The sequence below is a fragment of the Haliotis asinina genome, chromosome 4 (assembly GCF_037392515.1).
Source record: "Haliotis asinina isolate JCU_RB_2024 chromosome 4, JCU_Hal_asi_v2, whole genome shotgun sequence".
In the NCBI taxonomy this organism is placed as follows: domain Eukaryota; kingdom Metazoa; phylum Mollusca; class Gastropoda; order Lepetellida; family Haliotidae; genus Haliotis; species Haliotis asinina.
The window spans coordinates 30,493,660-30,561,997 of NC_090283.1; the positions used below are offsets into that span (position 1 = coordinate 30,493,660).

Below are 68,338 nucleotides of genomic sequence, written 5' to 3' on the forward strand. Positions count from 1 at the left end.
ACAAATAACAAGACAAGGAAACAAGCCCTCTATGACGGAGAACATTACGATATGTGGCCATGCTGAATGAGTGTCCTCGCACCCCCTATTGGTGGTTGCTATGTTGGTAACAAGAGGTGTGGTTGGTACTGACTTGATTATCCACAGGCACTGCATTAAGGCTCATTACGTCCTAAAACACTATGCAGTCCTTTACGAGAGTGGTACAACTACACCATCGATCCTTGAATATTCAGGTTAAATAGTGTTCAGCAACCCATGCTTGCGGTAATCAATCATGGTACGATCAGATGTCATTGTAGCTTACACTTAATTGCACAGCTGTGACTTCGTCGAGGTCAAGGGGAAACAACTCATGTTTCTAAACCTCTGTGACCTAGGCTAATAGTTCAGTAAATGTGATTAGCTGTCGTAATCCCTAAATTTTCATGGTTAAAAAAAGCTTACCTCAAACGTTTCTCTCTTCTTATTCAGTTATTTAGTGACCATGCTGTCTACCACTAGGAGTAAAAGATGACTAACGAGATCAGACGGTCAGATGGTCAGACTCGCCAACTTTGTTGATGCATGGCGTATCAAAATATACCCATTGCTTACATTGATTCTCACGATGTCAGACACTGAGTGGTTTGGTCCAGACTTGTCGATTAAATAAAATGCAAGTGTCGGTCAAAAATTAGTCGGCCAAACTTTATTCTCCATGTCCAGTATTTTAAATGCTCCCACTTTATTTTGAAGGAATCATCAACAAAGGCATATCCAAATTTCACATATGTGGGTAATGTTGCCATGACAACACATTGAGGTGTAATATTTCCAAAGAAGTTGCAGAAAATGAAAAACGATCTGTCTTTTACTCCCTCATGGATAATGCTACGCCATTATATAATATCATATAACATATGTTCAATACAGTATTGGATAACTTCCCGTCATTATCAACAGTCAACGATTTGGATTTCTTGATTTACATTTAGACGGGGGCTGCTTTTTAAGGACACCTCCATTTCAGTCTTTCAAAAACTGTGTCCAGTTGGCGCTGCTTACAATATATTGAGCGCTGACTGGTATGTGTCCACTGAGTATTTAGTTTGATTATATGAATAAGTAGACAACATTACAATAAGTAAGTTTCCTATGATTACGTCATCTGAAAGGGGTTGTTTAGAGTCCAAAAAGCTAAGCTCTTTCAGTAAAGGGGGTGGGGGTGAGGTGTCACTATTACAGACAATTGTAGTTTTCAAATTAATTTTGAGTCTAGCGAACTACTTGTCACAAACACGCTATGTTTCTTGCATATTATGTTTCCTGAAGTGTGCGATACATTTATTGCAGAATTTCATATTTTTGGAGCACATAAACAAGCATCTAGTCTTCGACATGAACATGATATTTTACAGAAAAACTGTTAATAATAAAAAAATAATAATAAGATATCTTGAAGGAACTTATGAGACTTTCGTCAGTTTCAAAACGCAAATCTAGACTTTCCGCATAATCCAGACTTGCTTGGGCTTTCTAGGATATGCTCCTGTCAGAGTCTGCATGACAGATCCCAGGGGAACAAAGATAACAAATCAAACAGAATGGGGATGATGAAGGTGGAACATAGCAAAACCAATTTGTTTGATATTGACTTAATATCTAGAAATACAAAGCATAACAATAACTGCATATGTGTCATTTTCTAGATGAGTCCGTCTAGTCTTTGACCGACCCCTGTGTTGTTAAGAACAGCAAATACAACAAACACAGGGTGAACATGACAACTTAGTGACCGAACAACAATATTCAAAACAGTTTCAAAAATTGTCCTGTAGATATAATGCATCCGACAATAAACAGTATATAAATCTCACGCTGAGTCCGACTGGTGTTAACGGAATGCATGGGGTGGTGTAGGTGTTCACTGCAATGTGAAACTGTAACATGTCATATTTGGGATTACACTTTCTGGTACAAATTCCACTACTTTTTTGCTGAGTACCATCAGTGATTTGAACCCGCACCTAATCGCCAGCACACAAAGTCAGCTGCCTAGCTCGCTCGGCCGCGGTGCAAATAAGGCAAATGTCACATTAATTTCATCACTTTCTAAATGGCTTTGTGTAATTATATCAATGTGTGTGTTTTACCTTTCAACTAAGTGTGTCATGTCAAAAGACAGTAGAGGAAGCGCGTGGCTGCAGGCGGATATCAGCCAGGGCACATTTCCACATGGTGAACCGGGCAGGTGTAACACGTGTTTGTTATGCAATATACATTACGAATCGAAACACGGATTGTTACGAACCTTGTTGATGTCAGAGTATGATCGACAGTCTTCGCTACTACCTGGTGGTCTTCGTTCATTTATCAACATTTGTTAGGTCAGATACATCTGCTGACTGCCGTTACAATGAACTGGATATAGGTCGGTGTATCATGTGCGCTTCGCATGCTGCACACTATACGAAAAACGCAGAGGACAGCTAACAAGACGAGGAAACAGAGTTAGCACAGATAAGTGACTGTTTCTACAACCCGCGAAGCACTATACGAACAGTATGCCGTATTGGTTGACCCACTTGTGTCTCAAGTTCAAACAGTTACAGAGGGTGAGGTAGTTTAATTTTACGCCGCACTCAGCAATATTCCAGCTATATGGCGGTGGTCTGTAAATAACTGAGTCCGGACGAGAAAATTCAGTGATGAGCGTGCGCATTGATCTGCGTAATGGGGAACCGATGACATGTGTCAACCATGTCAGCAAGTGTGACCACCCGATCCCGTTAGTCGCCTCTTACGACAAGCATGGATCAAGATCAGCTCTCTCTCTCGGTCGGAATTACGATACAAGATGTCATTATCAACAGTTTATTGATCATAACACGAATACATAAAATACAATAAAGCATTAAAAACATATTGCTGTCAGTCAAAAGACGTAATTCTTGAAATAATCTTGTCAACACCGAAAGAAACATCATGACAAAACGTCAACACGGAGATAAAATATCACACTATGAGTGGGTTTCGAAACGTTTTCCATCCACTTAAACGAAGAGACCACACTCTACAAGATCGTGTCTAAACCATCACAACACCTAATCAAACCATTCACGTTAGAAGAAACCCATAACAACTACACGACAAAAGTGAAATTTGACAAAATTCAATACATTAAATACTCCCCTAATCTTCAAAAGAGTGAACAATAAATCAACACTTTCATTTTGAAAATTACTTGCAACGTTTATACGGATCGGATCAGAGGTGTCTGTCAGCAATAGGGATATGCTTGTACCATTAAACGGAAGACATGTAACGGGATCCGTTTTTCAGCCATGTGATTCTCATCTCCCATAAACAAAGAACAATATGTAAATGTTTTCACTCAATTATGCAACTTATTTCACGAAAATTTAAAATGCAGATCACATGGAAGTAGGTTTTAACTTATACATGTTGTAGACACTTTGAATCAGATACAACCTTGTAGATGCATTAAGAAGGCCAAACTGACCTCTTCTTCTGAGAAAGCACGGGGAAGGGCATCCTTTCACAAAGCAGAGCGCTCTCACTTGTCACTAACTAACAGGTCAAACATTCTTTATCTAACGCAACAGCAGTTAGGAGTAGTGACCGGGGATGTGGCCAGCCCAGAATATAAAACATGGAGTATTAAACAGACAAAGGCAGCACAAAAGCAGCGCAGCCATGCATTTTTCTCCAGTGTATAAAGCCGATCTATACATATATAATGCAGATCACATGGAAGTAGGTTTTAACTTATACATGTTGTAGACACTTTGAATCAGATACAACCTTGCAGATGCATTAAGAAGGCCAAACTGACCTCTTCTTCTGAGAAAGCACGGGGAAGGGCATCCTTTCACAAAGCAGAGCGCTCTCACTTGTCACTAACTAACAGGTCAAACATTTGTTATCTAACGATCAGCCGATCTATACATATATATCATACAAACTGTATACAAATAATGGACCGACCATGTTATAATATGATGTGGAATTCGATTTTCGTTTGAGACAGAATATAATCTTTAATCAAAATAGACGGTTTTCCTTGAACCGTCAAACAGATTAGTTACATTTATTTGGAGCACCCAGCATGTCAAATGAACGACTACTGTTTCTTTTTACTGCAAAGCATATCAGGCAAAACATTTTCTACTAGTTCTGCGAACAGATTTATCCTTCCCGCCTAAACACGGAGTGGTAAACCCTCAAAGGCAATCTTCCAGTTCGTTGGGAGCAAACATTGAAGAAAATATATAAAATGTGTTGGGCACTCATCATTACTTAAATGTTTCTTTTATATTCAGGGTGCTTTTGGCAATATTTATCAAACAGATATTCCAGTTGGCACAGCACATTACAAAGTCTAAAAGGAAGCTGGTTGAACCACAGCTAAATATTAACATTTCTTTGATAATGATATCATTCAAACGTTTCTCCATGGCCATGGTGAGATCTGAACGTGGAACATGTCATGAAGCAAAGGTACGTAGTTTCTTGTATTCACGTTTTCCGTGAATTGTTTTTCAGCTGTACACAGAACTGAAGCTGACAATCGTCATTCCGACAGCTCTTTGCATGGTGGCAGCAGAGAGCAATCAGTTGTCTACAGGTCGTGCATCCTCCCTTCATCTTCATGCTGCAGGTTTTCATGTGCCTCACACCTTCCCGTATTCTGTGGCAATTCGCCACGGAGCACGATGGGTCCTTACACTTCACAGCATGTACTAACGACTGCACATAGCCCTCTATTTCCTGTTTGCGTGTTTTCTTTGGAGGTGCAGGCTTGTCACCAGCGTTCTGTTCCTCATCTCCCGGGCTGGTCTTACCGTCAACCTGCCAACGAAAAGCACATGTCTACTCCCCGCACGATACAACTCCGTCAGCCTGGTCCGTTTCTAGCCTACAAAACTGAAAAGAGGCAGTGGACATGTTGTCTGTAAACAAAACTTCTTTGGGAGGCGATTTAGACGAAGGAAAGCCAAGTTCGTGGGATAGTCAACTTCTATACTGCGATAGATGCGACGCTTCGATGACGATACTAACACTTTGAGTCATCTCTTTGTATTAATTGCTTGACAGCAGTGTCAGTATATACACCGAAACGTATTCATTGCAGTTAAGACGTTAACTATCCGTACAAAACAAACCTGGGTTTTCTTTCCTGTAAAGAAAAGCCGCACAATCGGGCAGTGGTATTTCGCCAAAACCAGCAGTTAAGTTAAATTGGTTTGTGTGAAACCCGTCACACAGTTGTGATAGGAGTTGTGTCATGGCGAGTTTGTCCAGGAATCCCATCTATTGTACTTAATTGCTAAATATAATTATGTGTTTTAAGCACGTGTCCACATATATACATTTGTACAGTATATTTATTACTAAGGCAAAGTTGGAGACGTTGAGAACATGTTTGTCAGTATCTTACTGTATCAGCCTCGCCATCTTTCACTGTTGCTGTGAGCTCCACGGGTTCATCGCTGGCAGCTTTCTCGTCATCTGTAACACACAATATCATTTAGCATGTAACAGTTACATTGGACCGTAATGGAAGTTTGGTTGAGCACAGATTTAAGCTGTATCTGAGCTATTTTACGACATCTCAGCTTGAACAGACTGAAGGATGCAAGTGCTTGACGTGTCTACATCCTCAGTGAAGACCTGTGCAGGTTACAGTGCTCACCGAAGGTCAAGTTCCCTCAAGCTACGTTTTCTTTTCGGTGACTTTGGAGCTTCATATTTCCACACCACACAAGCGCATGCTCCTTTTTTATGTGGTCACACTGCACAGTGCAGCAGTGTGTAATAGTCGGGTCACATTCTCAGCGCCCTGGGGAGTATACAATCCACAGTGTCCGTGAGGTGTACACAGGATCACGTACCACCATGTGTAGGCGGAGACTATAGAACTACAGGTGAGGTGAAATTGGGGACAAGCAAACGCTTTAAGCATTATACAACACCGACCTGGGGTAATGTAAGTGGACAGAATATAGCATTACTGTACTAAAATGGTCGAAGACATTGCAGTGACAGCTCATGGACTGGTAAGTCTCTATGGAATTCATCATTTTCATGATGAAAACTGCAGTTTTGCTGTAGTTTTATCGGTATAGATATCCTTGAGGGCTACAAGTGGGCCCAGGTGATCAGGTCGTCGATGGCGTCATACCCTTAGAAAACATCGAAAAACGTATGAAAAGTGTTATGCTAAAATCTTATTTCTTCGATAGGCAAAATGTGTACGCAATACTTCACACAAGTAATTTATGTGAAAGGAGTGTGAAAATCAGTCCGTGTATACAGCCGTGGTTCGACTGACTGATCGATCCCTTGTAGCACAAAGGTCATATCATCTCTATCACATCTATCGGTCTATAACCCGGAAAACATCCAACAACGCGCCGCCCGCCCCCCAGTTTCACAACGTCTCACTCAAAAACGAGTCTCGTCTATGCATACGGGTATTACATTATTGCTGCCACCAGGAAGTACATGTATCAATAACTCGCAGCTGGTGTGTGTCTCTTTCTCTCACTGATATGTCGGGGAAAACCATAACCAGTTATTCTGACCTGAGACCCTGTGTCATAATCCACTTACCTGGTTCTCCCTTGCTGATACAGGCAGACCTGAACGCTACGCACGATGCCAGGCAGGACCGGAGTCTGGAGCCCATGGCCCCCTAGTGGCGGGTATGAAAGGCGGATAACTCATGTACCGAGTATTACGTACACGTCTCGCTTCACCTGTATGATGGTTAAATCTTGTCAAAATATTGATGTCGACGAAGTGCAACCTCGAGTGTGTGTACACACTTCACATAACAGATTTATTCAGACACACATATTTGTTTCCGAACTATCAACATGTCAAGCTGGTTTGTTCCGAAGGTTTATTTATCACTTTTCATTGAAAACATTTTGCAGGGCTATGTGTTATGTATACAGTATGAATGTCTATATAAACACACATTCCAATGCATACTTACGGGGCCGATTAGTGTTAATCCCATATCTACAATGTCGCGAACTGATCCACCATCAGATGCACAAGCGTGTCAAGTTAATCCTTGTCTTGTTGTGATGTGACACCTGTTGCACTGACCTACTCAGGAGACACGCCTCGGCGAACAAACTGAATCTATACCTGTGTTTAATATGTGCGCGTTATATCGGTACGGCAAGTGTCAGGCTTACGGTTTGACAAACATCTAACAGTTAATCAATAGCAGTATTCTAATCAAAACAAATGTCCTGGGAGGACGTAATACTTTTGTCTGCAATCGATGAACAGGATAGTGTGGGTGATAATGTAGACGCCACAACAAGGTTCCCTTCCCTGATTGTAGACAACCCAGGTACCCGTTTCACAAAGCTCTCATAAGTCTAAGATCTCGTAACTTTTCTCGTAGCACACGCAGCTCCTGTGTTACAGTATAGGAGGAACGAATGCTACGAGAAAACTTACGAGATCTTAGGCTTACGAGAGTTTTGTAAAAAAGGGACCCTGGACCTGGATTTTCGAAGCTCTCTTAGCTCTAAGACAGTCGTTAGTCAATGTTAATATATAGCACTTACGACTATCTTAGCGCTAAGGGAGCTTCGAAAATCTAGGCCCAGGTACCCATGCTGCAGCTGATCGGAGACAGACATTTTGTGGAGCAGCGTCAACGTTAAACAACACGTCCTTGCGCTTATCGAGGCATGTGTGTTATAAATCACTGCTACTGCGACACCGTTGCTTGGTACGTATCACCACTAGCTGCAGTCATTCGCCTGTCGAGGTTTACACGGGGTTTTATTTATAGGTGATTCCCTGGGAATTTGTAATCAGGAACGACTCAGCAAAACGATGAAATGTCGTGCGAGGCCTTTGAGTAGTTATATTTTGGACTACAGGATATGTTGATACTTACACATGCCCTTTACAATGGGTCTTTGTGTGTGTTTATGCTTGTGTGTGTGTGTGCGTGTTTGTGTGTGTGCCAAATAGCTTCAGAAATTCAAGGATATATTTCACAACATTATTGAGCGTCCTAAATTGAAACAAGTTCCTTGAGGGAACAAATTTGTTTTCATTGCTTGCTTGTTTGTGTTTTGTACCATCTCTCATAACTAACAATATACATTTGTTCTTTTACGATATGGTGAGACGTAAATACAACATGACTGTCTGTCAGAAGCGCCAGGACATATTTCGCAACATTATTAGGCGTCATAAATTGAAACACGTTATTGGAGGGGACATATTTGTTAACTTTATGAATTGGTATGTGGGGTGGGTTCTTGGTTTGCAGGGGCGTTGGGAAGCCTTGCGGTTAAACCGTCCGCTCGTTAGGCTGATGACCCGAGTTCGATTCCACACATGGGTACAATGTGTAAATTCCATTTCCGGTGTTCACCGCTGTGATATTACTGGAATGTTGCTAAGAGCGGCGTAAAACCATACTCAGTCACTCACTCTTGGTTCGGAATGAATATATGGCCAGCTGTGGTATTGCTTAAGTCATTGTCAGTGTTAGCCATGTCAGTATCAGTAGATCACCGAAGATCAGGGTCTGAACTGGTCTTCATCAAGGGATCTGGTGGTCAAACTCGCTGACGTGGCTGTCTCGTGTAATCGTGAGCCAATTGTTGACTCGTGTAATCGTAATCTAATTGTTGACTAGTGTAATCGTAAATTTGCACAGAATTATGCTCATGCTGCCGGTCACTGGGCTGTCTGGTACTGACTCGACAATTCACAGTCCGCCGCCATGGAGCCTGTATATTTTTCAGAGCGGCGTTAAACAACGGTGAACATGTGATCAAGCTATATATGTAACTCAGAGTCCAACTAAGATCAGTCAACGGGTGCGCCTGTGTCAGGTTATTGTTAACATGTCTGAACAGTCGACACAAGGTCGGCGTTTGACATCTCAGTGTCGAGACATCGTCAGCAATGTGATAATTTTCTTTAAACAATTAACTGCAGATGGTTTAATGTTTCCTATTCGGGTTTTTAGGCAGCGAATGAAGTTAACTCGGACAGCCGTTTGTGCCGTTTGACCTCCCGGGTCGTGCATATGTAGAGTAGCTCAGGTCAAGCTGAACAACCTGTACAAATCTATTTTGTCGACTTTTGCCGATCGATCGATGAGATTCGGGTTAGAGGTCTCCTCGCACCAGGATTCACACTGTGTTTTACAACAGTGTTCTTGATCATGTGAGAGGTCCTAGTTGTGAAGACTGTTGCACCCTAGGCTGCAGGCGAGACCCCACTCTGTCCTTCGTTCCCTATCTATCTGCTGTAACTTCAGTTTCAGTTTCTGACAAAAGGGAACTGTACAGGAGCCCGTTTCTTTACATCGCTTTGCATGGAAGGAGCACAATATGGCCGTCTGTTTGCACATCCTGCAACCTAGCCGGACTCTACACGCCTCTGAGTGTCTCATAAGTCCCTTCACCTTACTACAACGATCTACAACGTAGGTCTGATCTTTGCATTGTAAAGAATCTGACAAGGCTGCTTCACAGCGCTGTATTGATAGTAGCTTTGCTTCGTAGCTGGGTTTCTGTTGTGTGATGGCACGAGTCTCTTCACCCGGACTAGCTGGCGGTGTCAAGAGGAGCGTTAACCTGCCAATAACAGATATGATGGCTTTCTCAATAGGAGTCATAGAATAGGCAACGAGAAATTACAGGTAATAAGTTAGGCGCATACCAATTACATCCCAAGCCTTCCACTCAGTTTTGATAATCACATAATCTCCATACTAGGTGAAGAATGACAATACATTTTAACAACTGAATTTAACCTATTGATGACGTATTAAATCAGTTACGTTTGTACGTGGCGACGCATTACCCATGGCAAAGCTTAAATGGCGAAGGTCGATGCTCATGCTGTTGATTACTAGATTGTCTGATCCAGACTGGATTATTTACAGACCGCTACCATATATCTGGAATATTTCTGTGTGCGGCGCAAAACTAAATTCACTCACTAAAACGAGAATCGATACTAGGCACATTTGGGAATGTTGGAAAGTTACTTTCATGGCCATTATGCGATCATGGACAATATCACGATGCTAAAGTAAACGAATGAAAGCCAAAACATATTCTGATATTCTGTTACATTGCAATTTTTCAGATATTGCTTTACTGGAATTCCTTGATTTGCATACTTCCACGATCGAGAGATCATCCGCTGATTTACAGCCTAATGTACAATACACTGTCCCCAATATTCCCGTAACTTAGACAGTCAACTATCTCTAGACTAATGCTTAGTCTCTGAATATATGTAATTTTGATAGCAACACACCCGTTTTTGTTGTAAAAGAGCCCCAGGGAGAGGTCGGGATTCAGATGAAATCTAGACTTGCTTCATTTAAGGCTTTTGCACTGCAGAGAAGGCTTGGCAGTTTGCAAAATAATGTGGTTCAGAGACTGTGAGACAGACTAAACTCTCTCCACACAAACGCCAAACTAAATGAAGATCCAGTATACATGAATAGTTCCCTGTTCAATTTATGGGTCACGTTGTACATAGAGCCGATAGCCCACATCACTGTACCGAACATAGAGAATAAAATACATATATCTTACAAGGCCCATTTCTTCTGCTGCCTCAGACGCTGGGTTGTCTTCCTTTTCCAAGACACCCCTTTCTTTCCCCCTTCTTTGTTTCTGTACAACTCACTGTTTCTGTAAAATGAAGAAGACAGACATGTTACAACAGAGTGTTGTAAACTATGACACGGGACTTACACTATGAGCTATAAGTGAACCAGTCGGCACGTACTGAACATTTGCAAACTGCACTAAAACACTGTGTCGAAGTCAAAGTGACCTACGTAAATACTTCGAGATATCCGACCTACGACACGAAACGTGATGCTTTTGTGGGGAATACGCAGATCCAACTGTAACTTCGACACAACCGTTCAGCACATCGGTTTCGACACATCGGTTTCGGTGTTTGACTGTACAAACTCACTTCTCACAGCAATATGGCTGTCAGGGTATACGATCCCTTGACTGAAGTAATGACAGATTCTGCCACGTGAGCTGATTCATCTCTTGAATAAAATAAGGTAATGTAGGCATTTGTATCCAATTGTAATTTAGGAACGGCTGCAACATCGTTACCATAACAACGTATAAATGCTGGATTACCTTATGGCTGTTTATGAAAGAGGCAAAGCGTTGTCTGCAGGTGTGAATTCATATACATATCAAACATACAAAGGATACTGTCTGCAGGTGCAAATCCATGTACATATTATACATACAAAGGATACTGTCTGCAGGTGCAAATCCATGTACATATTATACATACAAAGGATACTGTCTGCAGGTGCAAATCCATGTACATATTGTACATACAAAGGATACTGTCTGCAGGTGCAAATCCATGTACATATTATACATACAAAGGATACTGTCTGCAGGTGCAAATCCATGTACATATTATACATACAAAGGATACTGTCTGCAGGTGCAAATCCATGTACATATTATACATACAAAGGATACTGTCTGCAGGTGTAAATCCATGTACATATTATACATACAAAGGATACTGTCTGCAGGTGTAAATCCATGTACATATTATACATACAAAGGATACTGTCTCCAGGTGTGGCCATAAAAGAATGGAAAACGGCCGTGCCTCGTTTTGAGATTTCCACAATTTCCAGATTTCCGTTTGTCAGAGCACGCAGCACGACGTGTTTGCAAGGATTAGAAGGAGCCTAGTGCTACAATATACACGTGATTACATGTATCAGATCATACTGATTAGTATCTATATATCCAGTTGAATGAGTTGGTTTCAAAAGTATGGACTGGTTATTGTACTAAGTTGAGACGAAACCCAGTCGGCATTAAAGGGGACAATTGTGTAGGCAATGTTTTGACTTCAGTTTGAGCATTAAAGCACATAGCTGCCGCCATTGAAAGTCTGTAAGTGCGCACACTGAAAAAGCTCCAGTTATGCTCAATTTGGCTAAGTCCAACTATGTAATTTCCCCCAAGAACTTACAGTCATTACTGTTTCAGTTCATTACACTCTGTAGTGAACTGTAATTGTTATATATACATCATTTAGACTTATATGCCGTTTTGTTCTTCAAAGCCAGTTTGAGTCCAAACAGTTTACGAACCGGCTTGGTAGAACCGGTTTAATAGAACCGGTTTTAGGTCGGCGACATGTAATTCATTGCTGGTTGTTAGGGTGAGAGCTGGTGTGCACACGACCTCGCTGTTCGGAGTGCCAGTTTCATGACTGTTTTAAACAACAAAATAGATGTGGAATTTATGTGATGGATCATTCCATATACTGATTAGTGAGTATTATAGCAATCTTATGAACGTATAGTGTGAATAATGTTGTTGTTGAATCGTATGACAGATGTGACTCATTCTACTGGGATTCTAATGTACACTATTCTGCATGCACAACGAAAATAACTATGATTTCAACCCGATTTTGTTAATAACATTCAGTTTTTCAATCTTTATTTGTTCAAATCTATCATATATCATTTTGTTCGAAATAGCGGCCGGGGGACGTGTTCTGTGGCCTAGTTTCACGCAAGCTTAGACGGGAATTGGGATTCCCTTCATTGGACAGTCAACAAATGCGTACTTTTGAATTGTTGTTATTTTGTGTTCATATTGGTGTCGTGGGTGGGCAAATGTCTCATTCATAGTTGGGGAACAGTATGAATCAGTCTGTTTCTTCACATGAATGGGTTACTTGTCCCAACCCGTCAAAACATCTGGACGTGCTGGAATTAATGCTGTTGCATGGATGCCTATTTTCAACACAATACAGTGGATACTAGTATATATGGCGAGTCAGATCTACCTGTTCAATATATGTTGAGCAAATATACTAAGTATGATTGTGTTGATGGACTTCCCACTGATAACACGAGGTAAGCTGTTTCAAAAACCCAATTCCCTTAGCTGCTCTTTGTAAGTTTGCAAAAGGTGAAGGTAAATTGCCTTTCTGATGATGATATCCAAACATAAATCCTCTGAATTACACAATATACTCCAAGGATGTTTCAATAAGATATACACGACCACTGACATGGAGTATATCGTCAAGGTGGAGTCACTTCTGATCCACAATGTGCTTTCGGGACTGAGCAGTGAATGCCATGGGTCCTGTCTGGGTGCCTTATATTACCCATTTGAATCTAAAAATATCTTACGGGAAAAACCCTGTTACAAAAATAGCCCTTGAGTCATCGAGTAGTATATCCACATTCCAGATATGTTCTAGATGGCGATAATGGCGATTCAAGAGGCTGTAAATTATTTTCTTTGTATTGATGTTTGCTGAATGTATAGTGTATCACTGCGAAGTCAGAGGAAGTGATTGTAATTCTGACACTTTCATAAAAGATCTAAAATTACATTATAAAACACTGAAACATACCGCAAAAAATGTAACTGAAAAAGTAAAATCTCAGTGTGCATAGTCATTAACAATTAATAAAAACTCATTATGACCTGTCATTTTGAACCCCAACGCGCTGGTATGTCCACCCACTTGGCACTTTACTCGCAGTGTAAAATTGGAACTTTATTCCTGATCGTTCATTCGAAGGAAGGCGACTTTTCATTTTTCGCTTTTTGCACGAAGGGGAAATACGGTTCTCTTTGATGTTAAGTGTTGTTATAGTAATGTTTTGAGAGTGCTGTTGTCTGAATCTACACAGCCACGCGATTTAAAAAGCATGTAAGTGTGTGCGTTTGTAATATGAACAATGTTGAAATCAAACTCAAAATGAAGTATTACAATATAAGTGAGTGAGTGAGTGAGTAAATATTTAACGCCACATCGGCAATATTTCAGCCATATAACATAACACTGAAATGGAATATATGTGTATTGTAAAAAAAACCTGTCCACAAAGGACAGTAAAACAACTATAATATCACAGAAAAGAATGTAAAACTAATAATTATACCTAAAACAATTCACCTATAGAGGACAATACGATATAGAAATGGGCTATAGATTACTAACAACTGAAGGTAGATCACCATGTTAGGGACCATGGGTACTTACAGTACTTTTGCTTCCTGCATGGACCCTAGCTGGATTTACATCATCCCCTCAGCCGTCAGCAATTTGGGAAATCTATCCATACAGTAAAAACACACTTATTCTACGATTAAAAGCGTGGGAAGTTTGATACTACAATATTATGAAATCTATTCTTGAATTCACTAGGTGACTATATAAATCTGAGTTCTTCAACTCGTTCCCTTGTAACCCCATATGTTGTTCCAAGTGCATCAAGCTGTAGTTGTTCAAGTATTGATGACTAACTAAATGTACAGTTATCCCATATACAACTATACTAAACAAATATCGGCAGAATAAAGAATTTATACATAACAAGTATTGTTTTTCTTGATAATCAAGATGTGTTACCACTGCAAATAATTTATCAAAGTTTTTAGCCCCAGCCATAAACCAGTACCATGTGACAATTCACACACACAGCAAGTGATACGGTCGCTTTGATATGTAGGTCTGTAGCTACTAAGGGCGGTGGGGCAGCTTAGTGGCTAGTAGTTCGATCGTCACACCGGAGACCGGGGTTCGATACCCAACATGGGTACACATTGTGATGCTAAACTAGTGAGACTAAATCCACCCACTCAGATTCAGATTGTAACAATAATAAAGGTATGTATTGTGTTATCGTTGACTGTAGGCGTGCATTTGATTCGGTAGACAGATGTAAGTTATGGTATGCGTTGTCAAAGTTAGGGGTAAATGGAAAATGGATGTCAGTTATATATTCGTTGCTTTTACATGTTAGATCGTGCGTTCTTTGTCTCGACAATTGTAGTGAACACTTTAAGAATTGTTCGGGTTTGATCGGGTTTAATGCAAGGCGACGGGTGTGTCTTAAATTCTTTTGTCCTATTACCTCAATAATTTTGAGACTTCCTTCGTTGGAGATTCCTGAATTCCTTATAAATGTAAAGCTCTAAGTATTTTTCTGTTAATGTATGCAGACGGCCTTGTCTTACTTTCTGGATCAATAGAAGGGTTACAAAAGCAGTTAGATTAGTTGTTGAATTAATCCTTTGAATATGGACTTAAAGTTACTACCTCTAAGACAAAAATAGCTGTTTTTAGAAAAGTTGGCAAACGTCAGAAAATTGGTATTATAATAGTTGTTTAATTGAAGTAGTTGAAACTTCTACATATTTGGGAGTTGTTTTTAACTATAATAATAGGTTTATAATTGTTCAGATCCAGCTTGCAGATCAAAGTAGAAAGGCCCTCTCTTCACTCTATAATAATGTAAAGTCATTCTCTCTCTTAATCTTGAAACTCTTGTGTCGGTTTTTTATTGTTATACATGCTTTGCCAGTATATCAGTAGGCTCCCATAAAACAGTTAATATAGAACGATTACCCTTAGATATTTGTTAGAGATTTTGGGAGTTAAAATGTACATGTAATTCTGTAGGTTATGCAGAATTAGGTCGTTTTCCTCTCATATATCACAGACAGTTTAATATGGTAAAGTATTGCTGCTTCACACAAATGATCTCATGCTTCGAAATCGTTATGAATGTTTGTGAGGAAGTGGAGACCAGTGGTGTTAATAGCTGGTCGTATCAGGTGAAGAATATATCATCTAACATTGGTGTCAATGAATTATGGCTTCGACAAGAGATGTGTCCTGCATACCTACCTGTTGTGAAGAGACGAATTTTCGACCACGCGTCTCAAGAGAGTTTTAGTTTATCCAACTCATCAAAAACATGTAATTTATGGAAATATTATTGATAATTGCACACTGCGATATCGCCTATATACAGCTATCCCTAGACATTCTCTCTCTAGTCTCTGATCTGAACAACCATACAACCATACAAACGTACAGCCATCCATCCATCCATACACGCATACACGCACGCACGCACACACACACACACACACACACACACACACACACACACACACACACACACACACACAATTTTGATAGTAACAAGTTAACCCATATTGACTGGAAACGAGCCCCAGGGAGACCTTAGATTCACAACTCGAACCCCTTGGGAAATCTAGACTTGCATTATTTAGGGCTTTATCACTGCAGAAAGGGCTAGGCAGTTGGCAGTATTCCCACTTCAGGAAATATTTATGTAAATGTCGACTATGTTATCGTAATTTAGCTGTAGAAACTGGTAGATACAGTAATGTGGAAATGACAGAAAGAAAATATTTGGTTTATTTGTGATGAAGGCGACATTGCAGACGCGTTCCATTTAATACTAGTATGTCCCTATAATATTACTTCTAAAACATTGTACATGAAACCACATTTCTACAGATGTCCATCAATTCATCAATTCAACTTTTAAGTGTCAGAAATGTAGAACAGTTGCGTAATTTAGGTAAATATTTGTGTAAAGCATGTTGTCTCAGAAAAGAAATGATACTAGGTAATATTCTGTACCTTCTCCATTATATTTAATGTCTAGTCATCCCTCTGCACCAGCTCTCGTGTTTGTGAGCACTACTGTTTGTCTGTAAAGACAAAGGTAGGTGAAGACCCAGAACATGACGGGTCGTTAATCAATCCACACTTCCGTGACAACTTACGTTAACACCAGTCTCGTGATTATATAAGTATACCTACTGTGGCCTGTACGATTGTGGGATAATACAAGACAGTGAGTGACCAGAACGCGATACAAAAGTTGAACAAAGGCCGGCATACAGACTTTTCAGTTCTCATGTCTCGCACAAGTTATATTTCACCGTTTTACCTGTCAAGTTGATGGTAGGGGTAGCTACAGCATTACAGAGGAGGAGCAACTCTGTCGTACAGACCCTCAAGTATAAATATCCAAGAAAGCCCAAGCAAGTCTAGAAAATGTGGCAAGTCTAGATTTCCATAGCTTCAAGAATGAAGAAAGTCTCAGGGTTCCTTTTCATTATATTTTTTTTTTTACTATGAACGTTTTTTCAGTAAAATATGTTCATTTCAGAGACTAGCTGTTAGTCTACTCTGGTAGATCAGCCACGGCACTCGTTTAAAGTGGGTTTCTTTGTTGCTACAGCCTAGGGAGATGGCAAACCACCTGTCAGGAAACAGCTTCCGCTGTTCCACCAGCTATCGCCGTTCCACCAGATGTTTGTGATGATGTTGTTATGAAAATAACACAACATCGCACGATGGTTTCTTAAACAACTTTTTCCGCGATCCTACAGAAAATAGCAGATTTCAGATCCTGTTAGGTAGAGAGGTTTCAGGACCATGTGTCTATTTCATAATTTGTGTACTTAACCCTATTACGAGTTATTTAATGCCATCATGACGTGACCTGCGTCCGATTACAAGTAATGACTCAATCCTCGCTTGACCGTATGCTAAGTCTGAGCCTCTTATAAGCCACGTTCTCTCTGACTGGTGACGGAAAACGAGGTCGCAGGCGGCCTTCAGTGCACATGCCTTTTGTGTATATAAGGGCGGTAACTCCTCCATCACTGAGACACACCATCTCAACTGTAGTTATTGATATGCGTGTTCTAGAAGTGTTGCAAGTCAGCTCACGATATATGTCGGAAAATCAGGAAGAATATTATTCTGCTTATTTTAGTGTATGTTGTACCTGGAAGGTTATTCAATAACTATCAAGTATAGATTTAGTGAGCAAACGATACGTATTTTGGGTTGGGACAAGAATGAATGAATATCTAGTGCAGTATCCGAGGGCTAATGTACTCACAGAGCATACAACAGTGACATGTAGTGGGGATTAGGGAAATAGGCCGGAATGACTGGTGACGAAAATATTGCAGACATAGCCGCCCGTGGGTAAACAAAGAAGTGTTTGGTGAATATATTGCACGCATGACGTTTCTCTTTTGTGGACGCAGTGGGTGTGAGTTTCCGTGAACTGGGGAAATGAGACAGTTCTAATCCCCCATTCATAAAATAAACGAAAAGTCAAAAGAATTATGTCTGAACATTTAATACACCCAAACTGAAACAAAACAGTAAAATCAATGAAAAATCGCTACACTGCACATTCACCGATAATGTGAATGCTAAGACTTCCGTGTAATGTCTTCCCGATAATGGAAGCTATTTCTGAATACTAACTTTAACCCCCTTGGCTGATACTTCGTACGGACGTCTTTGTCCCTCAATAATTATCCACCCAACTCGCAGTGTTCAACTCACTAACACTGTCGCCTGCTATAACCATGAAATGCGCGGAATTTTTCAACCCAATTGCATGTAGTCATAGCGGCGGGTGCATTCGGGCGCGCTGACCCACGCTGAAAACGAAAACATCCGTTTCCTTCTGTTCAAACTGTGAATTGAAACCCAATTACAGTTCATAGAAATACCAGCTTAACATGCAACGTTTACATAGAGTACTGCATTACTTATGTCCTCATTGATAAATTCATTGCACAAAATAAACAGGTCCAAATCGCGCAACAGCGGCACTTATCAAATGTTGTGAACAGGATGTTGCTGCATGTGTTGCACATGCGCGGAGAGTTCTGTAGTATGTCGGGAGGTCGTGGGTTATAGATGTTCCTGTCCACATTTCCCCAGACATGTTTCGCCGTCACTGAAGCAGGGCTGCTGGCAGGCGTAGCGTAGCGAATAGTCGACGATGTCGTCACATCCGCCGACACTGATGCAGATGTCGTAGCTGCTCATGCACTGAGACTCACACACTTCGTAGCCATTGAAGTGCAGTGGAACTCCAGAAGCATGTGTCGTCATGAGCACAAACAGTGACGTTAGGATCAGGAAGGTCTTCATCCTGCGGGTATAACATAATATATATTCCACATAAAATGCCGGGAACTCAGGAGTAATGGCGACCGTGAACGCCAAAAAAGTACGTAGGGATAGTAAGGGCAAGATACCGTGGATTGCCAATTCTAGCAATTTGAATGTATGGTTGTCAGAACCTACACTGAATATCACAGTAATTATTACAGTGGTGTCTACCCATGAGGCAGACCTCCCGAAAGGTGTCTTCCCATGAGGCAGACCTCCCGAAAGACAGACCACTTAAAACAACACATTTTGAAGTTGGTTGCATAAGGCCTCATTAAGCTGTAACCATGAAAGTAATGGTATGCGTCCAAATTCCTTTTTTAGCATTATTCATCTTTTACAATGTGAGAAGTAAAATGTATTTTGTGCGTTCATAAATTTCGAAACATACTTTCGATAATGTATGAAGGAAGGAGAGCAGTCATAGATTTTCAATCTGGAATATTTATCTAGATAATGTTATATACCACCGCAAACACGTTGTGGGAGATACTTTTGTTATACAGCAGTACAGAAGGAGATAAGAAGTCTTCTTTCTATATGTTAGACAGAAGGTGGTATGACTTATGGTATAGCTCATGATACACCGGGAGAGAATATTGCACGTTATATGTTCATGCGCAGTTATTGAATGTGACATACATACACCGCAAACACGTTGTGGGAGATACTTTTGTTATACAGCAGTACAGGAGATAAGAAGTCTTCTTTCTATATGTTAGACAGAAGGTGATATGACTTATGGTATAGCTCATGATACACCGGGAGAGAATATTGCACGTTATATGTTCATGCGCAGTTATTGAATGTGACATACATACACCGCAAACCGAGTTGAAATATGACAATGTATATAAACGAGTGCTGGTATTGGCATACAACCCGCGATACGATACATCACAGTGCTAAAGGCTTAGTCACGACAATGAATGGCCAAAGTATTGTACACAGATGCTGCGATTCGATACGTATCACGTACGATATAAATGTGGCGTTACTATACGAATCCCATGTAAGGTTGGCGATACGTACAACGACATAAGAGTGGAGTCACGATACGTATCCCGATATAAGGGTGGCGATGCAATACGTATCCCGATATAAGGGTGGCGATGCAATACGTATCCTGATATAAGGGTGGCGATGCAATACGTATCCTGATATAAGGGTGGCGTTGCAATACGTATCCCGATATAAAAGTGGAGGTACGATACGTATCCGGATATAAATGTGGCGATACGATACGAATCCCAATATAAGCGTGGCGATTATGTACGACAAAAGAGTGGAGTTACGATACGTATCCGGATATAAGGGTAGCGAGGCAATACGTATACCGATATAAGGTTGGCGATACGTACAACGACATAAGAGTGGAATTACGATACGTATCCGGATATATGAGGGGCGATGCAATACGAATCCCGATATATGGGTGGCGATACGATCATCCACATTTAACTCGCCTAGTTCTGCAAAATATTAATACATCAGCATAAAATTTCATTATATCCCTTATTACAATTGATGGGATACTATTGTGTCTAAACAACTTAGGTCACACTTATACTGCCCTGCTTCTCAACTCTCTTCTGTGGTGTCACAATGAAAACATACTTGGGGCAGGACATGGTTACAGAAATACACTTGGAGAGAAGTTTGATATAATGTCAGGGTTTTACACTTCAGTTAACAGAATTCAAGATGTGTCCTAGTCTGTCGTACTGGTCCTGAAGTAAATATATCCAAGGAAGCCCACGCAAGTCTAGAGAATGTGGCAAGCTAGATTCTGAAAATGAAGAGTCTCAGGGCTCCATTTCATTACATGTATATCATTCTTTTTACACTAGGAGCGTTTTTTCAGTAAAATATGTTCATTTCAGAGGCTAGTTTGGCAGGAAAGATGAAGTCAAGCACGACATACTGAACAGTGAGTGATACTGAATTGTGCCATCTCTAACTACCCAACTATCTGTGTACCTAATCACTAAATCTATGTTCATGATAAAGCATAAGTCTCAGAAATAGCACGATACAGAATATACATAACTAAATCACAGAATAACGTTCATTGTGTTGACCTGACAGATGAGGTACAATCATATAAGTATTGTGTCTATACAACAGCGAGATGTATGGTATATGTAGTTGAACTGGTAACAGTAGCACATTACATAAACGACACAAGGTTGAATCTGGTTGAATGGAGAAGGCCCAATGTTTAGGATCGGCTTGTTGTCTAACATTATGGGGTCTAACATTGGCCATTATGCAGAGTGCAATTATATGTATGTAACACTGGAACCACTGATCTAATTCATTGTTTGTGTTACTGAGAATGGACATGTGGTATTTCAATCCTATTTTCTGCCTCTAAGTGTAGAAGCCAAGAAAATACTCACGCAGATGCCTAGACGATCGACAGGTACGGGGACCACTGCAAGGAGCAATATGATTCCGGAGCCTTGCCTCCAAGTTGAAGAGTTCAGAAAATACCACCTGCGCACTTCCTACAATTCCAGGGGAGATAATAGTTTAAATAGCCACGGTTAACAAGCATCGTAGGGCCATCTATTATCGCGGTAGTTAATGCTGTCGGGATTATGAACGCCTACTGACATTTGGCATTTTATATATATTATCAGTTGATTAATGTTTAATCTTCATTTCTGTTTACAAATAATGAGATACATAATCGTGACTCGCTCAATACGATCGCGAGATTCCCGATTGCTGGTTTGACTTGGAATTTGAAGCAACTCTTTCATATCAAGTAAATGACACTGAAGACAAGTGACGACTCAAAATAGTTTTTATCTTAAAAATCATTCAGGAAGTTCATTAAAAATAGTAATGTTTTTAACCAAAACATCTAAAACTTCCAAACATAACTTTTGCCGTCTTTTTGCCGTCTTAAAACATGCCATACAATTTGCTGCCGTTTGCGTCTATACGTCACTTCCTGTTATAAGTTTAAGACGGAAAATATGCAAGTGACCTTGCAGTTGCCGCAGGATTACTCTTGTGGAAGTAAGTTTTGATTTTGCAGGATGCAATGGCGGTAGGAGTCGTACTAGTTTCAAATTTACAATTTTACAAGAAGTCACCGCAAATATTATTATTTCTTCGGTTAGACACTCCAACGAAATAAATGAAATTTTTCAACAGTGATGATAAAGAGCCGTCGATAATAGAGAGTCAGCGTATACTTGTGGATTGAAAACAGATCTATTTTAATGATTTAGACAAGATGATTGCTGTCATTTTCCCGTTGTTGCAGATAATGGCGACGTATCACCACCACGTGTTCCGGTCCATGCTGACAATGATTTACGGTCACGCTGGGTTGTCATGAAGCGGTCATGACGCGCCAAGACGCGGATATCGTGTAGGATATGTGTAACGGACAGTTGATCAATTATGGGGGAGGGGTAGGGTTGGGGGACCCATTTTGTTCAGGGGAGATGGTGGAGGGGACATCAATTGTGTACACATGTACTGGGGAAGGCAGCAATTTTGTACATAAAAATCATTAAAATGTGCTGAAAAATTATGGGAAGGGGGTGGGAGTCATTGATTTTTGTAAATGATATTCAAAGGGGGGTGGGGGAGTGGACACTAATTACTTTGTACGTAAATTTTAGGGGTCATTCACGTTGTACAAGCTTCTCCATAAAATCATCACCCTTGCTATTAATTATGAACGGCCCCTAAAGCATACACACTCTCTGTACGCCTAGCAATATAGAAAGCATTGTGAAAAAACTAAGCCTTTTCTGTAAAATGTATAATAACCAATTCGTAAAGTATCTTTGTGATTTGATCAAAAATTCTGTTTGTGGTCCAGCGACTTAAACGTCCGCTTGGCCAGCCCGAGGTCGGGCTTTTGAACCCCGATCGCCAAGAAACGGTAGAAGAATTCACGTTCCCACGCCTCACTGCGAACCCATTGGCGACCAACCCGTGTTATTTCGGGACAAGGTGAATACCGACTCATGTCTCTCTCGAAGGATTTCATATTGGCGTAGGGGCATTAGAACTACTTCAAACGAACGATAACTCTGTTTGATTCCAGTGTTACTTACTACCGAAGTACCCATACATTGTATTGCTGTTTTTGTTTTTGCATATTCATTTCAAATAATTAACCCACCTTGACGCACCGAAACGAAGGAGAAAAACGTAGGGGCAGGGGATGCGTCTTCTTGGAGTTAAAACAAAGGGGCGAGAGGTGACGAATGCTATGAGCCTTCAGGAGATATTTGCCAGACGTAGATAAACCGTGGCTCGGACTGTAGAAGGACTCTTCGTTGTGGTTGGCTGTGGACGTTTGTTTAGCTTCTGCACATAAAATTAATCAGTGAAAATAGCCACAACTCAGGATCGTGAGGTTCCTCTTCCAAGTGCTGTTAGCTCCATTTAACCTCACCATGCCTTACCACACCCCTCTACAACTCGCCTCGCCTCTTCTCACCATACTTCACTGGATTTCAGCTCACCTCTTCTCGGCTCGCCTCGCCTCACCTGACCTTGCTGTATTTACTTCATCTCGGTTATCTGAGCTCACTTCACTACACCTCACTGCAGCTCAACTCATCTCGTCTCGCCTCACCTCAAACTTCACCTCACCACAGGCCACATCGATATCACTGCACGTTAGCTCCGCAATGTCTATTGTTTAAAGTTATTCATTCGAAATTGTAGGTCAACTATTTGAAGGAGGTGTAACCAAATCTGAAGCTAGAACCTTTAGGCTGTGATTTTTCACATGCTCTTTAATTTAATCACCCCGCTTAAAACGTTCAGACTGACTCGTGATCATCAGCATAACATGATATGTAATTACAACCAATGAGGAATATGTTATGCTGACATGACCCCTGTTGCTGCACACGCCTTCTCAAAATGACCAAAATGTCAGTAATGAGTGGTCACTCCACACGCTGGAACCTGGTTAACCTAGCATGACTGATAGTCGCTACACGGCAGGTTTTCATGCACAAAGCCAAATTGTTCATGTTATACCCTGACAAATGACAATCACTGACGAGACACTGACATCAGCGAGGCGGCGTCACTTTGGCGCGTATAAAAAAGGATGGATCGTCACCATCCAGTTCGAAAAACAGCAAATTCTTCAACCAACAGGTAAGTTTATTCATTCTTAACTGAAACAATTTGTTTTGTTTCCTAGTAAATGCATTTTGGATTACAATATGCATGGATTATGTACAACAATGTTTATGCATAGTTACCATGCATTCTTTTAATACGTCCATTGGTCACTATAGTGCAACATGAATACACTAAACACGACCACTCAGGGTCATGTAAGTGGAACATGCATACACTAAACACGACCACTCAGGGTCATGTAAGTGGAACATGCATACACTAAACACGACCACTCAGGGTCATGTAAGTGGAACAAGCATACACTAAACACGATCACTCAGGGTCATGTAAGTGGAACATGCATACTCCGATTACGTTCACTGGTGACGTTAGTGCAATATGCACCAAGCAGTTTCCTTGACCATGTTAGGGCAACATGTATACACCAAATATGATCACTGGTGACAAATTCATTAGCCATGGCAGTGCGTCATGCATAAACCAAAAAAGCTGTCTTGTCATGTTTGTACAACAATGCATCCTCCAAATATGGTAACCAGTATTGTTTGTGAATGTCCCTGATACAGTGTCCAAACTGACTGAAGGGACAGACCGATGTAATAAGGCGGTCATGTTTTAGACCTTGAATGGTGTCACTGGTATGCAAACTTGTCAACACGGTGTCGATTAAAACCAGTATTTCAATTATACTGACTTCGAATATAACGACCATGATGTTCTGGGTAGCAGCCAAAAGACCCTCTGAAAAAACTCCCACAACCACAAACCCCTCTCTACAAAAACTCTCGCTAATCTGGGCACCTCTGTCAAAAGCCCCTCAATTTTTGTCTTTTATAGAAGAATGAACATTTCACACTGCTCATATATATTTCATACGGTATTTTAAGTTGGAAAAAGTATAATATATTTCATCAAGTATGATGAAGTTTTCTCATATGTTTTATCAATTATTTTAAGTGTGATACAGTTTGTCATGTCATTAATAATTTTTTGTTGATTTGTTGCCATTTTTTGTGTAATATATTTCTTATTCACTAATATATTTGCTAATCGCATATAAAAATATATGTAATGAAAGGTCATATTATGAAGTAAGAAAATGTTCATGCCATGAATAATTTCTTGTCTTTAATCTTATTTCCTTATTAATGCATGAAGTGAGGGTTCTTAAAAATGAAATCATATTAAAAAATGTGCATCAACACGTATGAAAATCTTAATTCCAGTAGTCTTCTCTCTATACACCCTTTGTATCATAACATTTCACTCTGTTATCCTTCAATCTTTCTCTGTTTCTAATAATATCTTGTGATGTAATTAGTGATTGTAAATATCTTTGGAGAGGGGTTTTATAAGTTGAAAAACCTTGTCCCCAATCCTTTTCACATTGTGAATAAAATATGTTTAAACTAAAGTGAGGACTCAGGGCCCTAACGCAAACTCTAGGTGAGAGACTGTTGGTTATATTTCGAGAGGTTTCTGTCTAGAGGGGCTTTTGGTCGAGGGGTCCTGTTGGTCTAGACTCGACGTCTAAGAGACGATGTATACGTAATAGGTAAAGGTGGACACAGTTCAGGTGCCCGATCGGCTACAACTATATTTGTAGATCCGAAAAGTAAACCTAATGATTTGAGTTTTGATGTAACATAAGGAGTTGAACATTGGATATCCTTACCATCTACTTTCAAACCATATATAAGCAACAGCTCATAATCAATATGACTCTAAGCCATATGTAACCCAAGTAGTATCACTCATATGTAAGTTCGTGCTGACTATTGCATCACTCGACAATATTCCAGCCTAATCGGTCAACTAATGACAATTGGACCAGACAATCTAGTGGTCAATGTAATTAGTCAAACTGACCTTTGCCTTACCGTTGATGTTTGAAAGTCCAGTTCATAAGTGCTTCATATCTATATAGTGAGAAATATTACGAGTTATTTTATTTTTTTCAGACAGCCCAAGTCATGTTGTCAGCTGTTGCCATTGCTTGGTGTCTGATCATTTTCGGGTCATGCGACGGGAGACAGTACTGTGAGAGAATGTGTGTGCGTCGTTTTGAGCACTGCATGGAGCTGTTTCAATGCGGACGATGGTGTTACCAACACTGCCAGGGACGGGTCAGAGAACAGACCATCCACGGTATTGGCGATAATGACGTGACCCTTGGTAAAACTGATGTACTGTGATATTGTCGATGTTGTATTCTCAGATGGACTGATATGCAAATAGCACGTACCTTTTAAAATACATGAACAGGACCGTATCCTATTAATATGTGTAGATTCGTCATTGTCACTGTCCTTTAAAGGGCTGACATCCTGTGTATCCATCAGGCACCTTGAACCTAGCAAGACACACGAAAATGTTTGTGTAATGTACAATGTCATCTCCAAACATTCTCATTAAAATCTTACACCGTAAACCCCGTAATTTGACGTCTATTATAATGGATGAAAGATATTTAGGTTAGATAAAGGGATATTACCTACTTAAACAAGATGTGCCGAGTTGTATCAATATATCAATACACGTTAAAATGTGAAGACAGAATACCACAACATGGTTATTGTCCAAGCAAACAAAATAGAAACGTTTACCTTGTATATTACTATATCAAGGTACCTTTAAAATATCAAGGACCCGTGAATATTGGCCCTTAATCAACCTAGGTTTGTTGTAAGAAGCGACTTGGCGGGATCGGGACACACCCCAGCGTATCCCAGTTGTGTAGAACGATGCTCATTATGTTGATCACTGGACTGTCTGGTCCAGCCGTGATTATTTACAGACCGCCGCCATATGGCTTTACTATTGATGAGTGCGGCTTTAAACAACAAACAAACAAAATCAAATCAAAATATCAAACATCCATGTTGTATTAACAAACAAAACATTTCCCAAACGGTATGTACAATTGTTCCGTGCTAAGAACATCTAAATCATCTACAAACTGTCACATATACAGTGTATAGTAAGTAACACAGTACAGTTGATCATGTATGTTGTCAAATGCTAGATACGACGTCTATAAAATGTACATCATTCCGTCATATTTGCTGTTTTGCCGTTACTTGCAGAATGACAATTTCAGATCCATCGAGTGTTACGTTTGTATATGGTTTGATCTGTGATCTGTTACAGACTAGATGAGGTTCGTTACTAAATAAGCTGACCCAGTATATGAATGTATGTCATTTTGATAAAAAAATAGGTCTATTTTGTTTGAAAAGAAGCTCAAGCAATGAAGTCAGAGAGTGGGTAAGCTAGACTTGCTTCATTTAGGGCTTTTAGAATACAGATAGGGTTGGGTAGAATGGAAAATAACATGGATCAGAGACTGTGAGACGTTTGGCTCAAGAATGTACTGATGTATTGCAGCCTTGCTCGACAAGTAATAAACATAAAACACTCAATGGTACGCTGATCATAATGAAAATATCACACACCCTGTAAGGCGTTGGCAGATTTTGTCGTAAACTAAAAACTATCATTAAAATATTGACACTGTTCATTATTTGTTACAGTGGAGGGGTGCAGAGGAAAGGACAGCCTTATGTTCGAGAAGCACATGTACAAGTGCCGACAAAGTTATGTATTCATCATCCTGTACTGTGCCGTCACTGTCCTTCCTCGCACACCTGGCTGTTCCTGTCTTTGCACTCCCCACTCTTGACAAATAGTGAACTGTGTTAATATTGTAATGTGTCAACATTTTTAATTTCACGACATAAATTCTGTAAAAACCTCACAGAGTTGGTATGATGTTTTGATTACGTTAAGCGTTTCATTGAGTATTTTATGTTTATTGGTTTTCGAGTTAGACTGCAATTCATTGGTACGCTTTTGAGCTGAACGAATTATGGTTTCTGTCCTAAAATGATATGATAGTGAACGACTGACAGCTCAAATAACAGGTCAAATGAAATACAACATATGACATAACTACACATGATACAAAACACAGATACATAGCAAATAGCTGTTTCGTATGCACTCTAACTATTGTCTTTACAGCTTGTCACTGTAACATTTCGTGTCTGCGGTGGAGAAGAAACTCATTACAACTGGTACACAGTTGGTACAATGTCCAAACATATGATTGTGGAGCCGTAATAGAATTACAGCTCTGTCCTCCTGTCTGAACATCCATGTAAAAGCTTTTGATATCAAGTGATCCTTGAGGACGCTTACACTGACCAATTGTGCAAGCATCCAAGCTATCTGCACCGCGTTAGATTTGCTTCATTGGAGGAACACACACAGCCTGATGGTTTCTCAACGTTCTAGATAGCAGAGTTCCTGTTTACTAATCACAGTCATTACTGTGTTTAGGTACCAAGTGAACCAAGTTTCGGACGGATCTTGTGGCAGGATGTGGCTGATTTTAGCACCAGAAGACGGATCTTAGCATCAAGGCGAAAGTTCTTCAGAGTGACGTAACAAGCACTACGCTGAAACCATAATATAACATCACATGATATCACTTGATGTTGTGACATGTGACATGTACCATTTATTACACAGAACGCTGAAACCTTGATAAAACATCACATGATATAACGTTATGTTGTGACATGTGACATATACCATTTAACACATACATTTGAGAGGGTCTGAACACACTAATGATCTCTATGAAATATTTTAGTTATATTCGTTATGATCTACATATACAAAGGAATAGACCTACCCAGATTCATCGTCAGAGAAGGCGCGACTACGTGATCTCTCCAGCTGAAGGGAAGTCCTCTTCAGTTTCTTCTGTAACAGGAAAACGATGATGGCCGCCATCGCCATGGCAACTGCAGCAATTGCAAACACAGGCTTGTAGGAATGTGCCTTTTGCAGAACCCACCCTGAAACATCCAAATGCAGAGGCTGTAGAGATGAAGATGGTTCTTAGCATCTTGTTGTGCAACATATCTTGTTGTTATGAATAAATTCATAGTTTGCTGAAAAGCTGTCAAAGGGAGTCAGTGTTGCATTATTTGCCCGAACCCACATACTAATGTCTGGATTCAATGCTTTGTACTTCATTTACATCTAAAGTCAATGATACACTTTCATATGTTTGGTTTAAGTGTTGGACCTGACTACAATATGAATTTATGATTAGACCAACGAGTGACAATGAAAGGCAGATTGTCTTTCTCGAGTGATAATGATTACGCAAAAACATAATCAACATAATTAAATAATCTGTCATTACTCGTCATTGGTGGTTATTGTTTTTATGACATACATCGATGTTAGTCACTGGACAGTCTGGCCCTGACCAAACTATTTAAATACTGACAAGATGTACCTGGATTGGGGCGACTCGAGAAACAGAACTCATCACATACAGTTCGTACTAATGTACAGTGCACGCGATCTCGGCGGCATGCCACACCTGTGTGCTTATGTAGGATCTATTTAAGTTTGGACATGCCCAGCCACGTCTGTAATTTACCACTTGCAATAGCATGATAAGCTCTTCACGGTGTCTATTGCAACAGCCGTTGTGTACAGTGCACACTGGGGGGCGGAATCGACTGAGAGCGACCTGCTTGTTGATATGTATCTCAATATACCACGCCTGTCCTTGTGGGGTCTCACTGCACTTTATTGAAGAGTAAACTAGCTCGCCACGACTATCCTACAGCTGAGAATAATTGACATAATAACTGAACAGTGGAGTTCAAGAGGGGGTTGGGTGAATCTACATGACTGCATCGTGACCGACTTTGTGTTGGCGGTTATAAAGACTAGTAAAGGTCAAGAAAACATGTCATAGTTAATGGACGTTAGCAAACGACACTCAGTGGCGCATAATTACCCTCCATCATAAAAACGAATGCAAGTTGACGTTCATAAGGAGACCAGACATTGCTGTCTTCAGCCATAAACATTAGGTATATTTGTGAGAATTACAATAGATTGTTTGACATCAGTATTCTTAATTATCCACTGACAAAGTCAGATAAGGCTATATTAAACAAAACAAGTAATGCATTTTTGTTTTGGAGGGAGTTTGCTGAATATCTTGATCGTGGTCACGATTCTTATTTTAATTCTAATCGTTATAACTGCCAGGGGTCAACCAAAAATAAACCTTCGTCCCGTGTATATGTCGTTATATAGCTAACATACTGGATTTGAAATATTTTTAATACACGTACCTGCCGACGGTGAACCTAGACACATAGCTAATGTTGACACAAATACACATGTTCCGAAAGGGAAGGCAAAGTTGTCTTCTCCTGCAAGGTTGATGAGGATGGATGCAGTTATCTCCCTTCCTGTTCCCGCAAAGCTCATTCCCAACAGCGCCGTATAAACGAATATTATACCTAGAGGCAAGGGAATGATGAGCACGAATGTTAACAGCCCTCCGACCGTAGCAAGTATCACGTACCAATACACAGGATCGAGCAAATAGTTGGTAATACCTCCTTGTAATAGAGTCAGGACGCAAACACTCACGCCAAACACAATCGTCAGTACTTCAGAACCAGGGCTAGCCTCAAAGCTTCTCTCGTGGACGTATTGTTGGATATGGCCGCGGATCACAGACACACCATACCCATACAGAATGATGGCAAATAAGAGGGCGTAGAAACCTGTCTTTCTCCAAATCTTCATCACTGCTAGAATCCTGCTTCTTTTCATGAATACGTGTCGTTCATGGTTTGTCTCGTTCCACAAAGTTTGTAAATCTTCCGAGTCCCGTCTGGCCGAGAGTCGGATCCCGTTGGGCCTTTTAATCAAAGCAGTACCAACTGTTGGCCTCTGGTTCATGTCACTGATGAGGCGCTCTTGTGTCGAGCTTGGTTGAGGAGCATCACTTCGGTCACTAGGTCCAGGAAGGAGGCAGGAGAGGGGTAGGATGTTCATCAGTATCCCCGTGCAGATGAGCAGCGTCCCCCGCCAGTGGTACATGTCGATCATGTTCTGTATCAGGGGATGCGTGAAGTATCCAAGGAAGCTAATGCATCCAAGGATTCCGTACACAATGTTTCTGTTTGTTGTGAACTGTATCTGAACCGACTCGTAGATTCCTATATAGACAAGGGAGCACCCGATACCTGTGTGAAACAAGTTGTATATTAAGGTTACAGAGGTATAAGTATCGTATTCACAGCATTCCAGTAGGTGTGTGCATTTGTTGAACTGAAATTGTGACTAGTACCTATGTGCATCCAGGTTAAACGTAACCATCTACACACGCCTTAACCATTACTTGACCACAGCATTGAATGACATGGAACCATCCTTTCATGTTCAAACAGTTCGTCCCAGCACGGGGCCTCGTTCCCCTAAGCATTCGTAGGGCTACGACAGTCGTAACTCCCATACTTTAACTTTGGGTTCCTTTCTGCTTTTATCTGCCATCTTCACATTTAAACATTTAGATATATTTATATCTATTTACATCCTCCTGCACCGCCGTTGGTGGTGTTTTGAGTAGTAAATTGAATTGAATTGAATCAACATAGACTTACAGCAGCCATAGCGCTACGATCTCTTTAAGGAAAGGAACCGAGGTCACATATGTAGCGATGAACACCACTCTGGACAGGCATGGTATCGGGGCAAACATCATAAAAGACATTATTGCCCCAGAATCCAAGATGCCTGTAGGAAGCTAGTCGTATGACTTACCCTAGCTGATTCCTGTTGTGGGACAGGACACAAGTCCTAGAAACCTTCAGGAGTCAAGCTGCCAAGCAAGGCCATCCATTCAAGGATTCGCCGTGATCAACTTTAACTGATATGCGAATTCATTTGCGACTTAAGTTTCTTAAAAATATTAATTTGTAAATAGCTGTGTTACAATGTGCTACAATGTGTTACAATGTGGATACTATGTTTATAACTTATTGTTTAACGACTGTATATTTTTTGCTGGAGATTTATTTGCTTGAAAACTGACATACCCATAATGATCCCGTAGGTGATAAGTACATGGATCTCTGACTGGGCAAAGGCGGTAATGAGCATGCCCAGAGTGACCACGACCCCTCCAGTCAGGCTGACCAGTCTGGCTCCCTGCACGGTAGCAATCACACCGCATGGTAGGGCTGAAGGAATCAAAGTAACGTTATATTTGCATAACTTGATGGAACACTAGGCAAAGGGCGGTGCATGCACGAGTGTGTTAAACTGACTGATAGTATCCGGGCTTGTTGCGGTCGTACCAAACAAACAAACAACAATGAAAAAAGCACAGGTATGACGGAAACGTTTGTGTGGAGGGTTACATTATAAGCTGGTCATTGGTCACAAGGGGGTCATAAACAGACATAAATCAACTGACACACCAGTGAACAACGTATTTATCTTACTGAAAACATCGGTGAACTGTTTGACATATGGGTCTTGAATAATAATGAGGACTACCGGAGCTCGGCTATTAGCCAGTTGTAGTTTTTCAGATGACATACGTCACATAGAACCTAATAGACGACGAAAAAAACAAATTCAGAGTTATCACCCTTAACAGATTTGCATTCGCAACACATCGGTAAGTTCCGTATATCATACGTGACTCAATTATTCGAGATGAACAAAATTTGCTAACACAAAGTACCAAATGAATTCGGCCTTCTTGGCTCGTAACAGAAAATGTAAGAAGGGTATATTGAAAATAAGAAGTGCGCTCAGCCAGTCATAAAATGACATGTATGTTTGAGAGAGGATAATATATGTTTGTAGTAGGCCGGATGACGGAACAAATGTGACGTATCTGTGAACTGCTGTGATGATGAGGATAACCAGAACACATCACAGAACACTTTCGACAATAAAACGGTGCGTTTTTATGGTGAACATTTCAGGTACGATGTGTCTCACAACACAGTGTTTCGAAACCTATCGAAAGTTGTGAGGCAAATGGCACGTGACAGACTCTCGCAGACAGACACTCTGCACATACCTGCTATTCCAAAAGACGTTACCATGGCGACTGGAACCCATGGCACCACGCTGCGACCAAACTCCAGCTCGAGGATGTCCGCACTGTGGTGAACGGTTGTTTCAATGCTTGATATAAGGAACCCTAACAGTGACGCCACGGCGGCCATGAGGATGCTATGCAGTTGTTTTCCCATCGCATAAACGATGTCGGTCTCTGAAACCAAACCCACTGACATTTTACTAATCGTACTATCTGACAGTCGTTTAATCTGGTAGCAACACCTTTGTTCCAAAAGAGAGTGAATACGGCCTTTACACCCCGTACTGTGAGTTCATGTTTCGCAATTAAAAATTTAAGCTCTGTCATTCTAAGGGATTGTTAAAACACCTCACAATATTTTTCAAGAGCATAGTTGTCTGGGTCTTATAATTCTGGTAAATTTTATGTGTTCACGTGTCGCCCGATTTATCGTTGTACGGTTTATGATACTCGTCCTCGAGTGTTAAAGCGATAAATGTCCCAGATCCGCATTTACTTGGGGATTTACTTTCCTGTTGTAAAACGTAGGAATAACGTTAAACTCACTCACTCACTCACTCACTCACTCACTCACTCACTCACTCACTCACTCACTCACTCACTCACTGTAACTGATTGCCCTCACGTGACTGTGATACATATCCTTGTCATGTGTGGCGTGAGACTAGATCAGCGCTTAAGGTGGAGTATTGCTGAGATCGATATTTACTTTAAGACGCAACATCTCAAATAATCAAGAACTAACACGATGTTTCTGAAAAGCTAGGACGATTGATTCCTCGAATTGTCGCTGAAAGTGGAGTTTTGTTTCTGGTTCTATTCGGTTTATCAAACAACTTATCCTTTACCACCCGTGAAGATCAGGGTTAGAATTGATCTTCAGTAACCCATGCTTGTGGTAAGGGACGACTAATGGGATCGGGTGGTCAGGCTCGTTGACTTGGTTGACACATGTCATCGGTTCCCAGTTGCGCAGATCGACGCTGTTGATCACTGGATTGTCCAGATTCGATCATTTAAAGACCGCCGTCATAAAGCTGGAATATTACTGAGTGATGGCGTAAAGCTAAGCTCACTCACTTATGCCTTACAGTTTCGATCAGTGAGTTTTATCCCTAGCTGTGGTAACACGACAAGTCTGTGGCAACCCGACTCTCCTTCACAGTATGATTAATACAGCCACGGGCATATTCGTCTCAAATCACTTCCGCGTCAGTGTCACCAGTGTACACTAACTGAATACTGAGATTATTTCGTACACATTTTACGTGAATACTTTTTAAAGTGTATGACAAAGAAGTGTATGAAAAAAGACATTCGATGACAGACATAATTACCCAGATATATGAATATGAACAGACACATACGGACACGTGCAAATGTGAATGTGTTTTGAAATGATTTCCCCAAAAGGTGTGCAACTTGCTTAACCACTACCAGTACAGTATATGCTTCATTATTGCCTCTGAGACACAGGTCGGACACATTTTAGCTCATTGGCATGTTTTGCCTTGTTGCAGCAGACAGTACAGAGACGCCCTTGGTGGATTTACCCAAAATGACCATTCGATCTCAGTCTCACGTTTAATTAATATTATTATGATACATAGCTTAAGATTTAAAGGTGTATTAGTTCTGATCTATCAACAGTATTATATACTCACACTCCGGAGCTTTCCTTCCTGGACAGGCGAGTCCCTGATCACATCGGTGAGTCACTAGTTTACCTGAGATTAGTACACCAGGTAATGTCTCGCAGCGTCTTCAGTGTTACATAACAAGGCGCAAGGTGTAAACAGTTATGGTGTATTTTTAACACTGCTTCATGTTGAGATCTTTGAGTCTTTCTATAATGGGCACTGCGTCATCACGCATTTCGGCTGATGTCACCAAATTCCTTATACAAAGCAAACCCGGCCGTTGAGATGATATTTTCCTTCTAAAATGGGTCAGATCATGGCTATAAATAGAAACACGCTCACGTATTTTACCTGTTGCATTGATATTGATTGGTGACGATCATTGTAGCCACCTGTTCAGACCGTGCGTCTGTTGCGCTGAACTCTGAACACTTTAGAAAATGTCAACAAAAGATATCTATTCCAGATCATTCTTAACACAACAGTCGCGTGTGGATCTTTCACATTGGCTTCTTCTGAGAATAAAGCATTATTACGATTTATAACATATATAGATAGAGTGCACAGCTCATAGATTTGTCTGTCTATTGTTCTCTAATCAGGGTAAATCTCACATACACAGGTTGACACAAACATATTTAGGTCTAATTAGTCCAGGAGGAGGCAGGTGAAAAATCTGATGTAGCCTCCCAAGTACTGATTTGGTTTGTCACTGTTTTCAGTTAGTATGATGTCTTTGGCTCATGAAAAGGCCTGTAACACTCTTAGATTATGGTATCAGTCTTTTTTCATAGGCCATTTTATATGATGGGGTCTGTGAGCATGTTCTAGACATTTGGATTGCTGCCCCACAACATCTCAAAGTTAATCATGGATAGTTTTACTACTATCAATCTGATCACTTTCAGTATGACTTTTGTGTATTGGTAAAGGATGTATAACTCTTTTTAACATATTTTTGCTTTTAAAAACAATCAAAATGGCCGCCATTTTGCCCCCATCTTGAATTGTCGTGTGTTGCCTTCTCGTCAGTTAAATTTACATAAAAAATAACAGCGAATGTGTCCAATTTACATCCAATGTTGACACTTTTGATGTTTTTGACACTTGACATTTTAGCGATTCTCCGACTTTTCACGTTAATGTGTGGTGGTGATTTATTTACTGAAAGTTTACATTATCCTTGTAATAGAATCAGTTGTTTTTGTTTCCTATTTACGTCTGGAGTGACAGCACGTTATATGGAATTATTTCATACTATCCAGAATTCAAAATGGCTGCCAAGATGGCCGCCATTGTAGTTTTATTACTTATACATAGCAGGGGACTAAATTTGTACTGATCTATAAAACAAACAATTCATTTGGTGTCACATGTTTAACACAATATAGAAAAAAATTCAATGTTATGGTTAATAAAAGCTTCACATTCCATTGGATGTTGGATGTGATTCTGTGTTGACAGTATTTAGCAGTGTATGGCGCTCCTACACGGCGATAAAGTCGGCCATACCCGATTTTCATGGACAAAAACAGTTCTTCTAGAGTTCATAACTTTCAAAAACAAAACAAACAAGCACAAATGGACCAGCTGTGCGGATTACGTTTTTTAATGTCATCATTCCCAACATTGAACAGTACCAAATCCTTGAACACAAACACCAAAATTGTTGCCGTAGAATGTGTGTCTAAATTCACCTTATCCAAATTTGAGATTTGAACAAGGTCTAAGGTAGCTGAAGCCCGACACGTAAAACCAGAGATAAAAAACGTTTATGAGAGAAAAAAACACTCTGGAACCGTGTTCCATCAACGTATGCAACGGTACCTATTCTACTGGAGGGTTTACAGTAGTAGACACGCATAGTGCATTGTCACAAAATGTACGAACAGTAAAACATCCACATCCACATCCTGCTCCAGAAGAATCCTTGATCCACCTCTGTCCATGGAATGTCTTCTTGGCAGTCGTCCTGCCTCTGGGGGACTTCAGGGTCCATTTCCGCCCCCAAGGACGATGGTATCCCTGCTCCCAATAGTAAAGTGAATATATTTTACGTTATTGGTACTTCCTGTGTCTATAAATGAAAGTTATATGCCTACACGTGAAAAAATCTCAAACATGAAACTCAAGTTGTAACTTTGGAGTAGACGTCATGGTAAACAAGGTTGCATTGCATTTTTTATGTTTTCTTCAAAAAGTGTTTGAAAGAAACAGTTGCTTATGTAAGCGACGGCTCTACTAAATGGGCAAAGAACATTCTACATAATTCCTGCTTCCCACACAGATTATGACTGCGTGAGAACAAAATTTAATCTAAATATTAAATTAAAATATTGAAATACTTTACCAGCAGTCGGCCAGTACACTGACTCTCAAAGTGACCATCCGGGACTTGCTCTGTCTCGAGCTACCTACTGAAGGACGGAATGGTAGGTCAACACTAAGTTATGCCATCTATAGATAGCATCGTATAGGGCATGCACGAAAGGGGCCCTATCTACTCTACCACCTAAATCTACCAGTCAAGTGCGGTTGGGCCTACTGGGGATGCTGAAAAGTCTGGGGCCACAGAGTGTGCAACCCCTAAACTAGCTGGGTTGCTGTAACAACCACCCTGACTGTACAATCAGGCCCTAACACCAAAGCTACTCCATGTACAGTCGGCGCGGGGCTACGCGGAGAGCGGACGTACTATGGAGCCGCTCTACTACACCATGTGTAATAAAGTCCAGGTGGAAGGGTTTAGAGGGACACAACACCAAATCCAGAATGTGTCAGGGTTCCTGCGTCTGAAAGAAATGAGTCATGCATAAGCATCAGGAATCACATTTCTCGCGTATGTAGATTGGTTTAACAACAGCGAGTAAATGTGGTTTTATGCCGCTTTGGCAATATTCCAACGACGGGCCTCAGAAGTGGGTGTGAGCCATAGTATTTAAGTGGGGACTCGAACACTGGCACTGAACGTAGCGTGCTAACTTTTGAACAACTAGGCTACACTACCACTCCGTTTACATGCAGACACCAGTATCAACCTTTCCCATCTATACCTAAATGGCTGTATACTATGAGAGCATGAGTACGCACTGTATATTAAACAAACATTCATGAGCACGCATATTTTCTTCAAAATATATTTGGAAACACCTGCCTGTCTGGTCCTCTGTCGCCCGTCCGAAGAATACTTGAAGTCGTCCTACCTCTACAGGATCTCAAGACCTTCTGTCCCAACGACGAATATTTCACATCATTGTGAGTCGGTGCTCAGACTCCAAGCAGGCTTTAGTGTGGCGCTGGAAACGACAAAGGGCAAACCAGCCACCTTACGTACCCTAATCCCAGTCACCGAGCCCGAAACAAAGGGTGAGAGCTATTGAAAACACTTCACAGTGTTTTTCACAGAGACATGTTTTCTGATTTAGCCAAGAAAGACTCGGTAATATTCATTTTTGAAACAAAACGAAACAAAAACTTCTTTCATTAATTACAGACGTATTTGGGTAAGACAATATGATTAAAACATAATCAACGGCTCATACAATACAGGTATGACGGATTGTAAATTTAAAATTACAAGTTAAACCCAAAGTGACATAGGTGTATGGATCATTCAATACAAATGAATTAAAACAAACTGTCGTCCGTGGGTGGGAATGTTGTAAACCGTGATGTGCCTATCCCTGCTCATCGCATTCGTGACTCACTCGTATTATTATGCGGTTACAGTCTGTTTGCCGTGAAAACGTACCGATGAATGTCTCTTTAAACAAAAAGTAAATCGAATAAAGTGAAATTAAGATTGCAAATTCTTATGATTGCAGCTTGCCAACTGAACATTTAATTCTCAGAATTTTATTCAACTTAGTATGAAAGTTGTTTAACAAACGATCGTGCTCTTGTTTCACTGATCTAACCGCTGCGCTTACCCCCTTGCAATACAAACCAGTAATAACGATTTGAATCTACGATCGTTTGTTAAAAACTTTTATTCTAAGCTGAATAAAATTCTAAGTCATAAATTTTCAGTTGGCAAGGTAAAAATTACGTGGATTCGAAATATTAATTTCACTTTATCTGGTTTACTTTTTGTGTAAAGTGAGAAGTCATCTCAACATCGGACACCACCATACATGTACGAGACACCACCATCACATTCACCAATACATGGCGCACCACCACCGGCATTACATGGGTACACCACAACATCCACCAATGCATGGGGCACCACCACCACATGCACAACTACATATAGACACCACAGCCACCGACACAACATGGGACGCAACACAGCCACCACTAATCACGACACAACTACATCCACCACTACACCACTGGAACACCCAAACCACATCTATTACTGTATGCATGTCATCATCAAGATATGGTGCTATGGTGGACACTGAATTGTTTTAGCCCATCATGTTTCGTTGTGGGTTTGTTCATCCTTTCGCATTGTGTTCTTAGTTACTTTGGTATTCCGTGAAAATATTCTCAAATCCAAATGAATTATTCTTAAGAAACGTGTAGTACATTTCTACCCGGTTCTGAAAGAGCGCAATAGATTCTCATCAAGTTCTACCCGTTCTGCGTCTATGTCGGTCTCCCACGGGTCTTACTATGCCAACACTGTGTGCATTACGATATGACACGGTAGGGTATACAGACATGCGTTTTTAACATGTTCTCCATTTGGGAGAAAACAATTCTGCCTGTGAAACATGAACAAATTTGCAGCTGTCGACATGCTGAATGCTTATTTGCTGGAATTTTTATTGGAAGCAAAACAAGAATACAGTGGGTTGGTAGAGCAATAAAAGAGGAAACGAACAAGAACTTGTTGGGTGAGAAACTGGCTTTAAACTGAGAGGGGGACAGCTGTGGAACGTTTCATCAACTGACACAGGATCTCCGCCTTGGCTGAGTGAGTGAGTGAGTTTAGTTTTACTCCGCATTCAGCAATATTCCAGCTATGTGGCGACGGTCTGTAAGTAATCGAGTCTGGCCCAGACAATCCATTGATCAGCAACATGAGCATCGATCTGCGCAATTCGGAACCGATGACATGTGTCAACCAAGTCAACGAGCCTGACCACCCGATCCCGTTAGTCGCCTCTTGCGACAAGTATTGTCAAATTATATGGCAAGCATGGGTTGCTGAAGGCCTATTCTACCCCGGGGCCGTCACAGACCGTATTCCTGTTAGCTACTGGTATCATGTTGTCATAGCATTGTGACGTCTTAAGAAGTGTGGTGTCATGGGCAGAGTTAACAGTTAAGCCTTACTGTTCAGTTCAGCTCAACCTGATGAGGTGGCTAGGATACGCCCTGAAACGTCGTGAAAATAAACTCAAGACGTTGCTATCTATAAAATTTGTCCGGTAATATTACGCCAACTCCTAAATGCCTTTGAAGAATCACATCTGAAGCTGTTCGAACGTATACAGGTTTGGAATTTCTCACTCATAAATCGTGTTGTATTTAATGCGGACAGTGTGGAATGACCAACTACACTCTATGCATATTACGACATTGAAATGACTGTTGATATTATATAAAAAGCATCGCTGGGAATTACGATTTGTACAGTAACACGGCCACAGTTGATGTTCCTATTGTATCAGATGTCACATATGGTAGTCACATGATGCTCACATTATTCAGTTGAGTAGTGAGCATGTGTTTACTCCTCCTTCAGGGCTGCTTCATCCACATCATGAGGAGGAACACCAGACATGAGGTTTCACACGTTGTGCTCTTGTCGAACCCAACCCACCCCCAACCCCAACCCCACCTCCACCTCGTCAGAATGCGTCCACCAATAGGATGCCAAATTGACCTTCACAAGACAAGGCCTTGAGCAGCTGTATCACAAACAACAACGTAGGTGTCTTTCATCAACCTGCAGTGGTCACATTAGGTACACATGACAATCTTTACGGTGACAAGAATGTTTAATCTTTAAATTTTCGAAAGATGCATGGGAAAACCACCTACAATTAACTCGATATCCCTATCCCATGTACTCTCATTTCACCTGTGAATCTAAGAAGTGCTGAGATAACGATTGTGCCGGTGTTATCGTCTTTATAACCATTTTTCCTCCATAGAGATGAGTACAGAACGAAAACGATAGTTATAAACGTATGTCAGGATTTTCATGCATATCTGAGTTAACAAGGTTAGTACAATTGGGTCAAGGTCAGTCCTCGGAGTCGTCTTGGACCACCTATATTAAATAAGAACTGCACTGGCTTTGACGATCCTCTGTTAGCAAATTGTTTTCCTTTCGAAATTCATTGTTCATTGTTCCGTTGAAGGTGTATACATCACAACAGTTACTGTTCTGCAAAACCCGTTTAACTCTGTTGCTCCGTGCTGGTGTCCCCCGCTGTGATATTGCTGGAATATTGCCAGTGGCGACGTATAACTACACTCGTTCCCTCACTACTGATCTTGGTAACAGTGCATGTTTAGGAGATACCTATACAGTACTGAGAACTTTGATCGATGTTAGGTACAAGTGATAGTCTCTAAATCTCACTAGCGAACCGTTCGGTTCCAAATGATTAATTTAAAAACTATCAAATATGCCTAACATTCAACCAATTTTACAACACAGCACGTTTATCTCCACTCTACCATAACCGATGTAAAATCGAACTCCTTCTCTCCGTGGAAGACACTGTGTACTTCGGCATGGAACGAGAGGCGAATTGACCTCGTCAGTGAAGGGAGTGGTAGGTGCCGTTCGTATTTTCTGAAAGCGTTCCAACATATAAAACATTCTGTCCAGAGAAAACAAACTACTGTTTAGAACTTGACATACGTAATCCAAACTCCACCCGACCGAAACCAGCCTACTCTATCACCCCTGACAACACTATTAAGGAATCGTCTGACCTACTTATTTTTCTTGAAAGTAGTTTGTAGCTGTTGACAGTTACGCAAGAAACTGTTCAAATAAAATTTGAATTATGTTTATGCCAAAGGTTGAAATTTGAAGTGACGGTGGGAAATAATTGACTGGCTGTCGAATCTGATCCTGCAGAATTGAAGAATAGATATTTTTCTGATCGACCTACGACCTGTAACTCATCAGGACGGTTGATTTGTATGGTCGGCGAGTAACGGTCATGCTTTCACGTGCTTGCCTCCACCCCGGAAAAAAAGTGACAGTGTTGCTTTGTCAAAATGTGTTGTAACAAGACTATCCTGTTTTGGGTCCTCAGGTCCGCAGGATTCAGGGGTTCAAAACCACAATGACACCAAACAGAAGATTTTGTAAACAAGATAAATTTATTTCAAGCTCCAACAATAAAATCTGTTCCAGACAAACAAGTGAATCCCTCACCTTTGACTGTCAGACCCCAGAGTGCAGAGTGTCTGACCTTTAATTCTAACCCAATAAAACCATGCTTTAAAAATTACCTAATACATGCCTACAAAAGAAAAGTTCAGTGGAGTGATCCCTCTGCTCATGAGAAGCCCAGGCACCAGCCCATCCCTATACATAACACTATGAAAGAAGCATGCCTGATGGATCCTCAACCCTCAAGAGCTAAATATAAATGGACCAGCCCACAAAAGCCTAACCTAATATACTGGTTATATCCTAGCCTAATTTCTCCTGAAAGTTAACCCTGCCGTTACAGTGTGTACATGCGACTAAATTGGGAGTCCTTCCTTGGAACATTGTTTTCATTATTTGGGGACCGGATTAAGGCCAAGCTTTTTTCAAAGTGTTCGAACATGACAGTGACAGCCTTGCTGGGAAGAAGGCAGAGAGAAGAACTGTAGTGATTCAATTTCTGACATGTATTTTGCGAACGATGCACAACTGGACATGATAGAGTATGAGTGGCATAAATTTGCTGTCTCGTCAGACCGTTTATCTTGCAAAGTTCCCATACTATACGGAAACTAATATAACATTCACGAGGTAAATGTTTAGCAACGTTTTGCTGCACAACTGTAAAGATGGGGGTGCATCTGTGCCAGGGTTCCTGATTTATAAGTTAAATATTGTTTATGTTTGGGACTGTGCCTTGTAATTGAGTTTGCATATTTGTTTATGATAGAAGGTTATATGATAATGAAGTTCCCTGATAATTGTGGAAGAAAAATCATATAAGTTAAACATATTTATCGAAGTTTTATAACTGCGTTGATATTAGTTCCATCACGTCTGTTGTGTTGACGTTAGTTCCATCACGTCTGTTGTGTTGATATTAGTTCCATCACGTCTGTTGTGTTGACATTAGTTCCATCACGTATGTTGTGTTGATGTTAGTTCCATCACGTCTGTTGTGTTGATATTAGTTCCATCACGTCTGTTGTGTTGACGTTAGTTCCATCACGTCTGTTGTGTTGACGTTAGTTCCTTCACGTCTGTTGTGTTGATATTAGTTCCATCACGTCTGTTGTGTTGATATTATTTCCATCACGTCTGTTGTGTTGACATTAGTTCCATCACGTATGTTGTGTTGATGTTAGTTCCATCACGTATGTTGTGTTGATGTTAGTTCCATCACGTCTGTTGTGTTGATATTAGTTCCATCACGTCTGTTGTGTTGACGTTAGTTCCATCACGTCTGTTGTGTTGACGTTAGTTCCTTCACGTCTGTTGTGTTGATATTAGTTCCATCACGTCTGTTGTGTTGATATTATTTCCATCACGTCAGTTGTGTTGACATTAGTTCCATCACGTCTGTTGTGTTGACATTAGTTCCATCACGTATGTTGTGTTGATGTTAGTTCCATCACGTCTGTTGTGTTGATATTAGTTCCATCACGTCTGTTGTGTTGACGTTAGTTCCATCACGTCTGTTGTGTTGACGTTAGTTCCTTCACGTCTGTTGTGTTGATATTAGTTCCATCACGTCTGTTGTGTTGATATTATTTCCATCACGTCTGTTGTGTTGACATTAGTTCCATCACGTATGTTGTGTTGATGTTAGTTCCATCACGTATGTTGTGTTGATGTTAGTTCCATCACGTCTGTTGTGTTGACGTTAGTTCAATCACGTCTGTTGTGTTGACGTTAGTTCCATCACGTCTGTTGTGTTGATACTAGTCATCTTGGTGCTCAAGCTGAAGTAGTGCGGCAGGCGGTAGTTCTCACAGTAAGATTTGATAATGCGAAGTGAGGCGGCCTTTAAATCAGATGAGCGTCAATCCTGAATTGATCAGGTCTGATTTTTCTAAACAACCAATCAGAATCTAGTATTATGTTGATTTATGGTAGAATTCGTGTTTTTCTGTTTCACAACAGACACGGACATATTTGGCAATTGCGCATATTGTAACGGAAATACATCTCGATTGTGTAAATATACAAAATTCTGTAAACATAACATTCTCTAAACTATGACGGGAGCAATAGTGTATCTATTGTAGGGATGTGTAACTTGTCACATATTCAAACTTCGTGGTTAGTGTTTGCCTGGCCGGGCTTGATCTGATGACACGATGTCACCATGATGAATGCAGATGATATCATTGATATAGCCGCAAGCAAGAACGGGATTGTATAGGAACTGGTGACGTCATATATCCAACCTGTAAAGGAAAACAAACATAAAACTAGTGTTGTACATGGAGACGAAGTGATTAAGAAATTCCAAACTATGAATCAAAGGTTACATACATCGAACTGATGAATGACTTTACTCGGTGATTCAATATTGAATTCATGGAGTCTATACAGAATCAGATTCTCTACCACATGCGTTAGAAACATGAAAGTATGGCTGTACCAACATGTAATGGGTGAGTGAGTGAGTGAGTTAGTTTTAGTTTTACGCCGCTTTTAGCAATATTCCAGCAATATCACGGCGGGGGACACCAGAAAATGGGCTTTACACATTGTACCCATGTGGGGAATCGAACCCGGGTCTCCGGGGTGACGAACGAACGTTTTAACCACTAGGCTACCCCCCCCCCCCCCCCCCCCCCAAAAAAAAAAAAAAAAAAAAAAACAAAAACAAAAAAACAAAAACAAACATGTAATGACATTAAGGACAACACATCGGATCCATCCTAAGACGTGATCCCTTCGGGTCCAGTATTCACGTGCTACCGAAAGCTAGTGTTACTTCGGAAGCCCTGTGTTCTGTATAAAAGTTAATCGTTTTGTGTTTGAAAGTGTGCAGCTAAAATGCATGTTGATTGTTTGATTAAGCAACAAATTCTGTTACCCTTTGTTCTGATGAGATTATCAAACTACACCAAATGTAGCGACAATTGCATTCATTTGCCCTCCAACCCTGACAATGTGTCTATTTTATCAATCATTGGTTGTTTAGACCTTCCTTGATTACTTTATGGCTACTGCACCACAGCTGGGATATTGTCAATTTCCTTTGTGAGCACGATTGCCTGGTTCTCTTTCTCACCTGCTACTGGAGCTCCGACGAGAGATCCCATCGCTGTAACCACTGTGTAAACGCCAACGGAGAAGGAGAAACTGTGCGAGCCCGCCATCTCCAGCAGTATGGATGGCATGAGCGCGCCGCCTATGCTAGCATTACTCGCCCCAAATACTACCATATACGCATATAGAACCGGAAGTGGAATATGGAACAGGAATATCAATGTTACAAGACCGCCTATTCCACACACGAATATATGGAGTTTGATAGGGTTTATTCTGTTTTTTGTTATCACAACACCGTGGAGTAACTTTCCACATGCCATTGACAAAGCATTCACGGTATACAGCATGGCAGCTCCGTAGCTATCTGTGATGTTATTCTGCAGGGCATAGGCAGACAAATGTCCCAGTATAATCCCAGCTCCCAACAGGAACAAGGTGCCACTCACTACATAAAGATAATAATGTCGATTCCTTAAGAAATAATGGTTTTGAAGAAAGGTTGGTTCCAACGTCTTGTCTTCCAGTGAAACTGTCTGATCTGTTCCTGACGAACCAGCATGTAATAAGGAATCCTTGGTCCCATCATTGGTGTCTGAGCACGTATCTCCATGGCTGTACGACTCGGCTGTCTCCTGTGCTATGGATGTCTCGACCTGTGGACGTCTATGGCGTCCTGGGAAAACCGCGGCAACAATAATTATGTTGAGTTCCACTCCCGCCAGGACAAGAAACATCCCTCTCCAGGTGTAGGTATCAATGAGAAACTGCAGCACAGGTGGGTAGATCATAATCCCAAAGTTGGCAATAAATGCACTCACTCCGAAAACCAAGTTGACATTAGTAGTGAATGTTTCTTTCACAGCTTCCAAGCACCCTATGTAAGCGAGGCCTGCTCCAAACCCTAGAGTGAAAAATGAGAGAGTAAAAGATCCGTGGGCTGTATTTCGTATGCATATTTGTAATTGCAATCTTCTGGTGAATATGACGGTATCACGTTAGCAACAACAGGAGATAAGTATAGATTTAAGGGTTGTTTTTTTTCTCTGAAGTTACATAGATTACTGCATAAAAAAGATCAGGGTGTTATGTAAATGTACCTGACGTTTGGCGAATGTTCATTCTTGTACATATTTATACAGTCCCTCATGAAACAAAGTACGAAACTTAATAGGATTTATATTCCATGGGCAGTGACGCCTCGTACCGGCCAGCGTTCCATATGTGATAAACAAGTGAGCGATGTGAGTGGTCCACATGCTGGTCAGAAGCCCACCGGACAAGATGATTCCTCCCGCCATGGTGACCAGTCGACTGCCGAAACGAGGCATCACGAAACCCCCAACTGCACCTGAAAGGAGAAAATGAATGTACGTTTAAAGGTTACGATGTTCTCCAAGAGTGTTTGTTGGATCAAGCCGAACAATTTGCTGTGCACCGGTTCACCACATTGTCAGCGAAACAATTTGATGAACGCTGTTCATGTGTGGCTGTCCTTCTGGACAGTGACGAGACCCGGGACAAACATACCTCGTGTGGAGTGGAAACGCAGACAATCCAGAGCAACCAGTAATTCAACCGATAGATATGATCACTTTGGTTTGGGGACGGCAACAACAAATACGCGCCGATTTTTTGCGCGATCAACAAACCGTGAATGTTGAGATGATTTGATCCAAATATTGTGCAACGTTATAAGTGAAGCCACGGGGTACGTCGGCCATGCTAAAGTGGCTGTGTTACAGAGATGTTGATGCCATTTTCTGCTGAAAGACGATAGTCGACAGATCTGATCCCTTAATATCACATGTTTGCGCCCGTGCCAAAACAGCTGCTTATCCAGTAACACACCAAATGTTAGGAATGTGTTGCTGCTGGTGAGGACTGGTTGACAGACCTGGGTTTGACCTACAAAACAGGCTTTGTTGACCCGGAGAAGAGGCGAAACAAATGGCGATATTGCCACTGGACGACACTTCAGTGCTATGTATGCTAGTCAAATCCGATATACATGTGGCTCATATTGGCTTGAGAGCAGCATTTAATCCGGCAAATTCAGGCTTGTGGACATTTATCAACATTTACAAACAAGCTGACGAAAAGAAAAAAAAATAATAGACGAAAAATACTTTCCCGGGAGTGTTTTCAAATGCTTCTTCTACCACAAGGAATGGTTGTGGCAAAGTGAAAAAAAGATCTACCGAGATGTTAAACACTATTCACCTTAAGAAGATGTCTGCAACTAACATGCTTAGAGTTCAAGGTCATTCTATATTGTCCACACGAAATCACTGTGGAGAGAAACCGAACGTCAAGGAGTACTATAATATGCCTTGTGATCGTGGATACAGATATAACTCGTCTCGGGATTATTTTTAACCTTTGTTATAGAGATGTTTTTGGTGGTAACGGAGGAAACGGTAAGTTTATGTTCCAAAAGCCCATGCATGTGTGTGATTGGATAAAGAAGTAGAATTTTAGAAGAACATCTGGACTCACATTAAATGTATGTTCCAAAGAATACGTCCGTGGCAAACTTTTCATGCCAACCAGCATCGGTTGTCTCAGTTCGTGATTTAACTGTAATTCTATGTCGCACACATTATCATTCATTGGATTTCCATGGATCATAAGAAATCTCAGTATAGTTTTGACTGTATCATGAGCATACATTTGTTTCCTCAGTATTACAGGTGAACAATGTTGTCTGTAAACAAATCGAGTCTGGACCAGACAATCCAGTGATTGTCACCATGCGATAAGATGACAGCGCACGAGTTTATGGATCACCAACAAATAGTGATGATACAAGACGTGCAAAGCGCATCCCAGAATTATCCATAAAACATGTGATCAACAAACACGGGTGTACATGCGTGTTTCTGTGCAAGGAAACGAACCACAGGAACTAAGATACATAATGGTAATGTGACTGTCTAATATCCTCACCTGTTATGCAGGTCGTGAAGTACTGAAGTGACGTGATCCATGACGTCACAGCTGCACTCTGATGGAAGGCGTCCCTGAAGGCGACGTACAGGATGCCGGGTGTGTACCACAAGCCACTGAAGAGGAGACGCACAGATGCAGCAGCCACGAGAACAACCACGTCATGGCCTGTCGCTTTGCTGTAGCAACGTGTCATCGTTGTGACGCAGCATCCAGCTCAACAAGAAAATCCGCTCTGTCAACAGATTCTGAATCATAGCTTCTATCACAAAAAGATAAAACGAATGGAAAAATTATGTGGCTCCAAAAACATTTTTCACCTTAGACTTCACAAACTCGCCCCACCGCAGAATTATGTTGTGACGTCATTATTAAGTAATGACGTTCACTTATTTCGAAGAAAACAACCTTCTGTAAATGCGTATAGGAAGATCGTATTTGTGGACGCTTAGCCTCCTCAGTCGCCAATTTACGTTCGTCACCGACTGTGATAAGTCTTGGAAATGAGACGTGTTTCAGCAGGACATCAGTTTCATCAGTATATAAGATACAGAAAGACATCTGTACCAACAGCACATCAATCTCACCACTACAAAATACTCAGAAAACATTTGTGTCAGCAGCACACTAATCTAATCAGAACATAACAGTCAGAAAGACATTTGTGTCAGCAAAACATCAGTCTTCCCATTATATGAGGATCAGAAAGATATCTGCGTCACGAGGACGCAAATCTAACTATAACATATTGTTTGACAAGTATGAGATGAGCCATGGCCTGACAAATGACCCCAATTTGCATATATGGCAACGCCCTCCAGAACATTCCATTTGAAACCAGGGGGAACCAGGGTGTCTAAATATTGAAAAGTTCAATTTCCTCGCGCGAATCGTGTCGTGATGGTGTTTGGTTGAACTAAATCGCTCTGTGAGACACGTGTTAAACAGTAGCTGGATTGATTTCACGCCATGGTCAGCATGTATTGCACGTGCGTAATCGCCAATCTACCTGTAGCAACCAAGTGTATTCGTCCACATTATTTGCCCCGCCTGCTTGTCACAAACGCGTTCACTGCGCTAGTTAATCTAATACTTGTCAAACAGTAAGACTCAGAAATACATTAGTGTCAACAAGATATTTCCAACATGAAACATCACAGTCAACAGGGCATCAGTCAAAGCAAGCCTGAATCTCAGTCTAACCACGTGTTTATATTGTCTTATCAACTGTCACAAACAACCCCGAGTTACTAAACAGTTAGACTGTGTTCACAGACAAGGATATTGAAGACGATTCTCAAGACACACATTGCAAACTCTCAATAAGAACAGCTCTTCCTTAGAATATAATTCATGTATTTAAGCGTGCAATCATACTTAGGGGGATCTAATGACCATGTCTAAAGCAAACACGTCGGTTACAGTGAAGTCCATTCATATTCCTAGCTTAAAGTCTTTTTAGACGCATTATTCAAGCAGTCGATATCACCTTAAACGTCACCTTGAATTGTGTCACGTGGTCCATTTTCAATGACAAATAAAATAAACACTGCCACGCCTTGAATCAATATAGAACCTTACCATCACCTTACCTGTCAACCTGCCTTTGCCTTCTACCTGGAACACATGGTGAGCATTCTTTCCCCGTTTTAACGAAGTGGCCTGTACGCTATCGCTTCTTTTCCACAAAACTCAATGTGGAGAATGATTGGATGAAGATATGGTGAGGATGGTCTTCTTTGCCATTGAAAGTTGCTACAAAAATAAACATAAGTTAGTGTAAGTGAATTAAATAAGAAGGCACCTAGTACTGAATTTCAGTGCTAGATGTATATATTCTTCTTTGTTGTGTGGCCGAAATACCAGAACACTGAACGCACAGCAACTACTCTTGATGTTGTATACACTTCCAGATGTGGTGATGAGATTGGGCTGTGAACTGGTTGTGTGTGTTCAGGTGGAGAGTGATAATGAATACGCTTACAATGATCCTGAAGTATGACCGCACGTTATAATGATCCTGAAGTATGACTGCACATGAACTTCCATTTAGTGGTGTTGTCAAATAGGTACAACGGCCAGAAGAGGTCGACGATTATAGCTTACAACACGTTGTATACCGTATATTGGCATACTGTTAGTGGTATATCGTATTAATAGATATGATTTGTCCATCGTTAGGACTGGCAATGAGACTGTTTGTAGATGCGGCATGAGAATGGTTGTGAAAGCAGTACTCCAAAACGTTCCACTACAGAATTTGAGGCTGTTACAGTCGTGACAATAGACGACAGCCCGCCTCAATGATCCCTTAAATATCTGGTCGCACAACGTATGTAGTGATTATTATGCTCAACAGAAACGGCTATGTGCTTCAAAACAACACCGAGCTCGAAATTACACCACTCTTCAAAACGGCATCATGTTTCAAAACGGCTCCACCTTCCATTAACAAAATCGTGTGGAACTACTGTTTTACACAAAAAGAAGAAGAAGAAATTCTATTATTTTAGTGTCAGAATTAATGTTCTACAGTAAAACCATTGAAAAAGCACAAGTTTCTATAGTAAAGGTAGGCATAAGGACATCAAGGCCCAAGAGATTATTGTCATTCATATACAGATCATATGATTAAGACGAAATGGGCCGGGAGCTGGTGAAATAGTGAAACATTATAACCTATATAACGTTTTTACACGCTTCTATCACGTCCTTTTTCAGTGACCGATTCGTATTTTTCATATAACCATTTTTGTCCGTGCCCACAGCAGAGCGACGCCGGTGCCTTTGTGAGAATGCTTTTACAAACAGTCACGCCAATATTGATTGCCAACTCGACATAATATAATCCCCACCATGACCTTATTTGATGCACTGTTTCGACAGCACTTACCTATATTTCCAGACAGGATCTGCATTCAATCTGTGTCCTTGTTTGTTCTTAAACCAACTGCAATCTTTATAACACAGGTCAAGGCCGGGTCATTCCGCCCAGCTGGGAAAAACAAAGATGGATTGCAGAATACTAAAACGAAACGAAGATATCTGGAATGATACGTCCCCAGTGTTCACAAATAAGGCATTCAAGTTTGCATCCAAATGTATTTTTCCCAATATATCAAAGTGCTAACTATGCCTACATAGACCGTGTCCCCGTAGAAGAGTCAGTGTCTTGATGCCATGTGTGGAAGCAGGGAGACTATAAGACGCTGTAGGTTATCCCTTCTCACTGCTCTTAGCTCATAGCGTGTGACGTTCATGACAAGAAGTGACTTACTTTCTTTCTTTAATTGATCTATAATTAACCTTTATTGGTGAAAGACGTAAATGATGCTTATGTTGTTTGGAAGTGGATACAGGCGACCGTCAGTGAGACTGGAATACTCCTGACAAAAGGACAACAAAAGTAAAAAAAATGCAATATCCTATAATCAGTGTAAGTTTGTGTTGGACCCTAGACTATGATGTTCGCGATTATAAAATTAACCTACACCTCTCATAGATTACGACCTAATTGGTCGACTTTTGATTAGTTAACCAGACTAATCAGTCGACGGATGCTTGTGTGGATTTATGCTAATCGATCGATTCTCGGCGTGCAACAGTCTGCTTTAACACATTGAGAGAAGCTAAGCTTATTAATAAAAGGGTTGGCTCAGACTGGATCATGTTGCATGCTTTTTTATACGGGTAAATGGTTCTTTCATGAGTAAGCGGAATTTGCAAAGAACTCAACTTCTTTTGTGTAATATTTCAAAGCTATCCTCAGCTGAATAACAGAACTTGGAGAAGGGTGAAACACAGCTTTGCAGATCTGATATATGCCAAATAATCACAAATGCCAGTTCATCCTAAAATAATTCCGAGATGAAAAAAGGACCGTGAAATCGAAATAGGAGTTCAAACGATTCACTACTTTTCCCCCAACGCTGGGTGAAAAAGTGGTTTCAACAGACATGCTTCGTTGCGCTCATAACGCATGAACACTGAATAGCTTCGCGCAGCTTGAAACAGTATGCCTGCCCGTGTATGAGGTCGTGAGCAGTAGTCTAATCTTGGTTGGATTGTGATAAGCCGACTCTGTCAGAGAAAATTCAATGTTTGTTTTATTGGCACCTACATGTCTGCCTGCCTGTCTGCTAATGACAATATGCATTGCACAACTTAAATTATTGACCACATCCATTTTGAAATTAACACCTATCGGAATTATAAACCATAAACAAAGAGCCGACTAAGGGTATCGGCAAATGAACCAGTGGCCAATGAAAAGGCTTCGTTACACCTGAATTCACTCCCACCGGCTCTGACTGGGTTCAGTATCGCGGCAATTTCGTTTCAAGGGACGTAAACCCAGGTACAAAATATTGTCCTTTTGATTTGCGATTATACACCTGAATTCACTCCCACCGGCTCTGACTGGGTTCAGTATCGCGGCAATTTCGTTTCAAGGGACGTAAACCCAGGTACAAAATATTGTCCTTTTGATTTGCGATTATACGCTTATAATTCTGTTTGTTTGGGGGCTTTTTTTTTAACCAACAATGCATTTTATATATCATGAATAAGTGATAACTGTGTTTTAACTATTGTTGATTTATGGTTGCATGTGACCTTTAAGTACCTCGTCACGAACGACATTCTGATCAGAATATCTGACCACACCCAACTTTCAACTGCCAATGCCTACAATGCCGACGTCCTTCAGGACGAGTCACATGGGTCGAGTCAGAGTATATACATCTATCACATTAGTATTGCATAGCTTTGAATCTACCCACAACCAACTTCGTTGCTTGACTGTTCGTCGTGTTTGTAACGAACCTATCCATTAACAGGAAGTACTTTTGTTGATCTGTACAATTTGCTCCGAGTTGTTAATATCAACGTCGCAAATGTGCATTCAAAAGTGTTCACATCTATAGTATGAAGCATTTGCACACTATGGCTGATCTGATTGAAGTGTTCCCTGCCGTATGATGTATAGCACTATGGGTTTGTGACAGTGTACCCGCTTCATGCATGAGTTATCGGGGCCTATTTCTAATATCGTCTAGTGTTTAAAGTAAGAAGAATACATCCCATTATTTTATTTCCATACTTACATGAAAGAAATTCTTCATAAATATAATTGAAAACTGTGTAGTAATTTTCATTTTAATTTTATGGCTAACATGTTTGAAGTCATGTATCTAGTAGCTGAGAAGCTAATTGTCCTCACAGCCAATGATGATCTTTGAGACATTGTACAATCGCTTGAAACCGCTCTCTCGCCCGACTGCGTAGATCGATGCTCATGCTGTTGGTCACTGGATTGTCGGTTACTGGATTGTCAGTTATGTACAGTTAGCAGTCATACAACAGAGCCGAGGGCGGAGTTAAGCAACAAACAAAACAATAAATCAGAAGGGATGTTCAAGTTGTTCAAGTGAGTGAAGACAGACCGGCTGGTGTACAACTGCTCAGGATAAGGTGACACATGGTCATTGATTCTGAGGACACTCCTATGCCAATGTGTGTGTAATGACCAGAGAGTGGGTGTTGAAGTCAAGCAAACTAGGCTAAAGGCTGTTTGCAATGTCAGGGTTTCGCCGTACACTGTGGCTATTTCAGAGTTTCTTGCAAGACAGAAATCGTCATCCTGCAACTCATCGTCCTTCGATGGCGGGGATACTTGTTTATATTATCAACCACTGGTTTCTGTGGACCAAGCTCAATTATTTTCAGGTTCATGATGGTAGCAAACCTAATACAAATGATTGGCAAACGTAAATATGCCCCTTGTTACGTATGGATGTGAAATGGGTTCATTGTTGTTAGTCACAAAGAGAACATTTAGTCATGAGATATTTGCAGTCTCGTTGATTTCAATCCATTAAGCGCAACGATCATTTGAACATTGCACGGGTTTTGTCCAGGATAAATAGCGTACAGTTCTAAAAACATAAATATTCCGTCGACAGCCCACCCGTTTGATGTGAGACGCCATGACGTCACAAACGTGCAAGGTGATCGACATCTTTCAGAAATGATAATCACATTCTAGACTTGCATGGGCTACACTGAGTACATTTGTTCCAAGGTCTGTATGGCAGATCTAGCCTGACACTCAGCAATATATGGTGGCGATGATGGGGCGATCTATTGATAGGATGTATACTGTCATTCTATACTGCCATATATTTAAACTTCGTCGTTAGTGTTTGCCTGGCCGGGCTTGATCTGATGACACGATGTCACCATGAAGAATGCAGATGATATCATTGATATAGCCGCAAGCAAGAACGGGGTTGTATAGGAACTGGTGACGTCATATATCCGACCTTCCGAAAAACAAAAATACAATTAGTGTAGTTCTTGAGAACGGCGTAATAGCTAAGTATCACTTAAAATATGCCATCCAACTTAACATATGTAAATATAAAATTACAATGGTAATGTCTGTATGACAGATCATCATAAGAAGTGCTTGTTCATAAGATGACTCTTATGTTCGACTCACTGGTATATCTTAAGGCCATCGACCCAGGGTAGAATAAGCCTTCAGCAACCCACGCTTGCCATAAAAGGCGAATAACCGTATCGGGTGGTCACGAGGCTGACTTGGATGACACATGTCATCGGTTCCCAGTTGCGTAGATCGATGCTCATGTTGTTGATCACTGGACTGTCTGGTCCAGACTCCATTATTTAATGACCGCTGCCATATAGCTAGAATATTGCTGAGTGCGGCGTAAAACTGAACTCACTCACAAGTCCATCCTGATATTGCCCTATGTAAACATCACAGATACTTTGATTGCCTGGTTCTCTTTCTCACCTGCTACTGGAGCTCCGGCGAGAGATCCCATCGCTGTAACCACTGTGTAAACGCCAACGGAGAAGGAGAAACTGTGCGAGCCCGCCATCTCCAGCAGTATGGATGGCATGAGCGCGCCGCCTATGCTAGCATTACTCGCTCCAAACACTACCACATAAGCGTATAGAACCGGAAGTGGAATATGGAACAGGAATATCAATGTTACAAGACCGCCTATTCCACACACGAATATATGGAGTTTGATAGGGTTTATTCTGTTTTTCGTTATCACAACTCCGTGGAGTAATTTTCCACATGCCATTGACAAAGCATTGACTGTATACAGCATGGCAGCTCCGTAGCTATCTGTGATGTTATTCTGCAGGGCATAGGCAGATAAATGTCCCAGTATAATCCCAGCTCCAAACAGGAACAAGGTGCCACTCACTACATAAAGATAATAATGTCGATTCCTTAAGAAATAATGGTTTTGAAGAAAGGTTGGTTCCAACGTCTTGTCTTCCAGTGAAACTGTCTGATCTGTTCCTGACGAACCAGCATGTAATAAGGAATCCTTGGTCCCATCATTGGTGTCTGAGCACGTATCTCCATGGCTGTACGACTCGGCTGTCTCCTGTGCTATGGATGTCTCAACTTGTAGACGTCTATGGCGTCCTGGGAAAACCGCGGCAACAGCAATGACGTTAAGCTCCACTCCCGTCAGGACCAGGAACATCCCTCTCCAGGTGTAGGTATCAATGAGAAACTGCAGCACAGGTGGGAAGATCGTTATCCCAAAGTTGGCAATAAATGCACTCAGCCCGAATGCCATGTGAACATTAGTGGTGAAAGTTTCTTTCACGGCTTCCAAACATCCAATATAACCGAGGCCTGCTCCAAACCCTGGATTGAAAAATTGCATACACATGTACTGTCGATTACGAGTTTCAGTCAGCTTAAAGCTCATTACGCCAGAATTCAGAACATATTATAAAATGGTGTGGATGGTTTGTGAAGTTGTTTTGCTTTTTATGATACATGATTCTGACCCATCCATAATACATGACGCATCATTATCGCATATGTTATGTCTGGGATTACACATTCTTAGCAAAGTACAGATTCTAGTACCTTTGTGTGCTGTATCTGTACTTTACTAAGAAAGCGTAATCAATTATCAGTTAAACAGGACAATTGCACGTTCATCGAAGACTAGTACCCGCCAGCATTCCATATGTGATAAACAGGTGAACGATGTGAGTGGTCCACATGCTGGTCAGAAGCCCACCGGACAGGATGATTCCTCCAGCCATTGTGACCAGTCGACTGCCGAAACGAGGCATCACGAAGCCCCCAACTGCAACTGAAGGAGAAATTGAATAACATTGATATTGCCTTGCTTGATCAAGAAAGCGGTAATATGAGAAAGTTTGTCAAACCTGTGTTGTTCTTTTGTAAAATATACAAGAATTGGCGTGTGCTGGATAACATTCACGTTCGTCAACCCAGGGACTTCCAACCCGAGCTGCAATACTCTCTCATTAGAATGTACAAAGTTGAGAGTGGACATTTAATTAAAAGTGCCAATAACATGTATAACATGTGCATGGGTGGATGGGATCACAAACCAGAATCAAACGGTTAATGAGGAAAAGTTGGCCTTTGAGAGAGATTGTGGAAAACGACTCTTCTCTGCCTCTAAACGGCATTGTGTAATCATGACTCTCCTCTGCCTCTAAACGGCATTGTGTAATCATGACTCTCCTCTGGTACGTCCACCACAAGGACTGTACACATTGAGAGCATTTGATTCTTAAACCATGCTACTTCGACGCGTGCGTTTACATACAGTGAGTGAGAGGAGGCTGAAATTAAAGCTTCTCGTGTGGATTAACAGAAACTTTCCTTATGGACATCTGTATGTTTCATAGGTTTGTACCACCCCGATAGCCCCCATTATAGGCTGATGTCACATGACACAAGCTGTATCCACTGCTATGTCACATGACACAAGCTGTATCCACTGCTATGTCACATGACACAAGCTGTATCCACTGCTATGTCACATGACACAAGCTGTATCCACTGCTATGTCACACGACACAAGCTGTATCCACTGCTATGTCACATGACACAAGCTGTATCCACTGCTATGTCACATGGCACAAGCTGTATCCACTGCTATGTCACATGGCACAAGCTGTATCCACTGCTATGTCACATGACACAAGCTGTATCCACTGCTATGATCTTAAGAAGAAACAGGAATCTATCAACTTGCTGCTCCTGACATGTTTGATGGCGAAAAGAATGATACACTTGATACAAACACGGGCAAATTGTAGCGAAAACAGGATTGTGCAACAGAGTGAAATATTATGTTTAAATTAAGACAGGTTGGCTTCGTGCTTCCCACGCTACGGTTCGAAACATATTTTTAATGTCAAAATAAAATATCGCCTTCACGAAACATACGATACAGTAATTAAAATCAACAGTTTAAGTTCCACTCGTGGCATGTCAAATCGTTCTTCGCCTCCATTACCGCTGCTGGCGTCCGGTAATAAGCGGACGTTTAATAAAAGACATGTCATATTGCCTAATTTCACCATTAAACAGTTGGCTATTACTTTTCATATCAGTCGTCGTCTTAGTTAGAATTGTCGTGACATTTGTTCTGCAAGAAACACTATTGGCATAGTGGGTGAATGGAGCAAGGTAGGTAACTCCGCTTTTAATTCACATGGCGGCCATGTGATTCACCAAGTATATTTATATTTAAGCCCCTCTTCCTTCACTGTGTTGAACCGTACGATGGCAGGGGTAACACTTTAGTACGCCACGGGTGGTACGTAAAGGTCTCACTTTCAATCATCTCGTCTTGAGAATACAAAGTGCTGTGGTATGTAATACACCAAGTGGAATAGTCATACCAGTCATACCAGAGTCCCACCGGTCAACAAACACAGGTGGTGTACGTGCATGTTTCTGTGCAAGGAAACGAACCACAGAGACTAAGATACATAATGGTAATGTGACTGCCTAATATCCTCACCTGTTATGCAGGTCGTGAAGTACTGAAGTGACGTGATCCATGACGTCACGGCTGCACTCTGATGGAAAGCGTCCCTAAAGGCGACGTACAGGATGCCGGGAGTGAACCACAAGCCACTGAAGAGAAGACGCACGGACGAGGCAGCTACCAGAACAACCACATTATGGCCTGTCACTTTACCACAGCAGTGTGGCATCGTACTGAAGGAGGTTCTCCTCACACTCTGTCGATGACTCAACGAGTCAACGTGTTATTTTCTTTCACGAATCCTCTGAAGAACTGATTTGGTTCTGAAACACACCAGTGGTTCATTATGCAACCCCATGGGACCAGTGTCATCTGATCATTTACTTACTTCTCCCTTTGCAAAACATGATGGTAAAGGTTTCCTGTCTTATTATCCCTTTATCTTCTAAAAATACCAAGCATGTACGATTTTGAGACAGGGGTTCTCCTTTGCCTATACTTTCAATTTGAAATCAGAAGTATTAATCTTTCATCTGTCAAATATACATTCTGTGCTTCAGTAGTTACTTAATGGGCAGTCACAACTCTCAACCATACAGATTACATGATTTTTTTCATTACTGTTGAACTGTCCTTTCTGATCTTGGGATTATCTTTTCGGGTAGCTATTTCCTTCTTGTGCACTCTTACAAACTTCATTAGAGGCACAGGAGGGAAAGTTTACCAATTTAATAGTCGGGTTAGCGGTTAAATGCATAGATAATCATGGTAGTGTATTCATCAGTGTTCTGTTCATTGTCATTAGTGTTAACAAAGAATTGCCGACACTTCATCGGTTTCATGTTTATCGAAACGAGTTCCCTAATTGTGTCCAAATGCTCATTTGTTGGAGACAATGCTTCAGACAGGTCAACACCCGTGAAGGAGCCGGGGGTAGAATACGCCTATTATTGGGGGAATATTGCTGAGTGCGGCGTAAACCTCACTCACTCACTCACTCAGACAGGTCAAAGGAAACATGATGGATGGGTAGCAGCTGAAACCTATGTAGAAATCAACCCCATTGTTATTATTGATACAAAGTGTTTCCTTAACAAATGTATAAGAAATTCAAAACCTGCGTCAATACCACTGATAGGCTACACGAGCTGATGACAACAGACTATCGGCATACATAAGGCCAGTGATCCATGCAACATTGTACAGTGTGACATCATGCTTACGTCAGCGCAGTTCTTAAGTTGGTAGTAGCGATACATGGGATGTTTACATCATACATGATCCCTAGCAAGCTAGTAGCTAACTTTAGCTCACATTACCTGTATGAAAATTATGTGATTTGTTTGATATTAAAAAAAAAAACACTAGCAAAGACTGAATATACGGACAGCTTATCTGTATATATCTATTCTGGAGAAAGTGTCGATTCCAGTCAGAATTTACTTGAATATGTATCATGACTGAGCGGGGACTTGGTGATTCTCTAGCGATGCACCTGACACAATATCGGCATGGGATGTGGAATCTTCCACAAGAGTGAATGAAGGGTTACTAGTTGAGTAATCTTGGCCTGACATATCAGACAGGGCATATGAAAGAAAGTATCTAGATCTTGCTTAACTCACAATCCTGCTATTATTTATAGTTTTACTAGGCGGGGGAAGGCATGAGTTAATGATGCCTGGAGCTCACGGAACATAAACAAGCATCAAGGGTATGTCAATCTATGCGCCCCGTGGGACCAGTGAACAAGAGAATAGTGAAGAAAAGAAAAATACAGAAATCAAAAGCAGTGAAGATAAATAAAATAATGAACTATGAGAAAAAAACGAGGAAAAAGAAACATTGAAAAAGTTAAATATACTAAAAATAATCATTCCTAATTATTGTAGCGTTGGAACTTCTTCTTCTTCACTGTCTTAATAACATTCTGCAGCAAGGTATTTCTGAACTTGAAAGGAAATTTATTTCTTTCGCCGTGGGAGAACCCTGGCTAGGCCTGAAGGAAGAGGAAGATATTCAAGAGGCAGACAAAGAGTCTTCAATGTCCGTTGGCCATTCCTGCCTCAGGCAGTAGACAGTTGTACGAGGTCAGTTAGGATCACTTGTCTGGAACTTGTTTCTTCCTGGCAGTCGAACAGGTTGTATCACATGAATACACAGTGCCATTTAGAAAGTGGTCACATGTAACAAGTGTTGTATTTGTGAGTACAGATTCGAGTTCTCTGTTGAGTCCCGAGTTCGCTGCGAATAGCTGCAACATTGCTGATTGCGGCGTTAAGCAATATTTCAATCCAGAGTACATGTTCCTGTTTTTTGTTCAGCTTTTGTTTGACGAATGTCGTACTTACCTGTGCCCTTAAAATAAGATGGCATGTTAGTTTCATCCGTATCATGCTTGACGTTAGATTTGTACATACATGATACGCCCATTCCGCACTGCCATGAACCATGTTGATATGTCCAATGTATGATAAGCATACAAATAAGTTTTATTGTTAATGTACTTGTGACCTATACATCCCCGTGGGCTGCATATAAATAGAACGAATGACAATGTCGCTATGTCACTGAACTACACTGCCATGTCACTGTATGCAGCTGTTTGTGTGGTACTCAAAGCACAAGAGACTTAGCAAATGACACGCGCCGAGTGAAAAACATGCACGCGCCATGGAACACCAGATACGCGTGTACACCCGACAACACAGACCGAAAGCACTGTCCTTGTGATATCGACTATAACATACCTATGTTACGCCTGTTGCATGTAACCTGAATAATACACCAACATGACAGCGAACACCTCAGACGACGAGGGCCTACGAAGGGAGACAATCGCCAACAAATAAAAATGAGAAAAGCTATATTGGTCAGAGAGGCCAATGTTAAGATGATGACGTGATGTAGGTATCCATAGCTACTGACTCTCTACTGACATAAAGTTTGTGAAGCCGGTTAAGAAACAACCTGACATGTAATTTAAACATTAACGCGGAAAGTTACTCCGGCAGTGCAGCTGTACAGTATACAATGCCTTTCCACATGGCGGGTAGGTGGTGTAGCCTTGCGGCGAAAGCATTGCCTTGTAGTGCCGACTCCCACACACAGGCACAGTGAGTCAATCCCATTTTTATTGTTCCTTGATGTGATATTTCTGAACTACTGCTAAATGCGGCGTAAAACATACTCACTCACGGTTACGACATGGTGACATCGGTGAAGTGTTCATGGAATAGACAATAGTGTAGTCCTCCTCTCTACAAGAGCACCTCTTAAGCACGTTGTTGTCTATATCACACACATCACGGAATCAGTTACTTGCGGTCATCGTGTTAAGTCTGGTTGAGGATGAAATACAGGAGTGCGATGCCGATGAATAGTCGATGTTACACGTGCAAAACCTGGTACGAGGTAGACACGCCACTGTCGTCGATGGCGTGTCGATCATGTGTAATGATCAGGTGTCGATCACTCCGTGCTTGTTCAGGCGCCAAGGTGACGCAAGGTTGGGCTTCTAATGTCCCAGATGAGGAAAAGGAGTTAAAATATGTTGAATGGCCTGTTATGTGACTAGTGAACACTGTTATGTTGGCCGTCACGCTCGTCTGACAGATGATAATTGTCCACGTTAATGGTTCAAGTAAAATAGACCGACTATATATATATAACCGCGATCTCCTGCCAGGTGGATACAATGAAGTGACAACATACTGATCAGTGATCCATGAAGTAAATATTTGACTGTCAGCTGTGTGTGATGTCAATATAGTGGTTATGTTATTAGCAGCGACAAGCGGGATGTTTACACATGTATATATCTATGGCAGGGTCAAATTGTTTTTCTTTGTCGTCCTGTAGGTACATTGCCCCACCAAACTAGTCTATGATGTATAATAACAGCTCTCCTAGCATAATAATGAATAAAGGTAGATGAAACTTTACCATTTATGGTGACTTTTGGATTCACATAGAAGTCATAATGTTCCATATCAGTCAACACAGTCAGGTATTCAGAACAAGAACGTCAAAGTCTTCAGCCAAATGAGTATTGATCATAAAACAATTATTTATCAAATAATGCACTCATTATCATGGCCCCTGCTAACTAAAAACCGGTTGCTTTACAATATTACGTTTAAACTTGTCTTGCATGTAGTTGTTTAGTAAACCATGTACTGTGATGCACAGTGCATGAATGTTCTTTTCCTTGTTATGCAGGGTTGAGGTTCTACACACTACTGAAAAGCACACAACACCATCGAGTCATAAGCTACTAAAACACAAGACCAAATACACTAGAGTACTGAGTAATCGCTCAAAGACATTACCTGTTTTGAAAAAGATACTTACCAATACATGAAAAATTAGATGTGTAGATAAACATCACTGTAGATTCTGCGCTGATAGCAACATGACAATGATGTGATGGTTTTCACTTCCCAAATATTTTGCAAATAAGGTCGTCTGGTAATTAACATTCAATATTTTCTAACAGACAGCTGGACCAATGTGTTCTAGGATAATGGAAAAGAATATGTTGAAATACACACTACCACCACTGATTATGTATATATTTCACTGGTAATCATGTTTTTAGTGTGTGGGGGGTTTTTTCATGAAAACTGGTGCACTGGAGTATTCTAATTGTTAAACCATTCACCATTCACCTGAAGGTCAGGGTTTCTATTCCGCACATGGCTACAAGGTGTAAAGCCCATTTCTCCTGTCCTAAACAAGCGATGTAAAACCAACCTCACTCGCTCACATGTATACACTGAAAATCTATTCCCAATGCATTCATTCCTATATATGTAATGTTAAATCAATATCACAGCCAAACGTAGAAATCAATCAAACCACTCAATTTGTGCTTCCTTTATCCACACTTATAATACAATAAACAGGTTTCAGAACTATTTAGAATATTATTCAAAGGACATAATTACTCATAAAATATGAACCATTCTTTGCTTTTCCAAGATGCAAAGCTTGAAAAAGTTCTGAAATACGTAGTTTGAACTGGAATATTTTTATGGTCACTCATCTACATTCTCCCGGAATTACCTGACAGTCCTAGGATGTCACAAGAAGCACCCCAAAACCACGCTGATGATCGAGAAGCGTTTCCTGTACCAGCACGACGAGTCCACAGTATGATGGCAAGAGCTTGGATATGTATATTCAGCACTTGCTGTTTATTCATTGACAATGTATTGCTTCACTACACTCCGTTTGATTCCATTTGAGACCGATGAATTGCACACTAACACAAAATCTAATAATTGCAACAAAACCAAATTTTGCACAGCCACATGAAATCGACAGACCAACTTTGACGATGTGTCCCTTAGTTTGGGACACCCGGATAAAAAAGTTGTTTAACAAACGATCATCATTTTCTTGTCACCTTTCGTTATTTTGTACGAGGGGGGCACTTGCTGGTAGAACAGCTAGGTGGGCAAGGTGCATGTGTGAAATTGACACGTGTGCAAATAACGTTAAGAACTGAAGCGTTAAACTGTGGGTACATAACAATACAGACGATTATAAAAACACTTTGCTGAGCATCTGAGTGTGGCCCTTGTTTTAGTAACTCTGAATGTCTATCCTCAACTGATATGTGAGAAAGGTGTAATTTGAAACTAGTGATTCAAACCAACAAACATGATGACATTCGGATAAATGGGTAAGACGACATGATGTAAAACGGCATGGCGTTTGCAAGCTCCTCGCTTATTACAGTTGACATGTAAAACATCATCATCACTGTCATGTCATCCACACTCTCCATTTATCACCAAGTTCCAGTTCAAACGATGCTGATGAACTTTGGTGTGAATTTAACTTGTGAATACTTTAAACATTTAAACATGTACTCGTGGAAACGAACAAGGGACCACATGGAAGTGTTCCTTTATTCCTTGCCAGGATTCTTCACAAGGTATGTATAGCACTGTGGTGCAACTTCTGGAAATAAATAAGAGAACACTTGTCCTTTCAAGTGTTTCCTTATTCGTTTCCATGTGTATTATTGTGTATCTATTTTAAGTCCTAAAATATTTTAGCAGTTTCCTTTCTATACATGAAACGTGAGTACTGATATCAAGCAGAGTACTGATGAGCTCTGACTGGATGCGCAGTCGTAGAGCATACTGCAACCTGCTGCAGTGTCTGTAGTTGGTGAAGTGACTTCGCACATGGCGAACCAACTGTACAAGTTGGTTGCCGTTTTAATATGTGACGTTAGAACAGTTTGTAATGGATTCAGTTTGCGGCTGGCGGGTTTCATCGTTTTAGTCTTGGGCCACGGCACATTCCGGCATCCGAATTGCGCGTGTTCTGTGGGAGTGAAAGATGTATGCATACATTACAAACTCACTGTTGAAATCAAATTTGTCGACCTCCTATTGGCCTTGCAGTACAATCCTCTTGCCCATCAACTAGTATAGCATACAAATCACGGTTCGTCCCTGAAAAGCCGTTCACAGCCCCACATCTGATGCTTGTCAATGCCGTTGTTGACAACGTTTGTATGTCCCAGAAATGCCTGTAATCTGTGAACGCGGTATCAAAAGCTGTAGCAGATGTCCTGAGCTGTACCTGTTCCTAGTGCTAATATATTTAAGCTGATCGCGATTCTCCTGTTTCCATTCGTCAGACGATGCTTTTCGTTTTTGTTACACACAGGTGGATGGGGAATTCATTTCAAACAACTGATGACAAGAGCATGCATGCAATTCTCGGATCATGGTTGGCTAGTGATTTGCGATAACTTCACATCAGAAAAATCATTTGTAGTTCAATGTTTCTCATGCTCCAGTGGAATCCGTCTTAAATATCTATTTGTGATATTATCTCGTTCACATTATTGATCATTGCAGCACAACATGCATTGTGTGATATTCGATTCTGATTGGTCGAAAGGTCATTAAAACCGTACGTATATTAATGAAAGTGACCGATGGGCCGCGTATGAATACAATGAACGTGTTGACCCTTTTGTTCTAAACAAACATGTCGGACATGTCTACCCCGGCTGCACATTTGATGTTTTTGAAGTAAAATGTGAACTGGTTGAAGTAGAAGTCCTTGCTCCTGATGCCACTGAAGATACTTTGAAGTAGGAAAAATCGGCAGCATTCCGCCATACTTTAGACCGGGACAACACAAGGTCGGCCTGCACGTCCTAACCTGCCCTCGTCCGTCAGGACCATAATGCACAGTGCTTCCACTTCCACTGTCCATGTCTCCCACGTAAAAGCTGGCATGCCAGGTCTTTCCCAGATTTGGAAAAATAGCATGGTTATCAACAGTGATTACCTACTAGGATAAAGTCAGCGGCGACTAAACTTACTGAGTTCACGGTTTGAATTGGGGCAAGTCGAGTGTCATACAGGAGGTTAAGATTAATAACTCGAATGAGAAAATAAACTGTCGGATTTACACATCCTGTCCCTCAACTGGGCAATTCCAAACGTTTTCCAGGAAAAAATGTCCTTCCAAGCCGCGAGTTCTTGCGCGGCAAAGAGTCCTGTTTTAAAACCCTTATCAGTCGTGCTAGAGAGAAGACAAAGCCGCTCTGTTTTGCGATCCTTTATGGTTGATCCAAATCAACGTTGTTATAACGTTGTGGGGAGCCCAAAGCATGGCGTTTCCTCAGTGTAAATTTCCAACGCTGTTATTCCGTTGTAGCTTCATGTTATTAATGTTAGTGAATTACTCATAACTAACTTAGTGAGAACGGTGTGTCATGACTCAAGTGAGTGTCATTGTATCATGACTGACCATTATATTGTCGAAGAGCGTCCGATGTGGTTGCTCTCGGGTGGTAGTTCGGGATGGTGGACAAGAGACGGAGGGAAGACAAGAGACAGTGGTAGAGTTGAGGAGAGCAGCAGCAGCCATGTTTTACTATTGTTTGGTCGAATGATGGTCGAAATGGTACATACAGTGGTAAACATGTGACAGAACGCACATCGGGACTGAGTGGCCTATGATCCCGATGTGGAGACCCGCGCTGTCACTTACACACTTTCAGAAGTCCACGAGTCTGATATGGAGATTTATCATGTGTGCGAGTTAAATATCAAACGAGAACAAAGTGACTTTTAATGGCATTTAAGCATGTTCGTTTTTGATTGGCTGTTACTAAAAATTTGGAAGTGTAACATTTTCAATAACCACTTCTGAGAGTCGGTTCGATGCGCGTAGGAATATTGTGCTTTCATTAACCCTTACAAAGGTAAACAGACATATCGTATGAAGCATGTTACGTTTGACCTCGGTGATTCCTTTGATATGTCTGGATCGGATATGGATGAAAATATTGACCTGGTCCAACATGAAATGACTGAACAATCACCCAAAGTAACTCTAAACATCGATGGTATGAGTTTATTAACACCATAATGTCCCCTCTCTAGGCGTCGTAGTCTGGGCCTCAGTGTCACGCTAATATATCTTTCAATAAACCTAAATGTTTTCTTTTTAAATCACCAAAATAACGGACCATAAGAATATGCAGTGCTAGTCATGTCATCGTATAAGTCGAGTGGCCTTTTAGGGTCATTAGCCCCACTGGCTATTGACAGTTTGAATCTGTATCTAACACTGGATGTATTGACATTGGTCTCGGTTTTTGATATTTTGCTGAAGACTTGCTGAAGAAAGCATACATACAACTACAGTTGTCAGATTACTACAGCCAGGTACAACAGCCAGAAAATGAGTCAGTTTATTTGTCGTGTTTGCCGCTATGGATAAACTACGATGTTTTATTTTGTTTGTGTTCACATTTGTTATTTTATTATTCCATGATGGTCAGTATATCCAAGCAGTAAATTCAGCTTTAGACCTGTACATTTGGTATGGTTAATGGTCACATACCTTTACTATGAAACATTTAGGGTGTTGCGATACTTCTGTCCGTGTGTATATGTGGGGCACGGAGGCTCTCCTATCGACCGTTTTGAACAGGTGCATGACACATATAACATGAAATCGTGTAATCGCTCAGTGAGATTAATGTCTCGTGTACGGCTGATGAAAACTCAGAGAACCTTACCTGTGTAGGTGCAGTTTGCTGTTTCTGCGCTGTATGTTGTGAATCGCCGCACAGATCCGTAAATGGAATACCCAGTTTTGTTCCGAGGGCAAGAGTCATGAAAGTAAACGAAGGTTGCAGCCACAGAGCCAAACAATTGGGTTATACAGAGTCGACGTGCTCCACATGTAAACGAGACCTTGACCGTTGGACTGCTTGACACGTGAAACCGACTGTCAGTGAGCTGTGTACAGATCTAACACAGTGTATGTATTGTCTAGTTTTATTAATATTCACCAAAGTGGACGCGATCAATAACAGACAACGACAAACACGTTTAAGTGGGCTAATCTTCAACGATTGTTTTAACTGATTCACGTTAATCATTTGGTTTCCTTTGAGAGTTTTTTTCCTTTATTTTAGTCACACAAGTGCATTTAGTCCCACAATAGTAATCCGTCCGTGACCCCCACAACATTACTTCCGTTCGTGACCTTCACAACATCATCGTCGTCACGTGATATACGACTGCAGAAGACGCTACACGCAATCCTTGTGATCTTCTCTTGTCCTCGAGTTTGAATTCACACATGTCGGCGAGCTACAACGGCTGTTTAAGTGGGACATAACTACTACTGTACATGAAATATCGTTCAACTCATTCAAAACCCTTATTTGTCACACACACACACACACACACACACACACACACACACACACACACACACACACACACACACACACACACACATGCACACACGAACCAATTCACGATCAACCTGCATTGGATGTACAGACCCGTGCAAATTTCATTCGGACAACTGTTGTACTTTCCATAGACTTACATATTATTTTAGTATAGCATAAATGTTTTTTTCCGAATATAACTGGCACGGGTCTGCATGAGACTTCTTTAACTTCAACGATATCGCTTGTTTCCCAAACATCTTTGGGTAAACTGTCAAGTACTAGTATATATGGTAAGAATGACATATCCTATGTTTGATCGCACAGACAATTTATGGCCTTTATCAGTGAAACACCAGGGTAACCCAGTTGTTAAAGTGTTAGCTCATCACGATGACCCGTGTTCAAGTCCCCGCCATGGCATTGCTAAGAGAGGCGGAAAACCCAACTCACAAACTCACAGTAAACCATATGATTGCTGTATTCTGACGCTGTATTCTGCATGTCAGCATTCCAATATTTACCTGGTGCATTTGTTTGACGTCTGGACTGTGCATCATCAAAGCTCAGAGACTGGAGCAGAAAATTGTGACTATAACTCGTCAAGTCGAGTGTGACATGACTGAAACAGTATATTATGGAAATGAGAGTTGTGCTATCCATGACGTGACACGACTGAATGATTTGCCAGAAACAGTATGCTATGTTAATGAGAGACTTGATATTTGCAATTTCGAACACATGAGTAGAGACATCCACTATAAATGGCCAAAGCAAATTCATCATTTCATTACGAAAATTACGACGTAAACGAAGATAAAATATGTCAACATTGAATGCTACTGACCGACTTATCGACATTGATCGTTTGTAAGC

At 40.9% G+C, this 68,338-nt stretch overlaps 4 protein-coding genes across 4 annotated transcripts; all 4 read right to left on the minus strand.

Moving 5' to 3' along the window:
* Positions 1-2,840: 2,840 nt before the first annotated feature.
* On the minus strand, positions 2,841-7,196 carry LOC137281485 (histone lysine acetyltransferase CREBBP-like). Its single transcript, XM_067812741.1, has 4 exons — positions 7,007-7,196; positions 6,619-6,764; positions 5,444-5,514; positions 2,841-4,854 (listed from the first exon to the last, which is right to left on the minus strand). Exons 2-4 carry the CDS (start codon positions 6,692-6,694, stop codon positions 4,522-4,524), a joined length of 480 nt encoding a protein of 159 aa, XP_067668842.1. The 5' UTR covers positions 6,695-6,764; positions 7,007-7,196; the 3' UTR covers positions 2,841-4,521.
* A 19,664-nt stretch (positions 7,197-26,860) lies between these two features.
* Positions 26,861-34,912, minus strand: LOC137282430 (monocarboxylate transporter 9-like). The gene is made up of 6 exons (XM_067814180.1): positions 34,609-34,912; positions 32,924-33,118; positions 31,926-32,069; positions 30,168-31,073; positions 28,697-28,862; positions 26,861-28,457 (listed from the first exon to the last, which is right to left on the minus strand). Exons 2-6 carry the CDS (start codon positions 33,096-33,098, stop codon positions 28,433-28,435), a joined length of 1,416 nt encoding a protein of 471 aa, XP_067670281.1. The 5' UTR covers positions 33,099-33,118; positions 34,609-34,912; the 3' UTR covers positions 26,861-28,432.
* An 8,907-nt stretch (positions 34,913-43,819) lies between these two features.
* On the minus strand, positions 43,820-50,892 carry LOC137282431 (monocarboxylate transporter 12-like). The gene is made up of 6 exons (XM_067814181.1): positions 50,802-50,892; positions 49,501-49,663; positions 47,909-48,143; positions 46,167-46,310; positions 44,982-45,863; positions 43,820-44,145 (listed from the first exon to the last, which is right to left on the minus strand). Exons 3-6 carry the CDS (start codon positions 48,102-48,104, stop codon positions 44,006-44,008), a joined length of 1,362 nt encoding a protein of 453 aa, XP_067670282.1. The 5' UTR covers positions 48,105-48,143; positions 49,501-49,663; positions 50,802-50,892; the 3' UTR covers positions 43,820-44,005.
* A 2,089-nt stretch (positions 50,893-52,981) lies between these two features.
* LOC137282432 (monocarboxylate transporter 12-like) lies at positions 52,982-67,038 on the minus strand. Its single transcript, XM_067814182.1, has 5 exons — positions 66,797-67,038; positions 57,763-58,052; positions 55,927-56,070; positions 54,729-55,610; positions 52,982-54,231 (listed from the first exon to the last, which is right to left on the minus strand). Exons 2-5 carry the CDS (start codon positions 57,956-57,958, stop codon positions 54,092-54,094), a joined length of 1,362 nt encoding a protein of 453 aa, XP_067670283.1. The 5' UTR covers positions 57,959-58,052; positions 66,797-67,038; the 3' UTR covers positions 52,982-54,091.
* Positions 67,039-68,338: the final 1,300 nt, after the last annotated feature.

Excerpts from the sequence above, each read along its gene's own strand:
- LOC137281485 (XM_067812741.1), bottom strand. The coding sequence starts at position 6,694 with ATGGGCTCCAGACTCCGGTCCTGCCTGGCATCGTGCGTAGCGTTCAGG. Across the intron at positions 5,515-6,618 it reads TATCAGCAAGGGAGAACCAG|ATGACGAGAAAGCTGCCAGC; the intron begins GTAAGTGGATTA and ends TGTGTGTTACAG. Across the intron at positions 4,855-5,443 it reads AAGATGGCGAGGCTGATACA|GTTGACGGTAAGACCAGCCC; the intron begins GTAAGATACTGA and ends TTTCGTTGGCAG.
- LOC137282430 (XM_067814180.1), bottom strand. The coding sequence starts at position 33,098 with ATGGGAAAACAACTGCATAGCATCCTCATGGCCGCCGTGGCGTCACTG. Across the intron at positions 28,863-30,167 it reads TCTAGGTTCACCGTCGGCAG|GGTGGGTTCTGCAAAAGGCA; the intron begins GTACGTGTATTA and ends TGGATGTTTCAG. Across the intron at positions 28,458-28,696 it reads TTCTCTGACGATGAATCTGG|CGTAGTGCTTGTTACGTCAC; the intron begins GTAGGTCTATTC and ends TTATGGTTTCAG.
- LOC137282431 (XM_067814181.1), bottom strand. The coding sequence starts at position 48,104 with ATGACACGTTGCTACAGCAAAGCGACAGGCCATGACGTGGTTGTTCTC. Across the intron at positions 45,864-46,166 it reads CACATATGGAACGCTGGCCG|GGTTTGGAGCAGGCCTCGCT; the intron begins GTACGAGGCGTC and ends TTTTCACTCTAG. Across the intron at positions 44,146-44,981 it reads CGTCGGAGCTCCAGTAGCAG|GTTGGATATATGACGTCACC; the intron begins GTGAGAAAGAGA and ends TTTCCTTTACAG.
- LOC137282432 (XM_067814182.1), bottom strand. The coding sequence starts at position 57,958 with ATGCCACACTGCTGTGGTAAAGTGACAGGCCATAATGTGGTTGTTCTG. Across the intron at positions 56,071-57,762 it reads CTTCACGACCTGCATAACAG|TTGCAGTTGGGGGCTTCGTG; the intron begins GTGAGGATATTA and ends TTTCTCCTTCAG. Across the intron at positions 55,611-55,926 it reads CACATATGGAATGCTGGCGG|GGTTTGGAGCAGGCCTCGGT; the intron begins GTACTAGTCTTC and ends TTTTCAATCCAG.